At 40.6% G+C, this 72,089-nt stretch overlaps 1 protein-coding gene across 1 annotated transcript; it reads right to left on the minus strand.

Moving 5' to 3' along the window:
• Window positions 1-30,919: 30,919 nt before the first annotated feature.
• Window positions 30,920-58,976, minus strand: LOC145398492 (uncharacterized). The gene is made up of 4 exons (XM_080271371.1): window positions 58,713-58,976; window positions 58,127-58,316; window positions 57,341-57,668; window positions 30,920-31,097 (listed from the first exon to the last, which is right to left on the minus strand). Exons 1-4 carry the CDS (start codon window positions 58,974-58,976, stop codon window positions 30,920-30,922), a joined length of 960 nt encoding a protein of 319 aa, XP_080127497.1.
• Window positions 58,977-72,089: the final 13,113 nt, after the last annotated feature.

A 72,089-nucleotide genomic window follows, 5' to 3' on the forward strand; every position in this document is an offset into this window, starting at 1 on the left:
ATCTTGTGATGTGCCACAAAGAATAAAAAGACTGCATAAAGGAGTTAGGCCATAGTTACAAAAAGATTGGCTGCAGTGAAATAATCTTGTTTATCAAGGGGAGGGGAGTTAAATATTCATGAAGGTGAAGTACCTCAACGATATGAAGGAGTACGTGGGGATGTGCATGTGGTACTCGTACAAGAAATGAGGAAGGGGAAAGGATACTCGAGTTTGGGGAGGCAATGAACATGCTTGTGTGCAACACATATTTTGGAAAAAGAGAGAGTAGGTGTATTGCATATGATTCTTGGGGAAATAGCAGTCAAATAGATTATTTTCTGGTCAGGAGGGCTAAATGGGAGGTTAGTGAGGGATGTTAAAGTTATACGAAGTGAGGTGTGTGTGCAGCAGCACAAATTAATTGATATGTGACATGGCACGTAAGGAACGAGTGACGAAAAAGAGGACTTATGTAACTAGGAGGAAAATATGGATGTTGGAAAACCAGGTAGTAAGGGATATTTTCCATAGTGAGATGAGGAGAATGGTGGCTGAACAGGGAGCCGTTGACAGAGGCGTTATGAACAGTACAGAGTCCTCAAGAACAGCCTCTTGAGAGTTACTGATGCAGTATGCGATTAGACAAAAGGCCCACCAAGACATAAAGTAACTTGGTGGTGGGACTAGGATGTAGAAGCTGCAGTTAAGGAGAAAAGAAGGCCTTTCCGGGAATGGAAAAAGAGTGGAAACAAAGAGGAATTCTTGGCTGCTAAGCGTAAGGCTAGAAGAGAGGTATACAGGGCAATGTCTGAGCCACAGAGACTTTACTTTATAACCTAAACTTTGTGGAAAGGAAGGATATGATATTTAAGGTGGCAAATCAGGTGAAGAAGGATAATCGGGATATTATAGGTTAGCAATGTGTGACGAGTGATGAAGAAAGAGTAGTGGTGAACAGTATGGATATTCAAGATGCATGGAAGGAGCATTACAGCCGGTTGTTGAATGAGGAAATTAACTGGAACAAGGAAGGTTTGTAGCCAGCAGATCCAGTGTTTGTCCCTTGTCCCTTTATTGACATTGCTACTGTGAGTGAGACAATAGACAGAATGCAGGTGAGGAATGCAGCAGATGTGCCTGGGTTGACTATTGAAATGTTTAAGGCCCCAGTAAATATAGAGGTGAGGTTAGTCACTGCCCTGATAAGTGTGATTATATATTATGAGTGTTGTCCCAGATGATTGGCTGAAGAGAGTAATTGTAAATGTGTACAAGCGGAAGGATGATGCCTGGAAAGAGGAAATTAAGGAGGCATAAAGCATTTAGATCAGATAATGAAGGTAATGGAAAGAGTTCTTGAAAGTATGGTTAGAGAAAGAATGAATATTGATGAGATGCAGTTTGGGTTTATGCCAGGCAGGGGGACCACTGATGCCATATTCAATGTTCGACAGTTTCAGGAAAAAATATATAGGAAAGAAAAGGGAACTGTATTTTGTCTTTAATGATTGGAGAAGGCCTTTGACAGAGCCCCTAGAGACGTGGTGAAGTGGGCAATGAGAAAGCTTGGATGTAGAAGTGGCTGGTTAGGGTGGTTATGGCCATGTATGTGGATGCTCGCATTCAGGTAAGAGTGAATGGAGATTTGAGTGATGAGTTTTCCGTGGATGTTTGTGTGCATAAGGGGTCAGTTTGAGTCCACTGTTGTTTATCATGGTACTACCACTATGAGACAGCCCTAGCATGTATTCAATATGGACGGTCGGTGTTGGCGCCGAAGTGGTGACATGAAGAGGTGAATGGCATGAAGGAGGACTACTGGGCCTTGATAGCAGGCTGTGAAGCCTATGCCCAAAGTCGATAACATTTAAAAAAAAAAAAAAAAATCTTTGAAGCCCTCTTACTTGATTTCAGAAATGGACTCCCGTGGGGGATGTTGTATGCTGATGATTTGGTGTTGATTGCACAGGATGAAAGGGAGGCGGAGGAGAGATTTAGGAAGTTGAGAGATGGTATGGATCACAAGGGCTTAAGGGTAAATGTAGATAAAACAAAAGTGATGATATCTACAGTTTGTGGCGGTACTGTCAAAGAAGAGGGAGAGTGGTCATATGCAATTTGTCACAAGGGCGTGAGAAGTAATTCCATGTTGTGCAGTGTTTGTGATAAGTGGGTGCATAAAAAATGTAGTGGTATTAGAGGTAGACTGCGAGATAATGCTGATTTTATGTGTGTGGCGTGTCGGGGAGAGCAGGTGGAGATTGTCAGGCGTGAAAGGATTGAACTTGCTGATGAGACTCTTGAGTGTGTGGAAGAGTTTTATTATTAGGAAGACATGTTTTGTGCTGGAGGTGGGGCTGTGGCTATGGTGAGAAGTTGTTGGATGAGGTTCGGGGAACTGTTGCCTCTCTTGACAATGAGAGGGCTCTCCCTACGCGCCAAGGGACAGTTGTATGCAGCTTGTGTTAGGAATGTAGTACTGTATGGTAGTGAGACCTGGGCAGTAAAGGAAGAGGGTATTCGCAGGCTCCAACGTACAGAGACGACAGTGATTAGGTGGATGTGTATTGCATCCCTGAGTGCAAGGCCTGGGGAGGGGGGGCGCTTGGTTTATGATGAATGATTTGAGACGTAGGATGGGACTAGAGTGTATTGGTGCTGTGATGAGGAGAGGTAGATTGAGGTGGTTTGGGCATGTGAAGAGGTTTGGGGAGGATAATTGGATGAGGAGTACTCGTATGAGAAGTGTTAATACTGGGTGGGGTTGCGAGGGGTAGACAGAAAAAGACCTAGGACGAAGTCATTGTGACCTCAGGGTTAAGGGACTGAACAGGGAGACTGCCATAGATTGAGCTGCATGGAAAGTCGCCTGCAAGTGACCAAGGCCGACGTATGCAAGCATGTTGGAGCCTTCAAAAGCAAAACGAAATTAAACGACCAACCAACAAATCGAACTGGAGAATGTTGGGAGAAGTCTCCTTCCTGCTCTTCAGGGGTGAGGTACCTTTTGGATCAGTGTGCAGGCTTACCTGACAGCAGCTGTAAACTTCATTCATTCAAAACTCTACTCTCTGCTTACGGTTTTCAACATTCTGAGTTTCCAAATCTCCTGTGAAATATCGTTCTTCAGGTTACCCTTTAACAAGATTTTTTTTTTTTTTTGTTACTCTTTCTGCTCAGTAAGCCTGTCGAATATAAGCGATTTAATTGCGTCCCTGGTATGAGTGACAGCAACTTCTTTTAGTGAATTAGTTCTGCAATATAAAGAAAGCGAGTGTGTACGTGTACTCCTATTTGCCGGGGTTTTGTGTGTTTTGGGACTATTTTCCTACTGTATCACTGTGGGCTGAAGCAATATTTTATTCCACAGGCCCCTTCCGGTGTACAGTCTGCTTGTGCTGGGTTCAGAATTGGCCATAGACATCAACACACTGTGGAATTATTATCCCATGTTTGTATCACCAACTGACTATTCTGTCGATACAAAGTGCATTATATCAACATGTCTGTACATATTACACGGTATTGCATTAACTTGTTTTTATGGAGAGACTCGTTCTCATCCTTAATTCTTTATGGAGAGACTCGTTCTCATCCTTAATTCTTTATGGAGAGACTCGTTCTCATCCTTAATTCTTTATGGAGAGACTCGTTCTCATCCTTAATTCATTGTTGAATACAGCCAATAAGACAGCAAAAGGAAAATTTGATAGGAAATCTTTGTGTGAACTTGTGAACTTGCTGTACTCGTGGTTTCAATTATTTGCCTACTGTCACAGAGGTGGTTGCCAGAATGCCCTACTGTCATGACGAAACACAATTTCATCTTTATGTACATTTTCCCCATAATATACGTTTTTCCATTTCTTTCTTTGCCATACTTCATGTTCTTGACCAAGGATTATTCTCAAGTTTTGATTCCTTGTTAGACGAGGATGAGGAAATATGTTCCTGAATACTGGAGAATGATAAGCCATACTCAGTATCCACCAAAGGACAAAAAAAAATAATAATAATGATAATAATAATAAAAATAATAATAATAATAATAATAATAATAATAATAATAATAACAATGAATATAATAATAATAGTAATAATGATAATACTAATAAAAACTATTAGGACCAGGAAGCATCCTTTCCATCACCATCTGAATAGCACCACACTGACAACAGTCAGGATAAGAAGTGTGGCATGACCATCCTAGTGTCTCCAGCCTCGTCCCTACGTTCTTCTGTGGTGGCCGCCCTCCAGTCTTGCCACCACTGCCTGTGTATTAGCGACCACTTGACAACGGGTCTCACCTGCCACATGGGCCCTGCCATCTACATCCTGGTAATGATCGTGGCATTCCTGGTCAGCTTTAGCCAGGATACGGAGAAGTATACAGCCCTCTCCATAGTCTTCTTGTTCACAGCATGTTTTAGAGCCAACCTCTTGGCCCAGCACGCTTGAGGCTTTGAGAAGCAGGGTGAGATGCTGTTCAGAAGAATTTATATTATGAGGTCTGGGCAAAAAGAAACTGAACTTTTAAATAGTACACCAACTAACTGGCATAGCGCGATTGCAGCGGAAACATGGTAGCAGCTGTTTTGAACTTCAGTCTAATACTAACCACATCACACCACATCACTTAGTCATCAAGGTACACACACTTGAGTGAACGTGTGTTTAGGGCACTTGGCGATTTGTTGCAAAATGAACAATGAAGGATCTTAAAGAGGAACGTGTTGCGTGATTTTCTTTTTTTATTTGGGAAAAATTTTAAAAGGGGATGGAAAGCAGGTGTACGGCTGCGATGTCTATACAAAAAGGCAGTCGTCACAGCGGGTTGGAACACTGTCACCGTGACCCCCCTCCCCCCCCCCCAAAAAAAAAAAAAAAAAGCATATCAGAGTAGGTAAATTATACAAGTGATGTGGATCATCATTTTTTATTGGAAAGGTTTCGTTAATAAGCTTGTTCCACGTGGCCAGACAGTCAACAATGAGTTTTATGTGGAAGCCCTGAAGCATTTGATGGAGGCAGTGCTAAGGAAGTGGCCAGAGGTGTGGACAAACAACACCTGGATGCTGCACCATGGCAATGCACCTCCTCACACGTCGCTCCTTACCAATGACTTTTTAGCGATGCATGAGACCTGATCCTTGAGGACCTTATTGGGTTTCCCAGTGTTAAAAACCACCCTGAAAGGCCGCCGACTTCAGACGATGGAAGAGATAGGAGAAAATTAGCCAAGTGCACTGAACACTGATTCATTCAAGCACATGTACAGTTGCATTCAGGAGAAAGGATACACGTCTACTCGTTTTGTGTATATAGTATCCATTGGTGGTAAGATTTGGAACTAATTTCCTCATTTATTGGCGCACTGATGACTAGTGCACCAGGCAGTAAGTGAAACGGTTTCGTATCTCACCAATAGTAGACTCTACAGTAGATAATATGAGAAGATGTGTATCGTTTCTCTTGGACTCAACTGTACCTCTATGACAAAATGTCGTGGTGTGATACGGTTAGTGTTAAACTAATGCTCCGTTCACTCTAGGGGTCATGGCGCATGTTCTCTTGCGCCTCATGTTGCCCCACTTGAATTTTCGTGCCTCGAAAGGATCTGTGCCTCGTGACTCTGGCAAATCGGGCCGAGGTGCACTTCATGGTGACAGCTTGTGCCACGATGTGGCAGTACCCTCGCAGCAGTTGTATGGCTTCTATTGAGAAGGGTTGTATTGTTACCACGTTTTAAATCTCCATACGACGTAATGGTAGAAGAAAGCACAGGTACTGATTGATCAAGGGGCAACACCCTACATTTGTTTTTCACTTCCATGTATTTGGAGATGAAAAACAATACAAGGATAAGAACTTAAGAAGTGCAAGCTTAAAATTACATTGACACAGCCATAGCTTGCTCGACATATTGTTTTTCCTATTTTTTTCTTTTTGGCACAACATAGTGTCACAATGCTCCACATCACAGTCTCTTGAACCGGTACAGTGTTGGTATCCATCTCCCTCCTCTCGCAGCCCAATGGTAACTAGTGCACGCTCCCCATTTTACTAGTGTGGACATCATGGGCCTCAGCAACACAAGTTGGACAACATGGGGCACAATAGGGCGCACCCCATGACCCCTAATGTAGACGGGGCTTAATAAGGTAACCGCTACACAGTGCTCCCGTCGCGATTAGCTATGCTGGCTAGTTAGTAAGCTAGTTAAAAACTTCGGTTTCTTTTTTGGATAATATTAGTTTTTTAAGCTTCTTTCAGCCTGAGGAGGCATCTTATTAATTTTGTTCTAATTAATATCTGGCTCTTTCATTCATTGTATGAGACACTCTTCCATCATAGTGAAAGAGGTAACTGTGCGTTCACTTGGGGACAAAGTTAATTAGCTTTTTCCTTGCTATTCTTCTCTCCATTTCATCTTGGATAAAATAAATTAGAGACATGGCAATCTTCTTTTGTTATATTTTTTAAAACGATGAAGACCTATTATTCTTTAGAATTTAATGAACACGTGTGCTGGCATAAAATAATGCATGGGATTTTTTACATATAGGCAGCTGCAAAAACATGAGAGAGAGAGAGAGAGAGAGAGAGAGAGAGAGAGAGAGAGAGAGAGAGAGAGAGTTATGTGATTGAATTTACACTTTCCTTTTAAGAGTGATCCCAGTTCATTTAGTATTAACAGAGGGTATATCAGGACTTCATGTATTTCAGTTTTTTGCATTTGGAAATTACTTTCACCCCAGAACCCAGTAACCAACAAAGGGTCATCCTCTCATCCAGGATTACGTGACTTTCTGTAAATGGCATGTGTGTTTCCAGTACCTGGCAAATTTCTTTGGTGTTACATATGTCATGTGATCAGGACATCATCTGCAGAACAAATGAATTCATAGTGTCCTAGCTCATAACTACATTTTTGTAAGATGAATACAAGAAACGGGTATGTTTTTGGCCAAAAAAAAAAATATATATATTAGCTCTCTCAAAACACCCACCTTCGCTTCCGGAACAGGGAAACAACCATACAAAGAATAAGAAAATACAGTGTGTTACATAGTACTGATATTTCCATAGGCTTAAGGCCACATTCAACGTTTCCTGCTAAGTTTGCCAAAACTGCTGTCAGGCATTATGTATTGCAGTTATATATAGCCACTAAAACCTTATGTCATAGTAAACACTTAAGCACCAAAAACTACATAGTGAATATTTTGGGGTGGTACGGTAGTGCTTCAAATGAAACATGTAAAATTACTTTTGTGTGTTATATTTCAATTAATTTTAACACAAAGCTGTATTTATTTTTCATATTCTTACCTTAAAATCACACAGTATTGCCCCAAAAGTCAACACTGAGTCCTGCAAATAGCTTCAGTTCTCTCTCTCTCTCTGTCTCTCTGTCTCTCTGTCTCTCTCTCTCTCACACACACGCAGACACACAAACATTTATATAGATAGATAGATAGATAATAGACATTTAGATCGATATTTTATATATAAACAAAATCTATCTATCTATTTATAGAAGCCCTTTCACTGGCTAATGTTGGTGGCATGCGGGGATTGAGGAAGTGTAGCACATCCTTCTGTGATAGAGCTGAATTAAAACTAGGGAAGAGACGGCGAAGAAAGCTCTAGGTTTTTCTACCTAATCCTTCTAAATACCACACGGTATCCCCATCAGTGCCTAATTATCTAAACATTAGTAGGAAACGCAGGACGGTACTCCATATTAGTCTTGGGACGTGCTGGGAAACCTGAGGTTTAGAGGCTAGACAAGGGAATCTCCTGGAGGACGTATTGTCTGCTGAAGGTGAGAAAGATTGAAATATATAGAAAATACTATGTTTTCTATATTCGTCCTTATGGGTACAGTACAGCGCAACTATAATCGTTCACCGAATATAATGATGGATGTTTAATTAATCTCTCCTGTTAGAAAAATGCTACCAAATCTGAGCAAATCATCAGTTAAGTGCAAAAGTAAAAAAAATAAATAAATATCATATAGCTGACAGGAGTGATTATAAATAGCGAGGACAGCCAGATATACCGGTAGATATCTTTTCTTGTTTTGACTTCTGGGAATAGCTTTAGTCCATGTTAGCAGGCATCCTATAGTATCTAAACAGATTGTAATATAAAGGAAAAGTTATAATGAATTCTATATATATTTGTAGCGCAATGCAAATATAGAAAGACTTCCATTACTCCCGCAGAAGTCTGTGGTGGTTGAATTTGAATATGACCTCGCCCAAAGTCAAGGAGCAGTTTAGTCTTCTCACAGCATAGGCAAACATTTGGGAGGGAAATAGAGGCACGTACACTTGAACAATTTAGCGTCTCTGCGCATTTCACCGAAGATAATAAGATACCACTTACAATGGCATCTGCAACATGCTTGATGTCTCCACTCTAGTAAACCTGCATTCATGAAGATTTCATATCCTGTTAACTTGTTGACATCCCAACACAGTATTTTTCTCATAACTGCATACTCAGCTCATGATAACATACTTGCCACACTAAGATACAAACAAAACATCTTTCAAGTGTTCTCCAGACCCTCAGTGATTTTCCTCATCCGTTTGTCTGAACTTTACTTCTTCTTGCCATAAATGACTCAACAAAGCAAGCATTCTCGATAATCAGAGCTCCCTTGACTTTCTTTGACCCTTCAACTTTCTCACTGTAAAATCATCATACCTCTATTTTCCTTCCTCATCCCAGTTTTCTGAATTTCACTTCTACCTCCAGGTAACTACTTAGCAGTGCAACCATATTGGTCGAATATATTTTATTTTTCATCTTCCCATTACCACGTTTTTTATTATCCCCAAATCCATGATGTCCTTCTCTTCTTTGGTGCGCTGAATTCTATTTTCGACCGCAACTAACGACACAGCAGCGCAGCTGTCCCTTACCAAACTCTGGAAAGCACTGTGTTTCACTCTTTGATTCATTTAATTATGAGAAAGTTGGATGGAGATGAAGGAGTCAAGGGCTGGGTCGGAAGGACAGTGGGCACAGAGTGTTATGTCAAGGAGGTCTCTCTCTCTCTCTCACTCTCTCTCTCTCTCTCTCTCTCTCAACTTTTCTCAACTTGAGTATATATAAAATGCAAATCCTCAACTTTATTCCTTGCGTCAGCCAGGGATTTATGTCATGCCCTTCCAAATGACAGTCTTGTTTTTATCTTTGGCCACAGATAGACACAAAATTAAGTATATGAGTTGGAAGGAGAGAGAGAGAGAGAGAGAGAGAGAGAGAGAGAGAGAGAGAGATGCATAGACAAACACCAGTCCAAAATTTAGTGCAGCCTACACAGACATAATGAAAGGCTATGTAAAATTATTTAATTCAAAATAAAGTTCTCTAATATTACCCAAGATGAACACAACAAAAGAGGAACGTACTAGGATGACGCGGAAGGAGATGGATGGGAGATGAAAATAAGTTACTTTTCTTCAACTTCTTTTGTCCTGTTCTTCTCTCTCTTGCAGTTGCGGCGTGGTCAGTGTTAGAGTACTTGGTGGAGTCAGTTTTTTTATGGTGTGTGTGTGTGTGTGTGTGTGTGTTACAGAGAGAGAGAGAGAGAGAGAGAGAGAGAGAGAGAGGCTTGTACGAATGACATGGTGGAGGATATGGACAGGAAAGAATAAAGAGGATTATTGGAATATAGTTGGATGAAAGTTTCTTGACTGAGATGGAGTTGTTTAAGGGAGTGAATGAAATGTAGAAGACTTGTGGTTGATGGATATGGCTGGTGAATGAGTTGGACGAACATGGAGAATTGGGAGGAAGATATCAAAAGGAGACTAAAGGGAAGAGAGATGAGGAGAAAAAGTCTGAAGAGAGAAGCTATGGAAGTCACTGTAGAGAGAGGCTACATATCTGGGGAAAGAAGATATGGGAGGAGAGGGTGTGGGTGGTTGTACTCATGAACGAGATATATGAGATGTAAGGGAATAAGGACTGGAGCTGAATGGAGAGGGAGACGAGTGGGTAAAGCAAGCAAGAAGAATGGAAAGGGAAGATTTATGGGCAAGATGTCTGGGTTTTTCCTTATTTGGAATTTAAAAAAATTTTCACGACGGTCAAGTCAGTATAGTTTTTTTTACCTTAACCTGGTTTAGATTTTCGTTTTTTTTTTTTTTTTATTACCCATCACGCGGGTCACTGGCTTATAAAAAAGGCGACACTGCCGCTAGACATTCTTACAACATATTTTTCATTACTAGCATCATAATGTAGCGTTAATCCATTGCTAGAATTCACCATTCAAGGTGGATGGATGGCAATTTAGACCAAGTCAGAGAAGAAAGTATAGCAGTATAATGTTACGGTAATGGTTGAAATATATGAATGAATGCAAGAGTATCCACGAGCAATCTTACGGGCAAGCTACACTCAAAAAGCATGAGCTCAAAAAAAGGTTTTAAGTAGACAATAATGGGAAAAGAGGAGAAGCAACTGGGGATGGGTGTGAGGAAGTGTTTATAATTATCAAGGAGAGATAAGGCAGATACGCGTGTGGGGTGAACGAGCCGCCTCTCCGACCAGGCATTATTTTTCTATAACTTGACGCAGGTGTTGGAGAGAGAGAGAGAGAGAGAGAGAGAGAGAGAGAGAGAGAGAGAGAGACGCTAGCGACGGATGGATTTGCTTTACACACTTTTCATACCCCTCTAGTGACCGTATTTGCGCTCGAGTGCTTTGATACGGTAAGAGCTGGCTCTTGATACACCGTTTTAGTTGTGTGTGTGTGTGTGTGTGTGTGTGTGTGTGTGTGTGTGTGTGTGTGTGTGTGTGTGTGTGTGTGTGTGTGTGTGTGTGTGTGTGTTCTGATTTCTTCGCTGTTTATTTAATAACATTTTTACAAAATATGTTTTTACGACATTGTGTTTAGGTTGGATTATACAGTACATTTTTTTTTTTCTGTGATGAGTGATAATCACCTACGATTTACTGTTTTATTCAATGGTCGCTTTACGTTTGACGTTGTTCTGAGATTTGTTACTATAGGTGAAACCCGACATTTTTGCCGGCAGAGAATATACAACCACATTACGAGGTTATTTAATATTTACATCCGGATCATACTCTTTTTATTAATTTATCCAGTGGTTCTTTTGTGCTTTACACAACTTTGTGTCGGGACTAAATTTGATGTAATGGGTAACTTTCTGTTGAGACTTAACACTGTCGGAGAGTAAAAACTTCGAAAGCATATTTCCATGTTCCTTACTGCTTATATGGTCTAATGATCCAAGACTCCTCACGATTTTATTTGTTAATCCCTTTTATGCTTTACATGGATTATTTGTTATTATTATTATTATTATTATTATTATTATTATTATTATCATCTTTATCATTATTATTATGACAGGCGAGAATCTTTGAGAATAGAGCTTTTATTATAACAAAGAATTCAAACACACAATTAGGGTTACTACAGTAATCATCCAGTAATATATATTCAAGGTTGCTTTCTGTTAAACTAAGATTTTTGTATTACATTATTTTCTTTTGAGTATTTTTTGGACAACAAAGAATTTAAAAACATATTCTATCTTTCCACTTATTTAATAACTATTCTTAAGTTTGCCCTGATGCGCCCAGTTATCTATCCTCCTTTGGAATGGTTTTGTGTTCAAATTTTGTGGGACAGACGACTTTGCAATTAAATTAAATTTTTTGAGACAGTACAAATAACAAAATCTCAGTCAGATATTCCTCTGTGTTTAAGTGTTCGTTCAAAGGATTAATACACTTCTGATCTTAACATCTTTCAGCATTTAGCGTCTCTCCCAAGCTGAAATATATTCATCTGACGGAGGGATAAATTGGACACCTCATAGTATTGAAAATGTTTTTGATTATAAAGATTTTTTCTTAAACTGTTGATGATTATAAAGTTTTACATAACCATGTGTGTGTGTGTGTGTGTGTGTGTGTGTGTGTGTGTGTGTGTGTGTGTGTGTGTGTGTGTGTGTGTGTGTGTGTGTGTGTGTGTGTGTGTGTGTGTGTGTGTTAACAATTTAACGCAGATGACTTCATTATCTTTTCTTACCAACGTCATCGACTTCATCCAATGTACGAACGATATCTGGCAGTGCAGGGGTTAATGAAAGATAACTATTCTTTTTTTTCATAGTTCAGTATCATTCCTTACAGGCATTATTACTCCATTCACCCGCTTATATGACTACGTTCCAGGCACCTTCTAATAATTTAATTCGTGTTAGGAGGGATGCTTAGAACTGATGGGGCTAAATACACTCCATTCTTATCTAACCCCCTCACTACTAAGCTTAATCAGAATAAAATCGTCTGGTAGCTGAAAGACAACACAGAAGTAAACCATTTCAAATTAAAGGATGAAATTTTAGAACAAAGTAAAAAATGTCGAAAATATGTTTTAAAAATGAAAACACCGTCACTATCCCCACCGCTGAAGTTGAAATGGGATGCCGTGGGGTTCAGACACACACACACACACACACACACACACACACACACACACACACACTACTTTACCCGTCCATCGTTTCATATTTTTCTGTCTCTCTCGATTTATTTATCTATCTGCCTATCTCCATATCTATCGCTATTTATCTCTCCATGCGTCTATCTGCAGGGACGTACCTATAGAGTTTTGGGGGCCCGGGACGTGAGGTTCTTTGCGAGACCCCCCTCCAACATCTAGTGAGATTTGATGAAAAAGATTCGCAGTGAACAAACATGCTCCACCACTTGGTTGATAAAAAAGGCCAAAGCTGACCCACTAGATTAAGAATCAACATTCAGCTCTATGCACAAATGAGTTTATAAGCAGATCTGGTTACATTAACAGTGTTTTAATTAGGGAGGTGTGTACAATTATTATTCTGTGAGCCTATTCTCAGGATAGAGATTAGGCTAAAAAATACAGACACGTACCATAGGCATTTTATGCTTTTTCTCCTTTTCTCTTCATATTGAGAAAAAAAAAAAAAAAGACCTTCGGAAGTGTGTTATAAATACGAACACCCCTTTCGTTAGGCTTATTGTAGGTTAGTTAGCCTAAGTTAGGTTACGTTAGTTAATAGGTTAGTCAGCTTAGGTCAGGATAGCAGTAGCTAGGTTAAATCTTAGTTTCATTTAGTATTTAGCAGCTTGCTTAATCCCACATTTTCTATTATCTTAGCCTTCCCTACCAGTGAGGGGCGTTTTTAGATTGTCGGATAATGAATAAAACCAATTTATAACAGACCTTGGTCTACAGTCATAATTTTTACGAAACTGATAAACACGAATTGATATTCGTTAAAAGAGGATGTATTCTCATTAATATAGAGCCCTTCACATTATATAATTACCGGTATATTGTTGAAGAAAAAAACTATATAGGCTATAAAAGTAGCAATTATCGGTATTTCCGTAAGTGCTGAGAGTAAGAGGTAGTGTACGAGGGTTAGTGAAGGTGTAGCCTTGCTAAATAATGTGATGAAAATATTAGGTGAATTTTCCAATAATAAGTGAGTTTTCTTGTGAAATCTAGTGTTCCGATTCAAAGGCCACATCATGTCTCTGATGGCATCATTCAGTGCCTAACATTAATTGATTTTAATTGAGCTTGCATGTGATTTCTCGTAATCAAAGAGTTAAGAACAGGGGACCTGGGCCTGGGAAGCTCACTCTGCAGCAAAACCTTACAAACAAGGACCAACTATAATACATTCATTATATCTTTTTTTCTCACAATATTTTCTGGGTTTTGTTGTATATAATTTACCTGAGAATGAAAGTATTATAGCTCAAAGAAAATGAAAGGGTACTAGATTGTGATATACTAGACTGATAAATACTATTTTGAGTGGAGTGAAAATTAATAGAACTTTATGGGCTAATGTCTGAGCGTGAGACTCAAGATGGCGGACGCTTGCGTCACCTCGGCCTGTAGATCACAGCACAGAGCACCCCCTTTATGAAATATATTATCACTATGAGGCACCCATACTCCAACCGGAATTATACTTAATTTGAAATTTCAATAGATTATTAAATTTATTCGAAAATCAAAGTATAGGGGGCCCCCAGAAAGCTAGGGCCTGCCATAGGTACTGTGTAAGAAAATTGTGGGCAGGCTTTGTAGTGTAAGAGTTTAACATTTGTAATCCTTGCCATAACTGGTTTTTAATTACCAAAGTATATTTTTCTGGTGTGTGTTACAGTGTTGTTAATGAAACTGGTAATTATTTTGGATGCTGATGTTACGATGTAGCAACCCACCTAACCTCACTCTACCCAGCCTAATCTAATCTAAGGTAAACCTAACTCATCAACATCAAAAACAATTATCAGAATCTTTAAAACATTAATAATATTGTAAAACTCATCAGGAAAATGTATTTTGGTAATTAAAAACCATTTATGGCAACTTCTATGTACAGTATTGTCCCGTAATCCTCTCGACTCTATAAAATTACAAAAACGAAAAATAAATATATATTTATATACACTGTTAAAATAGAAAGTATTTCCAATAATTTATACTCTCAGTTAGTCGTAGATAATACTGTTGTTTGTTATAAAAGCCAATTTTCAAGAGCCGGTGGCGTTGCACCCGCCGGTTTCAATGTCAGGTGACGACTGAGACCGTGAGACGTGTCTTGAATGTATCGAAAGGTTTAGGCCTACTGCTTGGCTACAAGTTGCCAGATATCTCATTCTTAAAACTTATCTAATGTCTCAGCGGGGATTGTAGGGATGATAAATATATATATTTTTAAATAGCAATAAAAAGCTTATAAATTATTAAGGCTTTGGCCCCCCCCCTCAATTGGGGGCCCGGGGGGCAGTTTCTATCACCCTCCCCCCCCCGCCCCCTCAGGTACGCCACTGTCTTAAAATTAATAAATAGTAATAAAAATGAAAATCAGAAATTAATAATCAATAATATATCTTATCATATACTTAAGTCTGTCAGTTGATACCTATCTTTATGGATAACTGTCTACATGCCTGACAGTTTCTCCTTCTGTCTTCAAATCTGCATACATGTTTCGTCCAATCACCTGTCCATTCGTCACTTGCTTTAAATAACCGTATATCTATCTATCTATCTATCTATAGCCCGACGCCCTAATCCCGCAAAGGGTGGCCGCAGACAAAACGCCTCCAAGTCACTCTGTCACCCACCATTTGACTCCCCTCCCCCCAACTCACCCCCCCCTCCCTCATATACCTCTCAACTCCATCCCTCCACCTCATCCTCGGTCTACCCCTCCCTCTCCCTCCCTCCACCTCACCCACATACACCCTCTTAGTCAGTCTTTCACTCTCCATCCTCTCCACATGTCCAAACCACCTCAGTGTATTTCTCCTAATCTTTTCAACCACATCCACATCTACCCCACAACGTTCCTTCACTTCTTCATTCGTCAACCTGTCCCTCCATGTCACTCCACATGCTCCTCTCAAGTAACTCATTTCCACTGCTCTCACTCTTGACTTGTTCCCCTCTTGCAAGGTCCACGCCTCGCTTCCATACGTCAGGGTAGGGATCACAATACCATCATGCAGAGACTTCTTAACTTCCATACTCACTTCCCTATTTCTCATCACTGCTTTCAGCATGCCTACAACCTTCCTTCCCTGCTGTACCCTTTCACGCACTTCATCCCCCAAAGTTCCATCCTTACTCATCACACTACCCAAGTACTTGAATGCACTCACAATCTCCATATCCTCACCATCCAACCTCACTGCACACTCTGTGACTTCATTCCTCTCAAACACCATAACTTTACTTTTGTTTACATTAACTTTCAGCTTCCTCCTCCTACACACTGTCCCAAATTCATTCACCAAACCTTGCAACTCCCATTCATCTTCACTCAACAATACTGTATCATCAGCAAACAGCAACACCGGAAGCTTCCAAATCTCACCCTCATTCGTTAGGGCCACCCCCACATCCACTGCCCTACCTTGTACCTCCTTTACGACCCCATCCATATATATATTAAACAGCCATGGAGACATTACACACCCCTGTTTCAGTCCCACATTGAGATCAAAGAACTCACTCAGCTCACCATCCACTCGCACCGTAGCCCTAGCTCCCTCGTACATACTCTTCACAGCACTCAACAATTTCCCCTCCACTCCATATATTCTTAATACCTTCCACATACCTTTCCTATCTATTCTGTCATAAGCTTTCTCCAAGGCCATGAAGGCAGCGTACACTTTCCTTCCCTTCTCTAGATACTTCTCCACTAAACATCTTAGAACAAATATCTGATCTACACACCCTTTTCCCTTCCTAAATCCCCCTTGTTCTTCTCCAACTAGCTCCTCTGTCATATGCCTAACCCTATCAATGAGTATTCTACCATATATTTTACCAGTCACACTAAGAAGGCAAATACCCCTATGGTTACCACATACTTCTCTCCCCTTTTCCTTTGTACAGAGGAACAATTATACCTGATTTCCAGTCCTCTGGAACCCTTCCCTCTTCCCAAGCCAATCTACACAACTTCCATATCCACTCCACAACAATCTCACCCCCATACCTAAGCATTTCACCACATACTCCATCAATTCCTGGGGCCTTTCCCAGCTTAATCTTCTTCATCGCTTCCACTACTTCCGACCTACTGATCTCTTCCTCCCTCCTCTCATCTCTTCTTCTCCCAGCCATTCCCCAACCACTTATACTCACACTGCTCTCACTCTCTACATTCAACAAATCCTCAAAGTGCTCCTTCCATCTCCTCAATTTCTCTCAATAAACTACCAACAATCTATTATTCCTATCTTTCACTCCCCTACTATTTCCCCTTTCACACATCCTTACTTTCTTTACCTCCTTCCAAAACAATTTCTTACTCTCCCTCCATTTCACACTCAGATTCCTCCCAAACTCTTCATCCACTTTCTTCTTACTCTCCTTCACCAGTCTCTTAACCTCCCTTCTCCTGCTCACATATACCTCTCTCTTCTCTCTCTCTCATCTTCTCCCCTACCTCTACTCGCCAACCATTCACCATATGCCTTATTCTTTTGTTCCACAGCTCGTTTCACCTCATCATTCCACCATGCTGTCCCTTGCACACCCTTGCATCTCCTCCTCACTCCACAAACCACCTCACACGCTGCGCTTATCTCTTCCGTGAATATCTTACATACGTCTTCCACCCCTTCCATCTGCTCTAGCTCATACCTTCCCAATCTTTCTTCCACTATGCTCTTATACTCTGTCCTCTTCTCACTATCTTGCAATTTCTCCACTCTTCTCACAGGAGCTGTTTCCTCCTGTCTTCCCCTTCGCCTCCTCAACCACTTTCTTTGCAGCTCTACCTTGGCCATCACTAAGTGATGGTCCGAGACTCCATTCCCCCACCCTCTCCACACCCTTGCATCCAACACTTGTCTTCTCATTCGCTCATCCACACACACGTAGTCTATCATTGCCTTTCGTTCAACAAGTTCACCATCCATCCTCCTCATTACTCTCCATGTATACCGGTGGATCATCTTATGACGAAAGTAGGTGTTGGCTATTGCCAACCCCTTACCAGCACAGATGTCCACCAAAGCACTACCATTCCCATCTACTTCTGCTGGCACACCCCACTGACCAACCACTCCATCCATACGTTCGTATATTTGAATTTCTCTCTATCTACAGAGTCTGTCATTTAATCTGTATATCCGTCAGTATGTCCGTTTATCTGTGAAGCTATTAATTCATTCATCCATGCATACATTCAAACATACAATCATATATACATCTATATATTCATCGATCTGTCTGGATATTTATTTATTTAACTTCTTTCCGTTTAATTATCAGCCTAGCCATTAAGAAAATCAGTGAGTATATGCAACTGTGTATCTTTAGCCATATGTTTCTCTGTGAATCTGAATATAACCCACACTCATGTTTTGTGATAGTACGAGCTTCCGTAACTCCATGAATCTGACAACGTTGATATACTTGAACTAGGCAACCAACAGTCGATTTTATCCTACATAAGAGTGAATAGGATAAATTAATCTACTTGTATCCCATCCGGTTGCAAAAGTTCCTCTTAGCGGAACTAATTCGTTTCGAAAAGATAAGCATAACTTAACGTCCTCAGAGTGATGGGATCAGTCCACATTTTTCACGCTTTATGAAAGTGATTTTGTTTATTTTATTTAAACTGTTACTTCACTCTCCCTGTTCCCAAAGTCATACCTGCACTACACCATCTCTCTTTCTCTCCATTACACCAGCATTTCCCTGACCTTCACACCACCCATTACCTCTCTTTTCCCCCCACCCACTTCATCTATATCCCCTCTCCACCACTCTCTCTCTCTCTCTCTCTCTCTCTCTCTCTCTCTCTCTCTCTCTCTCTCTCCCTCTCCTCCTATCAGTATCAATTAGTCTATCTGTCTCTCTGTACGTGTATCCATCTTCTCTCCTCCTCCAAGCGGCCCCGCAACAATATTTTCCTCTCAAGTTCCCCATCAATAACAATATCCCTCGTATATGCCTTCCTATAACCTGAGTTAAGACCTGCACCTTATCAGTTACCCTTTCGTATATGAAATGGACCCAGTATGTGAACATTAGGTAGAATTCCGGAATATATATATCGTTGAAGTGCTAGGGTGGGGCGCCTTTACGTGGTGGCACTGAAATGGCCGGGCTGCAGTACTGTCCGGTTACACCAACGTCCCTGAACTCCCTCCTATACCCCTAATGGACAATGGTGGGGTGCAAGACAGGGAGAGTTTCAGCCTGCGTCCATTTGGATTACATCCAGATGAGCCTGGGGCCACAATAACAGCAGTTTTAGATTTGCTTTGGCATGAAGGACAGAGAGAGTATACAGTCAGTGCAAGTCTCTAGTTCATTCTTAAAGAGAGAGACGGATAAGTAATAACAAGATAAGTAAGCATAAGACGGATAAGTAATATTAAGATAGGTTGGTAGAGAGTTGATTTTTTTCCCCCAGCCACTTAGTCTCAATTTTTGCGTTCCTCTATCTCTTCCTCCTTTCTACCTTCCACTATTCCCTCCCTCTGTCCTTCCTCCCCATCCCCCTTGTCCTTCCTTCTCCCTTCCTTCCGGCATCGCGGCATCTGTTGAGAATCCAATATGGCCCGAGTCGTTAATATCGCATTGACAGGGCCAGGATAGTAAGTTACTAATGTCTTATGGGTTTTTATATCATGGGCGGGTAGTGAGGGAGGGTCACTCTCTCTCTCTCTCTCTCTCTCTCTCTCTTTCTCTCTCTCTCTCTCTTTCACCACACTTTTACCTCACTACTTATATTTACCCCGCCTCATATTTTTTCATTCTTCCATATTTTCTCTCCTTTCCTCCGAGTACGTTACTCGTCCTTCGTCTCTTGCTGAGTTACCTTTTTTCTTCATTTATTTTGTCTTTTTCCTTCGGTATATAGTTTTCACTGTTCTTTGTTTTTCTATTCATACTTCCTTGTCTTTTAATTTTCAGTTTCTCAAATACTGACACTATATTTTCTATCAGTGTTTCCATGCTCACATCTATTCTAGTTAGCTTGCTTCTTTCAGGCTTGTAATATTACTTTTAATTTTTCCATGTACGACCAAATATAGCACTTGTCGTTAACTGCGTCATGCCCTTCTTACCTCACTCATTCACTCACAGAGTTATTGTATTCTCTTGAAAAATGAAGTCCAGACCTTATAGGAGTGTTAAGAAAAGTCTTGCATAATGGTAGACCTCTCCCAGTGCCAGACTTCAGGTAGGATGGAAACGGCCCCGGGTGTTCCACCCAAAACCTTTAGGAACAGTCAGTTTTTTTTTTCTTTCTTTCTTTTTTTACCAAGGAACAAGGTTTTTACTCAGTGATACAGCTTCCCTCTCTCCAGCCCATGTGCTTGGTGGGACTCCTGACTGCTGCCCCTAAAGGCGAGACGCCATCGGGGTGGTCTCGAACGAAGTCGCTATGCTCAGTCAATGCTTTAAACCGAGTAACTTGAAATTTTGCTTATTGAAAGATGTTGACTTTGGCAAAGATCTGGGAAGGGAGCAACCACCGACAGTCACCCTCCACAGGGAAGGGGACAGTCCCGGAGAAACCATTATACAATACCTTAGTTTTTGACCTAGGGACACAAAATTTTGTACTCTGGTGGACACGAAATATTGTACTCTGGTGGACACGAAATATTGTACTCTGGTAGGCGTTTATCCCGAACTCGTTTTTGGAAGGGTGGGATCGCCGATGATCACCACCCACGGGCAGGAAGGAAGGGGGGGGGAAGGAAATGGCCCCCAGGGGGATGTCATTTTTTTTTTTTTTAACCTAATAACAAGAAGTTCTGCACAGAAGTAGGTTTTTGCTGGGCCACGATTTTGGCATGGTGGGACCCCCAAAGGCCACCTCCAGGGGTGGCGGCCTCCAGGGAACCTTGATAAGGCCTTTATGAATGGTTATGGTTTTAACTTGGGAACACGAAATTTTGCCTGTCGGTGGACATTCACCCTGGCCCCTGGGGAAACTGCCCCTGGGGGAACAACTTCATTGTGTTTTCGAAAGCAAGCTTAGTTTTTGCATAGAAGTAAACCTTTACCTGGACAAGAGTTAATGAGGAGTGGGGCCGCCGGGGATTGCCCTTCCTCCTTCCTAGTAAACAATCCTTTACAATAATGCCGGAATGAGTACGGCTATCAAAGGTGTCCTTTGCCTTGTTTATTCTTATTTCTCCCTTTAAGTTTATTGTTTTCGCTTCTACCTATTTCTCTTCTCCTTCTTTTTTCTTTCTAGCTACCTTAAACTAATTTTTTACTTCTATTGTCATCCAGCCATTATAATTCATTACAGTAAAGGCTAAGATAACCAGTCATTCATCCTTGAGCGGCAATATGTAAGCAGTTAAACCCACTCCTCCCTTGACTTTCCCACACATCCACGTCTCAGGCTGAGGCGATGTGATTAGTGATGAGAGTGGTGAGGCGTAGTCACTGCGAGAGCGATCGGAATTATTTATTCATGCTGTCTAAGTACACATGAGGAATGAATGTTTGCGGGAAGAGTAATACATGTGAAAGTCGGTGTGTTGTATTGGATATGTATCTCCGTGTTAGAGTCTGTATATGTTGTAAGCAGAACCAACATGTGGAAACAAAAACAAACATAAGAAAGTGTATACAACACAGCTTCAAAGATCCACCAAAGGGGGAGTTTGAGTTTAAACTTTGCAGTTGGTTTAGGGATCATGATGGATCATGGTTTTCATACGTTGCAACAATACCATGCTCAGGCATTGACCGTGCATACTGGTCACTGTGCCATCTACACGATTAGTGCCCAAGCATGACGTCGTTATCTTGCATCAGAAACATACCCTGGCACTGATTGTGTACACCAACTCTCAGATTCAAGGTACCCCCAACGCAACACGATTACGCCACCGGTGGAACCATCGTGGATTGGTGTGAACAGAAAAAGTAAAAAATAAACATTATCTTAGTTAAGGAAGTGTACCGTGTTGCATAAATAAGTAATAAGAAAATCCATGACGGCCACAAAGTTGATCACCTTTTATGCACGTCATACATTCTGGACAATAAAGTCACCATATCCCCACTCCCTCATTGACCAAGCTTTTCCCTCCCTCCCCACCTGCTCCCGATACACACACACGAGCGAGCGCGCGTTCCTTCCTGTTCTTTCATCCTTTCCATACATTCGTCCTCATCATACAGTACATCTCCTTTCCCCATCCTCCTCTCCAACCCACTGCTTCATACTCTCCCTCCCTCTCATCCACGCGTCACCCAATCCCTTTTACACACACACACACACACACACACACACACACACACACACACACACACACACACACACACACACACACACACACACACACACACACACACACACACACACACACACACACACACACACACACACACACACACACACACACACACACACTTCCCACTAGCTACAAGTTCAACGATTTTGCAGGCAGATCTTGAAGCATCCGTATCCAGTTGTTAGCAAGTTTTGCTCTGTTCTCATTACGAGCGAGGGCGATTCACTCCCGAGTATATCGTAAAGTAGTGACATTTTCTGACATACCAGTACACGCCTTTACCGGCGAGGTACGAGCGAGGCCATTCAAAACCGAAAGTATTGAAATGTTGCCTTACACCCCGAGGATGCCTAGAGTATATTGATTCCTATCTACCTACCAAGATTCATGCTTTTACGACAATCTGTCTGGCCTGTGGCCTTCTTTTGAAGATTTTAGACATGCTGCACATGGCGCGTGTCACGTGCACCGCCAAGGTGTGATGAAACTTGTCAAAAACAAATCTTAAATAATTGGGCTACCATATGGTGCAAACCACGCAGTGATCAGCCCGGTGGTTGCTGAAATATAAGCTTCTCAAAAGCGTTACGATCAGGCCGGGTCAGGGCGGGGCGAGACGGGTCGGGGCGGGCCGAGGCTGGACTCTCGTATGTGAGAAAATGCCACTACTTGACGAGAAACTCGCGAGGGCTTCGCCCTCGCTCATAATGAGCCATTGCATTTACTAACTTGATTTAGATGACTAATCAGAAACGCACAATTTTATTGTTAAGTTATTTATGCAAATAATGGAAACTACCATTGCTGTACATTTTGATATGTTTTTCAGCATATTCCGTAATTGGCTGTCATCTTGGACGCCATCTTAAATTACTTAAAATACTTGAGGGTAACAAGAGGGCACCCGGCAGTCTTAATCTACACATTCTTAGCTTTCAAACGACACCGAGAACAAAACTATAGACAACATTTGAATTTACCCCCAATAAGCTTGCTTTGGCTGCCGGACTAAAGAGATTAATTGATTGGCTGGCGACGGAGAAATGTGGCCCATTTATGGAGTCGTTATCGATAGTCACTTGGTATGTAAGAGTCACCTGAAGGCCATGGTTAATCTTTTGAGGGATGCTAGTTTCATCATGATCATCATCATCATCACTGAGATTTTTTAACTCAAAGATCGGATGAGATAGGGTCCAGAAAGGAAAGGAAGAGAATCTCTTTCTCTCTCTCTCTCTCTCTCTCTGTCTGTCTGTCTGTCTGTCTGTCTGTCTGTCTCTCTCTCTCTCTCTCTCTCTCTCTCTCTCTCTCTCTCTCTCTCCTCATGTGTGCATCCTGCCTTATACCTCTCTATCTCACCCATGTGACTGAAATAGGTAGCTAAATACAGGGAATAAAGAGGATTGCAGCAAGTGAAGGAAAGAAAACTAGAGATTGAGGATATTAGGAAACACGAAGGAGAGAACTGTAAGGCTGTTCATGGGATCAGTAATGCAGAGGAGTGGAAAGTACGGGATACCATGGATTGATCCGCTGATGGTGGGAACAGCATTAGTATTTCATTCCTGCCAAGATCAGACGATTATTTTTATTTCAGAGTGAATTACTATTGTCTTAAAGAACAAATGCTGTCTCTTCACACTCTTGGTTAAAACATCTGTATAATTCTATTCCGCCTAACCTCAGACGGTATTATCCTCCAAAAACCAAGTCACAAGAACCTTGAGGCGTTAAGGTATGAGTAGGAGAAAAATATAGCCTGGAAAGAGTGAACCATGGTTTAGAGGGATTTGAAATGGACAAGGCAACGGGAAATAGATTTGGTTATGAAACAAACACACACACACACACACACACACACACACACACGAGAGAGAGAAAGAGAGAGAGAGAGAGAGAGAGAGAGAGAGAGAGAGAGAGAGAGAGAGAGAGAGAATCAAACTCCGATATGAGTAATATTGTCTCTATTTAATTATAATATGGAAAGATTATTGATAACTGCAATAACATTAATATAAATATTCGTACGATGAACAATATTCATAATATCCTAATCACAAACATTATAGCCTGCAATACCAAGGAAGGTGTACGAAACTGCACATTAAACACCAGGCAGCAATTAACAACGAACAAAGGACCACAAATATCAGGTAAGCTACTGAAGTATTGACGTTAATTGCTCATAATGACTGTGGGGCGCTGGCAGCTAAAACAGGGCAGTTTGGGACTGGATAATAAATGCAATAATAGCTGCGGAAATGATATTAACGGCGTCTAATGAGGCGGTGATAATGGAAGATGAGAATGGAATTTGGATGTGCATGGAGTGCTGGTGATAATGATAAAAATGAGAGAAGTATGGGAATGCCTACGCGGGGAACACGGTAGGTTACGATTGATGAGATATAGGTGACTTGATATTAACACCTTGGATCTAGTGACGTCTTTTGACTTTATTCCCGTTGTATTTGTACGATCTGTTTCAGCTTAGGTGAGGTTTTTGCAACTGAATAGGTTCTACAGAGCATTTACTAGCCTCTTACTATTCGAATGTTCTCCTAAGCTGCACTAAATATATATATATATATATATATATATATATATATATATATATATATATATATATATATATATATATATATATATATATATATATATATATATATATATATATATATATATATGAATATATAAAGGAGTTATTGGGAGGGGGTCCGGGATATGTCCTGGGATGTTGGTGGTAACTGCATGGACTGGAGAGGAAGGAGGAAACGAACAGAAGAAAATAGGTGGATGTCCGGCAAGGTAAAGGTAACGGGATGTGTGGAGGGAATTGTACAGCTGAGATAAACATGGAAGTGTTGATGATGATGATGAAAATGATAGAAGAATGAGAATGTCCGGGATACGAAAACGATAGGTAAAGTTGGGAAACAATCACAGATGATGGTAAAGCGATGAAAATTAACTAGTTTAATCCACAGATATGTTTTTACCTCAGCCAACGAAGTTGGAGGTGGTTATGTATTCACCAATGTTTGTCTATCTGATTGTCTTTCGGTCTCTTTGTCCAGACGATATGTCCAAAGGTTCTCAAAGAATTTCCATAAAGTTTTATGAAAGAGTGGGCCATGGGCCAAGAAAGAAGTGATTAAATCTGGGGGAGGAACTGGATCCGGATTCGGAGTGTCCCGCACAATATCTCCAAAAGTTCTCAATGAATTTCAATGAAATTTGTTGGAAGTGTGGACCATGGACCAAGAAGGAGATGATTAAGTTTTGGGGTGGATCCGGATCCTGTCTGCATGGATCTGGATCCGGATCATTTTTAATGGCAATGGTACTGCCGGAGGTATGTGCTCTCTGAGTGCTTTCCACTTTTATTTAATTCTTCTACCACCATCAAATTTTGCCCAGCTTAGTGTGGTGAAGGGACTAATGGAAACAACACCCAAGCTTTCTAATTCGAAAAGCCTCCCCAAAATTGAAAATCCTTTGACAAACGCACAAAAAAAAAAAAAAAAAAAAAAAAGGAGGAGGTCAGCAGACTGAAGGTGTTAAAGGGGACAATGAAAGTATGGTGTAGTTAACCCGAGGCATCCCATTGACGTATGGGTACGTTGCAACGTTTTGTCATAGCCAGTCCTGTCAACATACTGATACTTTGCGCAATTGCAAGGTTCATAATTTGCACAATTTTCAATTTTCACACGTGATTTTTGGTACGTATACACGGGACACCTTCCTCTATTCCTTTACAAGATGCCAGGCAGGGACAATGCCTTACACCGCATAACTGCCCCCCTCCCCCCGGCACGCCATTGTCTCAGCAATTCACCTGTTACCAGTGACCTGGCCAATAAAGATATTCAGGGCCAGAGTGATTCCCCAATCGATGACAATGTGGAGGACAAAGTTTACATAGCATTAGAGGAAGAAACAGTCAGAAATGATGATCAGGTAATGTCACCAAAAAAGGTCAGGTATGTTGATGAGTTAGTGAGTGAAACAATGCTTATATTGCCTATATTACTGTTTGAAAACCAATATACTCTCATACCACATATAAATTTGTACCAAATAAATAAATAAATAAATAAATACCGTTTATGAGTGGTGTGAAATAGTTACCCTCCCATAGAACTCATTTTCTTTGGAGCCAGCCTGATAGAAAACCCAGTAAGGTAAGGAGGTACTGCTAACTGCATCAAGTATTTTAAACCTCAGGTGAGCGATTTCTCTATGAATTTTCTGTTTCTCACCAAAAGCGGAGGTTTTAGCCAAAATATTTTTTTTTCGAAAATAGCTCGGGATTGAGGGGTGTCGGAGGTGCGAAATAGCTCAGGACGTGACAGGTTAAACAGGGAAACTTATGGAGATGCGGATGATAATGGGAATAACAATAAAAAGTGTCTACGGTACCAAATACTAAAACAAACCGCAAGCAATACTCTTCGCAACAATAATAGCAACACAAGTATTCAAGCTAGGAATGGTCTAGTGCGCTGCAAGCCTTGCAATGCCGGGTCTTTTCGTTAATCCCTGTGTAACTCGGAGCAATACCAGCATTAACAATGGTAACAACAACAATGGCAACAACAGCATAAAATACAATACCAAGCACAGAAACAAAAGCAACAAGGAATGCAATATGGCACAGAACAAAACATAAAAAATATCTGCAAAACATGTTAACAACTTTACTACTTTCTTAACTCAGAAATTTCGTACCAGTTCATTATTATCAGGATCATTATGGCTTTGTCTTGTTTCTTACTTGAATATAAAATGCAGTTTGACTGCGAATTGCTGGGTAAATGTGTGATAATAAATGTATGAAGATAAAGGCATAAACAGGTACAATAGTCTTATGTGCAACAGCTCAGGAAAGCTCACGGCTTTATACAGGGTGTAACGCGACGTATGACAAAAACTTACACCAATGATCTATCATGTAATTCTGAGTATATTTTGTTCTATAAACATATGCTCTCTGCGACCCCAGTTCAGTACCCAGCATTCGGCTGTTTTGTGTAAAAGCTTGTCTCTTGCATACGCCATTGGGTGAGAGCTTCGCAGGGCGACGGGAGACGAGTATTATTAGCTTATACTGTACTTTACATAAAAATCCCATATCCTATCAGTACACACGAGTTTTAAGAAGAAACTTTACGTAGTCTATTGATTCTTTAACATCAAGTCATGCATTCATGCAATTCTTCTGCACATATCGACTGTAATTAAGGATTAAATTCAAATTTTATGGCTTGCAAGGGAGTAGGGAGGGAGGGAGTTAGGACAGGCTGGTGTGTTGTTGCCAGTTATGTAATATTTGGTTTGTAGGATGTTGCTACCAGCATTATCATAACACCCACAGCTCATTCAGTGAAAGAACATTACCGTACTGAGTGACTAGCATCACTTTAAGTCAGGAGTAATATTATTATTCTTAACAATTTTTCTGGCGCAAGTAAACGTGGCACCATTTTTTTCATATGCTGACGTGAGAACAGTGATACAGGATTGCCAATGTAACGACTATGTTGCTAGACCTATTTTCTTGCTTCTACTTGCGGCACTAACATCTGGCAACATGATATCTAGCTACATTCTGGATATTTTTGCCATTTTTAGGTGATATTCTAGAGATTTTATCGTATTTTCTAGCGATGTTTTGCAGTGTTTATTATCTAGCGACATTCTAGCAAGTTTACAGGACTAAACTAGCGAGACTGATGATAAGGACTTGGCAACCCTGCGTCCAGTGTCATTTGAACGGGAACATTTGCAGGGGAGGCACATACTTTAAATACTGTTCTCCGCGTTCTGTTGTTCACCGGGTTCAGCTTCACATGTTCATGAAACAGCATGCCACGTACGTACAACAGTGAAGAATATGCAGATATCGTGTATTTTTTTGCGGATTCTGCGATGATGTGGTGCAGAGAGGAACACAGGTGGAGATACCCAATGGCGCCACGTTTACTTGCAGCAGAAAAATTGTGATTAATAAAATTCTTCCTGACTTAAAGTGAGGCTAATCTCCCTTTAGAATAAGTTTTTTTCACTGAATGAGATGTGGGTGTTATGATAATGCTGGTAGCAACATCCTACAAACCAAATATTACATAACTGGCAACAACACACCAGCCTGTCCTCCCTCCCTCCCTTCTCCCTTGCAAGCCATAAAATTTGAATTTAATCCTTAATTACAGTCGATATGTGCAGAAGAATTGCATGAATGCATGACGATGTTAAAGAATCAATAGACTACGTAAAGTTTCTTCTTAAAACTCGTGTGTACTGATAGGATATGGGATTTTTATGTATAGTACAAGCTAATAATACTCGTCTCCCGTCGCCCTGCGAAGCTCTCACCCAATGGCGTATGCAAGAGACAAGCTTTTACACAAAACAGCCGAATGCTGGGTACTGAACTGGGGTCGCAGAGAGCATATGTTTATAGAACAAAATATACTCAGAATTACATGATAGATCATTGGTGTAAGTTTTTGTCATACGTCGCGTTACACCCTGTATATAACAGTAATATACAGGGTGTTCCATAAACTGACTCCCGCTCATCACTTTGCTGGTTAATGCTTGTGAGTTACGGGAACATGGAAGTCAGCATTAACAGTATGTGTTCTGTGTCATTTGCCCATAACCTTTTTCATGCTTTACAATCTCTGCTTTTCCAGCGTTCGCTGTTCGCATGACTGATTAGTAATTTTGAGGGGAAGGTAGGCACTGATAACGGACGAGAATTCATGGATTAATAGCAAGGTGGGGTGCAATTATAGATCACCGTCACCATTCCTCATCAGTTTCAAGGTATTCTCATCACTGCAGTTTTGACTCATCATACAAACTCATGCATGTATGTACGTAGATTATACAGTATAAAAAAATTCCAAGCATGTAACATGCCTCTGCCTTATTCCAGAATTGATAATTCACTACTTAAACATTTATATACTTCTACGTAAGCTGTGCTTTCAGGTTATCATTTCCAGGATCCATTGATCACTCTCAGCTAAATATTATCGTCTGACGTTGATTAGAATAGATTTCTAGATACATCTAGATAGTTAGAAAGTTAATGGTTGCCTACCTCCTATAACACATACAAGCTCCTATCACTCATTCCCAGTGAAGTCGTCTGGAATAGAATGCTAACGTTGTCCCGACTACGAGATAATTATAAAGTCACAGCCTTTTGCAGTTTTCCTTCAACGAATCATGTGATTCGTTCCAGAGACTCTGTTGATTTACATTGTCAGTAGACTCTGGAAGGGAGGACTTTAGTTTCAGGGTATAAGTGAACTGTGGGAGTGGTTTTAGTGTAGCCAGTGTTAATGCATAGGGTGTTGTTCTGTTTGGTTTGCAAAGTGTTGCAGACAGTATTAATCAGGATGGGAGCCCATGAAGGAGACGTATACGACATTAATGATGTAGTATGTTGCTTGTTGAATAAAGAAAGTGATTCTCATTGCTGCTGACGCTGCAGTTGCCTTGGGTGCACTGAATCTGACAGTGTTTCTTGATGTCTTGTACATGGTCGCTGAAAGTAAGTCTGGTGTCATGTGTCACCTCATGAATCTTAACAGAGGATGTTTGTGGCACACCTACTGTACATTGTTAAGCCTGGCGTGAGGGAAGCACCTGTGTTCATGATTACTGCTGGTGATGGACTGGGCTGGGGCGATGGTTACCCTGATGTCCTCAACTTAAGGATGAAGTGTGTTCAGGTAGTCCTGTTGCAGCATGCTGGTTGTGTCTGCAATGCTTTGTGTGGTTGTTATAGTGATGTCATGTGCATATGAGGCAATGTTTGTGGGTGGATACAATGTAGGAATATCAAACAAGTGTTGGTTGTACAATGAGGGTGAGAAAACGGAGCCCTGGGGAGCTCCATTAAGGAAATTTCATGTTCGTGATAAGTGGCCCAGTAATATATCATGTGATTGTCCGCCAGGCAAATAGTTGGTGTATAAGGTTGTTCTCTGTGTTTGTGTCGAATATCGTGGTGATAAATTTGCGTCTGGGAATGGCATCGAAGGCTTTGCTAATATCTATTGTTGTGAGAAGTGTACGTCAGACGTGTGTCGTGGAGTTGTGTTTGGCAGATGTTTGGTGAATGATATTAGTCAGTAAGGTTTGTACAGTGCAGTACTCTAAATCAGCGTTGAGAAGAAACAAAGGGCGCATGGGGTTTGACTTTGTTGAAATTGAGGCGTTCATTTATTTAGGATGGTGTGCATGAGGAAGGGTGTGTTGGGTACTTGTTTGGTTTAAGGATAGTTGTAAATGTTCCATGTTTCCTAATATTAGAAATGCTACAATGTACTGTACGTATGAGTAGTTGCTGATTTTTATGAGGATCTGGATACTTTGTGATGTTGAATGTTTCAGGTATAGGTTGATAATGGCACCGGGCCCTTTCTTTGTAGAGTTCTTTGTTTTCTTGATAATGTTCCGTGTTTGGTATGGAGTAAAGGTGTTGCACTGTGGCAGAGTGGAAATCACGATCTTGTGAGGACGGTTTTTTAGACTCAGTGTGTGTCGGTGGTAAGTAAATGAAGTCTGCATAATAGTTCACGAAAAAATTTGTTAGAGGGGATATGCTGTATTTTGGAGGTGATGGCAGTGTGTGTCTTATAGGTACATGCTTGTGATTTGATGATACTGTTCAGCATTTTGCAGACCTGAAAGGAATCTGTTAAGTGATCAAGTGTTGTAAACAAACGCCCTCCGATTTTTATACATATATATATATTTTTTTCTAATCTTGTTGTTGATCTCATTGTTAAGTTCTTATAGCCTTCTGGTGGGCCTTGTGTTTTTGTCTGCCACATCGTTTTCTGCAGCGAGCAATCTATGGTGTTGCCTTGTCTAATGTGGTGCTTGTGTACACTGAATCGATGTTGATGGACAACATAATATGTCTGTTATTGTTGCTGTTTATGTGCTGATTAGTGTGCGGAAGTGTTGTTCTCTTTCTTGCGTAGATTATTTTTTTTCAGTCTGCCTTCTTGTAGTTTGTGTACGTGAGGTGAGGTCACTGTGCTTTGGATTGTGTTTCTATTGTGATAATGACGATGATATGATCCATGGCAACATTGGGTTCCGCTCGCCAGGTGGTTTTGAGTGCAAATGTTCGAGAACAGAATTCAACATCTGAGGATGCGGGGGTGCGTTTTACCTGGTGTTTGATGAGAGCGAGTTGTGAGGTGTCACTAAGCATATACATATTGAGTTATGAAGCAATAGGCATCTGCAATTGTTTATTGCATACAATGTTTCAACATTAAAGTCCTCAGTAATGATAGACTTAGGTGTCTGTGTTACTTGGAGAAGATGAAGGTCGTACTACACTGTTGCAGCGTTGTGAAGTCGGGTGGAATGTAAATGATGAAAATACTGTATATTATTTTATGCGATCAGATCCGATATCCAGGGACTGCATTTTTAATGTCATTCTGGAAAAGTGATTGTGTTGTTTGCGTTGTGTCTTTGCAGAGGATTGATGGATGAGTGTATGCAATGAGGCCACTCCTATTGCCCTCACTTGTTTGAGCGGATGTGTAATAGTTGGTTTGGGGAGTTTATATGTTGTAGATCTGTCATTTTCTTGCCTGTAGGAGTCTTATGTGTACTTCGTGATCGTGATTTTTTTTTTTTTTTTTATAGCATATTGTCAATATTAAGAAGTAATGTGTTTATGCGTGTTTGAGGAGGTCTGCGTCCAGTTTGCGTCTTTGTTGTAGGTGTAGTGCATGTGTGCTGGGACTCAGTTGTAATGTCTGTGACTGTGTGAGTGGAAGGTTGTAGTGGAGTGGGGGAGTTTTGCTTCAAATGACAAGAGTGCTAGTTGATGTGCTGCATGAGTCAGACGCCTTGTCCTGTGACGCTGCCTGTCTTTTGCTAGTGTAGTACATGTAATGTGGGTCCATTCTCTGCAGTAAGTGCATTGAACAGGTCCCTTTGCATGTCTAATGACTGTGATGTGCAGGAAGCAAACAGGAAATATGTTCTATGTCTGGGGTTCAGGATTGTTCTCGGTGTCCGTGGTTAGTGTGAGAAGCATGAAATGGCCGCCAGGGAGTCATTTTCCTTAGTGTTAAATACAGGCTTTGAAAAATGAAAAGCCCATTTTTAATACGGGCATGCTGGGATGAGGGCTTTTTATGTCTAGACTGCATTACTCTTTACAATGCCCAGGTAGGGGTATCACAATCATCTAGAAAGGAAATTTTCTAGGCCACATCTAACTTCTGTGTAGTATACTAACAGAGGTTGACACCTTTGCTTGACATATGGCAGTAGTATATGGAAATATCTCTGGGGAAAAAACGGAAGAAAAAGCCTTGTCCAGGACCAGTCAGTTCATTCAATTACCGAGTAAAATAGCCGCATTTGCAGAGGGATGGCAAAACTTAAAATGGGGGTGCTGCATTTATTACACAAGAATGCTCATATTAACACTGGGCCTTTCTTTTTTCATAGTCTGTATTTTCATAAAGGCTTAGCTAGCAAGAGGATTTAGTCCCACTGGCGGTAAAGAATGGGAGTATAGGAAAAAAATCGTAAATGACAAAGGTGGACAGTGGAGAGGTGCCACGAGGAGCGAATCTTCCCCTCTCCTCCCCTCCCGTTTTCATCTCTCCCCTCTACTTAAGGATGAAGTGGGTATAGGGTGTTTCTATGGAGCGGGATCCCTTCCCCCTCCTCCCCCCCTCCCACCTTCATTGTTTTGGAGCTGGAGTCACTCTGTATGTCTGCCCCAAGTAAGGGTGACTAGTGGCTGGGGTGGAAGTGGGGGGTGGGGTGAAAATGAAAGACTCACTTTCTCCTGGGATGGGAAGATGAGCAAAACGTTTTTTTTTTTTTCCCAAGGAAGAAGAAACCAAACACCAGAAGCCCACAACATTGTTCCCTCCGAGGGAAAATGTAATCAACATGAGAGAGAGCCAAAGTCAAGATTCATTAATTTCGAGGTGCCAGGACAAACTGCGTTCAAAAGATCGGAGGTCAAAGGCAGCAGGAAATAAAAACAAAGGAAAACATTTCCAGAAATCAGATGTCGCATGCATGAAAGACTATAAGTAATGTTTAACTTCTGCATAGAAGAGTTGTACAGAAAAGGAATCAGAGTTTACTGCCAGGCGGGTGCTGTGCATCTATCATATTGGTGGGGTGATGCAATCAGACATTATTGAGGGGCAGTGACTATTGAGGTAGTGATAGAATGGAGATAAAGATACATCAGTGCTGCGAAGAGACAGAGGTTGAAGGAAGCCAGTATGAGGAGAAGAGTTATTGAGACTCAAAGCCTTTGACTCTACTGTGCCTTATTGGGAGGAGCTGTGTGTGGGAAACCTCCCCATACTTGAGAGTTATACTTTACACAGGGGCGAATAAAATCCTCGCATAAAGTCATCAGCTGTGAAGGGTTCAAGAAAGCACGTTGTCGGCTTAGAACACCTAAACGTTTGGAAGCATATTTTACAAGCTACATACTATGATCTTCACATGATAAATCCTGAGAGAATGAAACGCCAGGTATGTTGAAAGATTATGCAGGATTAAGTTGTATATTGCCGAAAATTAGAGGATAATCCTGCAGAAGATTTCGGTGGGTCAAAGGAGGTAGAAACTGAGTTTTGATTAATTAAAAACAAAATAAAAAAAAAATACTTTTACCCCAGCCAGATATATGAGCCAAGTCAGACATAAAGAGAGCGATATCCCCATCTCTTGTTCACTGAAGTAACTGCTGATATGGACGCTGCGAAGAGCAAATGAAAAAGTGAACGGATGCAGTCATCAGTGTATGAGTAAATGGGGCTAGATGTACAGTACAGCTTAGAAGGTCATTCATGAATAGAAGGAAGAGAAATGGTAATAGGACAGAGCTCTGAAAAACACCACTACTGAAAGCTTTAGGAGAAGGGTGGCCATCTACAACAGCAGTTATAGAACGATCAGAAACGAAGCTAGAAATAGTGGCAGATAGAAGGATGGAAACAATAAAAGGGCAGTTTGGAAATTAAAATTTTATGTTAGACTAGATTTAAAGCTTTTGAGATCTCAAGTGCAATGGCAATGCTTTCACCAGTGTTCGAAAAAGGGGATGACCAAGAGCCTTTAAAGGAAAGTGAGGAGATCATCAGCGAAGAGTACCTGGTTTTAGCTCTCGGAAAGAAGGTTCTAATAGGAAAGGTGCTATTAATATTTTTGTTTTGAACACATTCAAAATACAAGATGTTAAAGCAGTTGGGCTATAGGGGCTGGGAATGACCACCCTTCTTTGGGACAGGCTTAATGAGCGCAAACTTTCACCAGGAAGTAAAGGTACAAATAGACAGACAAAGGCAAAAGAGTTAACCTTGGCAGGGTTTAAGGACAGATCTGCAGTTCTTGAGAAAAACAGGAGGGACCCCATCAGGCTCATAAGATTTTTTTAGTACTGAGGCCAGTTAAGCAATGTGTACATCAACTGAAGAAATTTTAATGTCAGCCATGAGGAAGTTAGAGGGAGGAAGTAATGGAGAAACAGCATCGGAATCATCTGAAATGGAACTGATGGAGAGAGTTTGAGCAAAGAATCCTGGTTTTTCATAGAAAAAGAAGCTACAGAGCCACCAGAGCAGAAAAGAGGAGGGAAAGATGAAGTATGCTTGTTTGGGGTTCTTGCCAAGGTGCCAGAAAGAGCGGGAAGAATTTGAATCAGAAAGTTCAGAGCATTAGGTACGAATCTAATTATTATTAGTGGATCAGAGAACAGATGTAGCATGGTTTCGAGCAGACCCATAAAAGATATGAGATTAAGGGGTGGTTTGGCTCTGATACTTTTTGTAGGCCTTCCTCTTGTTTTGCAGAGCAATGGAGCAAGTGTCATTAAACCAAGATTTCCTTTTTTGTATTAGTCACAGGATAAGAGAAGAGAATGTATGCTACCATGCCCGTGAGAATAACCTCCAGAATGTGTGAGACACACTCAGGAGTCTCTCGGTCATGGAAGCAATGATCATTCTAAGAAAAATCAAAGAAGTATTACCTGAGGGCCTCCAAGTCAGCAGCTCTAAAGTACCACAGACGCTGCTTCTTGGGAGGGTCCACAAGTCTTCCTGGAGCGATAGGACAAGTTAAGGTGATAAGGTTGAGATTGGAGGAGCCCAAATGAAAGAAAAGATTATTAGTTTAAGCAGAATGATTAGTTGTAAGAAAGAGATCAAACATGTTGGAACTCACTCGAAGGTGGTAGGGGATATGGATAGGGTGCTGCACAAGCTACTCTAGGTCATTAAGGATGGAAATGATATAGGTTGGTTCGCCTGGTGGACCAGGGAAAGGAGAAAAGAGCGAAAGGTGGTGGAGAACACTGAAATCACCAAGAATGAAGATTTCGAAGATAGAGGAACTTGATGTGTCCAGTCTTAGAAGTAAAATACTGTAGATTTTTTTTTTTCATAGTCAGTAGAATTAGGGGATAAGCACACAGCACATGTATATAGTCAGAAAATGAAAGGATAGCCTAAGCCAGAGAGCAGAGCATTCACATAATTCATATCCAGGAACAAGAGAGCAAGATATGTCCTTGCATACTTAGTGTAGATAAAAGAACCACCTTTGGCTTTGACGTGAGTATAGAGAAAATACGAGGATACAGAGAAGGGGTTGATATCAGTTACCTCAGACTGCTGAGTCTCAGTGAGGAAGAGCGGGTGAGACTTAGAGGAAGAGAGGTTGTGTGCAAAGGAGAGAAAGTTATTCACGAGGAAACACTTCGAATGTTGCTGTTGTTTTAGATTTTCCTCCCTTTGGGAGGACCGGGCCAAATATGGGCCCGCCATCGAATGTTGCAGAAATGAATGGTAAGTGAATCAGACAATGTTTTCATTCATCTCATTTGGCCGCCACTGGGAGAGGGGCAGATGGTGGGGAATTTTGCCCCCCTCCCGCCCCTCCGCCGTTGACTCAAGTTGGGTGTTGAAATGCCATTTTTCCTTAATTTAGAATAGGAAATGTGATGTGTACCGTGTATATATGTGAATACATCTCGGCACACTCGGGAGCGAAAGAACATGGAGTCTGTACATAACTATGTCCTCGATCTGAGGCGGGGGGTGGGGTCATGGAGCACTTTTTATGATTATGTCCCGTGAACATAAGTATCCCGCTCTTTGAGGCTCATGAGTGAATCATGTGAGTTGGATAGCGATGAGGAAGGAAGAAAATCCCTGGAAATGCCTGCTCAAGTCCACCTGGTTCCCTGTATGGGCCGAGGGCATGGGGCGAAAGCAGGTGCTCATGGGAATCTGGGGGAAGGTTCTAGGTGCAGTGCAGCTCACCAGCTTGGTTGGATAGGGAGGGTAAGTGACCATGAAAGTGGGAACATGATGGGAGGGAGGGAAATGGTGGCCACGACCTTCTCCGCCAAGTACAACTGATGTGAGAATGACTCAGAAAGGGGATTATGAGTAAGTGAGTATTATGTTAGGAGGACATGCACGGTGGATGAAGGAAACATAAATGAAAAAGGACGACTGTTTTAATACTTAAACTTTAGGTACAGTAAATGGCCGAGCATAGCTGGGTAAGAGGTCACCCAGGGGGGCCCATTTTCCTGCCTCAACAGCTATTTCAACTGTTCAAGAACACACATCCTGTCACAAACTGAGAGTCATCAAACTCAAAAGCTCGGTAGCTCTAGTCGATCTACAAAAGTGATTAATCAAGGAATTTACTGCAGAAGTAACCACACTATTGTGCTCCATAATTAATGAATGTCTCCAGCAGTCAATGAACCCTGCAGAGTGAACGACGGTTTATGTGTCCGCAGTCTCCAAAACTACCAATCGAACCAACTTCAATGATCTGAGACCCATAGGTATTTGCTATCTTGCCCAGCTTCTTGTGCTAAAGCTTCATGGCAGAGTAGACCTGATATGTCCCTGCACCCATATTTGACTCACAGCAGTTTGCGAATATTATATCATCTTCCTCAACACACTCCATCTGTAACTTTTTTGGATTTTATTTACAAAACTCTAAAAAAAAATAAGATTATGTATGATCACCACATTCATAGACTTCATTAAAGCATTTGACCTCGCTGATCAACAAGCAATTTTTCTGGACTTCGAAAGAGCATCATTCCTGGATCATCAGGTTCCTGGTTGCCAATCCATTAGACTGCAGGGAGCAATCTCCAACTTCCTGCTTCTCACCTGTGGGGTGAGAAGCACAAAGATAGGATTCCACATCTTTCTCGCTCCGGTCAGTGACACCCTCACTGACATGCAGCAGAGGTGGTTTATTGAGATGCTGATGATAATGATGAGATACTGTAATGGTGGTGGTGGTAGTTGTGATGATGATGATTTTTTCTGTTATCTTTTTATGTTTTAATGTATCTGTGTTATACAGAGGAGGGGGAGAGGGTGAGGGTCGATATGTGCTTATGTACAGGGAGGTGGGGGGTATGTGCGTGGTCAAATGGAGGGTTGCAACAGCGTAGTATTGCTTATGTTTGTTATTAGTATTACAAGTCTATTTTATTCTGCCCTGAGGGACTTTTAGTAATGCCAGAGTTAAATCAAAAATAAAAATCATGAGAAAAAAAAGATAGGAAAACTGAATTAGAAAGGGAAAAAAGAAAAAGAAAATGTAATAATCGGAAGTGAAGAAAAAAAAACAGAAAGGAAACAAGTGAACTACAGAGGAAAAAGGAATGAAAAATGGGAAAATAAAATGAAGGAGACCAGAGGAAAGAGATGAAGGATGAGATAAAACAGGTATGGAGAGGATGAGAAAAAATAAGAAACAACTTTCTGTGTCTGATGACACATCTTAGCCATGCTGCTACCCTACGAAAGTTCTAAATTTACAGGAGATGTGTAGGAAAGTGGTAATGGAGGCTATATCTAACTCTTCCCGTTCGTAAGGCCTCACATAAACTGAATGAAATTTTCTAGATTAAAAAAAAAAAGACCACCGGATTCAAGGAATTAACAATGAGACTTCCAGAACTCATTCTTTGTTTAATAGAATCGTCTTACGTTAGCTGTAATTGAATGCTACAGTTTCCTGACCTTGAGAGGGGTTCATGATGACACTGCTAACACTCAGGCTCTTGTGACACTGCTCAGCAGAGGAATATTGTTTGGTGTTAGTCGATATGGATACCGCATTATTTTGTCCTTTTCATGAGAGATTAACTATGACATAATGAACGCAGAGGCACCTTTGACTCATTCAGTTGGGCAGAACTATATTGCCTGGTGTTTTATCAGGAGATGAATACCGGAGTTGTTCCTAAAATTAGAATAAAAAAAAATAAGATACCGAAAAAAAGGTTATATGACCAAAGGTGAGCATAAGCTGGGGCATAATACAGAGACGATGCATTGCATTCCTAATGAACGAATTATGAGAAGAAAACTAGGAACTTGATCCAATATTAAAGCCCAAGACTCAAGATTATTGTAATATCTGCCCACTCGTCTCCTCTCTCTTTCCAAATCTTCCCTATTACATCTTTACCACTTCCTCCCTCACTCCATCATCCCCTTCCTCTCTTCCTCCGTGCATTTTTACAATTGTTATAACATTCCTTCTCATTTCATCATCATCATTACCTCTCTCTCTCTCTCTCTCTCTCTCTCTCTCTCTCTCTCTCTCTCTCTAACAATCCAATTCGAGGGTATTGGTAGTAAGGTAAGTTAGGCGGGGTCATATCACCAGGCGTGTCAGATAGACAGGATATCACCTCAGGTACAGGAAAACAATTAGGAAATTTCATGGGAGGGATGAGACGTTACATTAGGCTCGAAGTTCCTAGAAGTGTTGCAATCGATACTGAGGATTTACATGATTAAAAGGGTCTAATTTTACGGTGTACCAGCCCTATTAAATCCTGGCGTTCTATGAATATCATGTATAATAATGCGAGAAATATTATTTCAAAGTGAGAAAAGTTAATTACTTTTGCATCTACATGGAGAAATTCATGCAGTAGCTCTTGATATTTCTAAAGCTTTCGACAGAGTATGGCACCGTCCCCTGCTGTCCAAACTCCCTTGCTATGGACAAACGTCTTTTGTTCCTTTGATTTCTTCATATCTTAGTGACAGGAAAATAAGAGTAAAAGTACACGATGTATATTCCAATTTCCACTCAATTAACGCCGGCGTGCCGCAGGTGTCAGTTCTGGCGCCAACCCTATTATTGGTTCATATTAATGATCTCTTATCTGTCACCCACAATCCCATCCATTCATATGCAGATGACTCAACACTACATAGTTCATTCACACTCAGACACCCATTTACAAAGTCTAATATCTCTACTCTCAACTCAGTACAGCCATCTCCATAAATCAAGACCTATCTACTATCAGTGAATGGGGACAAAACAACCTTGTCTCTTTTAATGCTAGTAAAACTATATATATACAATATTCTAATAGACAGATATTGCCAAATTTGTACATTTCCTGCAGTGCCACTAATATTCCCATCTCCAAAAGTATTGAAATTCTTGGCGTCTCACTTAACAATGCCTTCTGCTGGACCTCTCATGTTAGATCTCTTGCTAAAACCGCCTCTAAGAAACTTGGATTATTGTACAGAGTCCGTAACTTCGCTGATGAACAGTTGGCTATAATTTATAAGAGTCATGTACACTCTCAGTTTGAATATTGCTCACCCTTGTGGAATGGATGTGGAGAGGTTGCATTAAAACAACTAGATAAAATTCAGAACAAAGCTGTTAGAATTAAAAACCATCCTGCCATTACAAATAAACTACCTCCCCTGCAAGTAAGAAGAAATGTTGTCTCCCTTGCATTATTTTACAGATATTTTTTTGGCAAGTGCTCAGACGAAGTTGCGTCCATGGTGCCACCTCTCCATGCCTTCCCTCGTGCTACTCGGGCATCTGGTAGCGCTCATGACTGGAATGTCACTCAGCCATATTGCAGAACCTCTGCCTATCAAAATTCTTTCATTTCCCGAACTGCATCTCTCTGGAACTCGCTTCCCCAGGGTTGTTTTCCTCCAAATTTCAACCCATAGGTGTTCAAGTTTAACTGTTACAGATATTTTATGAACAGAGGACACCAGTAATCTGGCGTATGGATTATTTTTTTTTTTTATTCATTTGTTTTTCCTTCCTCCGTTCTGTTATTAAAAAAAAAAAAATGTGCCCAAAATGCAGACATAATTTTGATTATAGACTCATGGTTAAATTTCCGTGAGAAACACCTGATTGGAGAAGTAGCACTACAAAAATATTGCTAAAAAATGAAAATTCGCGGCTGCATAACAACTGCGGGGAAGTTCTAATAGTATACAGTATAGTAAAGACCACGTGTATCAAATACAGCTCAAGATACTTGATGTTGAAACAAGCGGTTCCTTATTTGTCGATATTTCCACAGAGGGTAAAAAAAGTCTTTTTAGTGTAGTATGGAGAATTATCAAGTCAGATGAGGAAAATAATAAGTTGCTGTACGACGAAAAAAAAACAGAAAACAAGGGTGGCATTAGTTTAGGGGACTTAACAGTCCGATTAATAACAACAGAAATCCTTGTCCAGACAAAGAAGGAAGAAGATTGTTACAACTGGTAGATAATGCATTTTCTGGTCGTGCAATGAATACACTGACGTGTGGCTATAAACTACTGGACCCTGCCTTAAGAAAAGACAGAAAGCTAATACATTTGTGTGATGTTGGTGAATATTATAGTAAAAGCGATCATAATATCATCAGTCCTGAGGTTAAGAAAAACTATAAGACTAATACTAATAGGCCCTTAGTTCCTAATATATATATATATATATATATATATATATATATATATATATATATATATATATATATATATATATACTATATATATATATATGTATATATATATATATATATATATCATATATATGATATAGTATATCATATATATATATATATATATATATATATATATATATATATATATATATATATATATATATATATATATATATATATATATATAAAGAACATCGACAACATTCGTACGAGAAAAGAAGCTTCCAACACCAACTAAATTAGGAGAATGTCGAAGAAATGTAGGATATAATCATTAACTGATTGAGTATATCAGACAAAATATATATATATATATATATATATATATATATATATATATATATATATATATATATATATATATATATATATATATATATATGTATGGAGAATTAACTGAGTAAGTACTCGTATTAAGAAATCAGCCTGAATGTCCAAGAATATTGATGAAATCATTGGTTCTCAGAGGAAAAGCATATATAAACAAATATATAAATGTTGAGGAAATTTTGATGACAGTATCGATTTCATTAAATAACAGCGTTACTGTACGAAAATTACGCGGAAAACTAAGCTAGACTATTGGGCAAAAGTTTCTCGCAAATTAAAACCCTAAGAGATTATTTCATTTGCTCAGGAGTATGAAATCTATGAAAGAAAACACTGATCCTCGACTTGGAAGGCAATCACACGTTCATGATAAGGAAACAGTAGCAACATGACTGAATTACTCCTTTCACGGATTTTTCACGAAAGAAAATAGACATTTCCATCCCACAATCGGTTTCTCAGGACGAGATGATAAATTATCATGATGATGGTAATAATAAAGAAAATGAAAAAAAATAAAGCCCTTGATTCCGTGACGTATTCTGTTGATTTATTATTGTTACCTCAGGAGATCATATTTATCTTAAGCGAGACCTTCTGTACTCAGGGAATCAGGAAACGCTACATTAACCTTTTTTTTTTTTTTTTCTTAATGCGAAGAAGGAACCAAAGGCCATGAGCCCGCAGTAACAGTTTCCTCCAAGAGAAAAACAAAATACAATAGAGAGCCAAATTCAAGATCCGATCATTTTGAGATGCCTGGACACACTGCGTTTGAAAGACTGGAGATCATAGGCAGCAGGAAATACAGACAGAGGGAGACAGTTCCAGAGTTCACCTGTTGCATAAATGAAAAACTGGGAGTAACGGTTAACTCTTGCATTAGAGAGCTGCACAGAAAAGGGATGAGAGTTTGCTGCCAGACGGGTGCTACGCGCCCGTCGTAGAGGTGGAGGAATGCAAGCAGACAGTTCAGAGGAGCAGTGACCATTAAAGTAGCGATAGAAAAGAGATAAAGATGCAACAGTGCGGCGAAGAGACAGAGGTTGAAGGGAGTCAGTAAGAGGAGGAGAGTTAATGAGACGAAAAGCCTTTGACTCCACCCTATTGAGAAGAGCTGTATGTGGGGAGCCTCCCCACACATGAGAGTTGTACTCCACACAGGGGCGGATAAAACCCCTGTATAGAGTCAACAATTGTGCAGGGGTAAAGAAAGAGCAGAGTCGGCTTAGCACACCCAATCTCTTGGAAGCAGATTTTACAAGAGATGTAGTATGATCTTTCTAAGATAAGTCCCAAGTAAATGAAACCCCAAGCATGTTCAAGGATGGTGCAGGATTAAGCTGAATATTATTAAACATTAGTGGGTATACCTGTGGAAGATTTTCTCGGGTTGATAGGTGTAAGAACTGAGTCTTAGATGCATTAAAAACAACCATATTATTTTTACCCCAGTCAGAGATACGAGCTAAGTCAGACATTAGGTGTGCCATAGCCTCATCCCTTGTTTGTTAAAGTAACTGTTGAGATGGGCGTTGCGAGAACCGAATGGAAACGTGAAGGGTGGAGTCATCAGCGTATGAGTGAATAGGGTTAGATGTACAGCTTAGAAGATCATTGATGAATAAAAGGAAGAGAGTTGGTGATAGGACAGAGCCCTGAGGAACACCACTGTTGATAGATCTAGGAGAAGAACGATGGCCGGCTACAACAGCGGCTATAGAACGACCAGAAAGGAAGCTAGCGATGAAGGCACAGATAGAAGGATAGAAACCGTAGGAAGGCAGATTGGAAATTAAAGATTTATGCCAGACTCGATCGAAAGCCTTTCATATGTCAAGTGCAATGGCAAAGCTTTCGCCAAAGTCCCGAAAGGAGGATGACCAGGAGTCTAAAAGGCAGGTGAGAAGATCGCCAGTGGAGCGTCCCTGACGGAACCAGTACTGACGATCGGAAAGAAGGTTGTGATAGGAAAGATGCCTTAAAATTTTTCTATTGAGAATTGACTCGAAAACTTTTGAAATACAGGGCGTTAAAGCAATTGGACGATAGTTGGAGGGTTGAGAGTGGTCACCCTTCTTTGCGACTGGCTGAATGAGAGCAAACTTCCAGCAAGAAGGAAAGGTACAAGTTGACAGACAAAGGCGAAAGAGTTTGCCTAGGCAGGGAGTAAGCACAGAAGCACAGTTCTTGAGAACAACAGGAGGGACCCCATCAGGCCTATATGCCTTGTTAGTACTGAGGCCAGTGATGGCAGAAAATACATCAGCTGAAGAAATTTTAATGTCAGCCATGAGGAAGTCAGAGGGGGGAAGTGATGGAGGAACAGCACCGGAATCGTCTAAGGTGGAATTGGAGGAGAAAGTCTATGTGAAGAGATCTGCTTTATCAGTAGAAAAAATAGCTACAGAACCATCAGAGTAGAAAAGAGGAGGGAAGGATGATGAGGTAAAGTTGTTAGAAAGAGTTTTGGCAAGGTGCCAGAAGGAGCGGGAAGAATTCGAGTTGGAGAGTTGAGAGCATTTAGTATGGATGAAATTATCTTTAGTAGAGCGAAGAACAGACTTAGCACGATTCCGGGCACAAACGTAAAGATGATGTGATTCAGGGGTGGGTTGGCTCCGGTACCTTTTATAGGCCCTTTCCTTGTTGCGGACAGCATTAGAACAAGGTGATTAAACCAAGCCTTTCTTGCGTTAGTCAAAGGATATGAGAAAGGAATGTATGCTTCCATGCCCGAGAGAATAACCTCCGTAATACGCAAGGCACACTCAGATGGCTCACGGCCATGGAAGCAATAATCATTCCAGGGAAAATCAAAGAAGTACTGCGGCTCCAAAATGCCACAGACGACGTTTCTTTGAAGGGTCCACAGGCCGTACCAGAGTGATAGGACAGGTTAAGGTAATAAGGTTGTGATCGAAGAAGCCCAACGGAGAGAAAAGATTAACAGAGTAAGCAGAAGGATTAGTTGTGAGGAAGAGGTCAAGTATGTTGGAGCTCTCTCCAAGGCGGTCAGGAATACGGGTAGGGTGCTGTACAAGCTGCTCTAGGTCATTAAGGATAGAAAAGATGTAGGCTTGTTCACCAGGTGGATCAGTGAAAGGAGAGGAGAGCCAAAGGAAGTGGTGAACATTGAAATCTCCTAGAATGGAGATTTCAGAGAAAGGAGAAATGGATAGAATGTGTTCCATCGTAGAAGTAAAATAGTCGAAGAATTCTTGATAGTCAGTAGAATTAGGGGATAAGTAAACAGCACAGATATGTTTAGTCAGAGAATGACAGGAAAGCTGAAGCCAGAGTGTGGAGAATTCAGAAGAATCGAGTTCAGGAACACGAGAGCAAGATAAGTCGTTGCGTATATATACACAACAGCCACCTTTGGCTTTGAAATGAGTATAGAGAAAGTAGGAGGATACAGAAAAGGGTTTGCTGTCAGTTGCCTCAGACAGCTGAGTCTCAGTTAGAAAAAGAAAGTAAGGTTTAGAGGAGGAGAGGTGGTGCTCAACAGAGCGAAAGTTAGCGAAAAGGCCGCGAATGTTGCAGAAATGAAGAAGAAGAGAGTCAGACAATGGTTCCAGGCACCTCGAGTCGTCACCGGGAGAGGGGCGGATGGTGGGGGCATTTATGGTCCCCCCCCCTGGGGACTCCGAGGCTTGGTGATGAGACGCCATTTTAGTGAATTTTAAATCAGAAGTGTAGTGTGTACTGTGCATGTTGTTTGGTGTAGATAGTTAGAGAAATTTGTACTGGAGAGTATGCTGGCCTACTCTCTGTGTAACTGAGACATTGAAAAAGTTCAGCAAAGGGGGATGGTCAGGAACTAGTCCTGAGGACTGATGAAACGGGAGCCCCAGCTCTCCCTGTCATCAGCTTTCCATCAACCTTGGGAGTACTGCCCTGCTCGACTGGTGCTACAGTCTACTCCTAGTTAAGTCTCTCGTAAGCTAAATAAAACCGTCTGCTAATACCGAAAGTAGAATATGAAATAAGTAATCGGACTGAATGGGTTGTTCAGGCCAACAGCAGGTGATTTATTAAGGTGAGTTAAATCCCAGCAGTCAGACGGCTAGAGTAGACAACACTATCAACTATTTATCCTTCCCACAGGAGACAGACGATACTTGATTCCCTTGAGATGAAATAATATCTTCCCTGAATGAGGTGTGAACTTGTTTTTTTCTTTATTCAGGAGTTTTTCGGTTTGTCAATGTGTGTGTGTGTGTGTGTGTGTGTGTGTGTGTGTGTGTGTGTGTGTGTGTGTGTGTGTGTGTGTGTGTGTGTGTGTGTGTGTGTGTGTGTGTGTGTGTTTGTGTGTGTGTGTGTGTGTGTATGTGTCAATTAATCTGTGGAGCCGAGGGCCAGGAGAGAAGGAAGGAAAGAGACATAGGTGGGAGGAAGGAGAGAATGTTGGTGGTGAAGAGAGGGATTGTGAGTGTGAGTTGTGATGAGGATGGAGGGAGGAAGAGAGTGCAGGAGGGAGAGAAGTCTCGGTGGGAGTGTGTGTGTGTGTGTGTGTGTGTGTGTGTGTGTGTGTGTGTGTGTAGTGAAGTGGATGAGGGCTGGCTTTCACGAACTGACAAGTGTAAATAACAGAGGACGAACCAGTATCTTCAGGATTCCAGTGCCGTCTGGTTGTCTCGGTCCCTGCCCGTCTGCCTGTCTGTCTGTGTGTTTTTCTGTCTGCCTTTTCGTCTGCATGTTAGCATGCCTGTCTGTTTGTCTGCCTACATGCCTGTTGGTGTGACTGTATTACTGTCTGTCAGTTTGTCAGTGTCTTCCAGCCTGAATGCCTGTCAGTTTGTCAGTGTCTTCCAGCCTGAATGCCTGTCAGTTTGTCAGTGTCTTCCAGCCTGAATGCCTGTCAGTTTGTCAGTGTCTTCCAGCCTGAATGCCTGTCTGTTTGTCAGTGTTTTCCAGCCTGAATGCTTGCCTGTCTGTCTGTCAGTCTGCTTCTTTCTGCCTGCCTCTGTCTTACTTCCTGCCTGCCTGTCTGATTGTTTGTCGATTTGTCTGTTTGTGTCTTCCTGTCTTCCTGTGTTTGTGTCTGTCTGTCTGCCTACCTGCCTGTCTGCTTGCCGACCCGCCCGCGTGTCTGTTTCCAAGTCTTTTTGTATACTCTCTGTCCCTGCCTGAGAGCTTACCCAACTCCGTGTGTGTGTGTATGTGTGTGTGTGTGTGTGTGTGTGTGTAAGCATGCCTGCCTATCTATCTGCCTGCCAGCTGAGAAAAATGGGTAACGTCTTTGAACCTCATTTACTGCCTTTTCATATCTTTTTGGTCCATTAACAACGATTTGGTTTCTCTCTCTCTCTCTCTCTCTCTCTCTCTCTCTCTCTCTCTCTCTCTCTTGTTTACTTTTTTATGGAAATAATACCTAACTCCTTCGTCACAAAAGGTCTCCCATTTTTATTTTTCAAACACATTTTTCAGTCCAGTAGATCAAAAGCAGAAAGTGTCAAAAATAACACAAACTGGATTATTTATGCAATCTAAAGGATGACTGTGGGGCGTGACAACTGGCCGTTGCATGGTTGATGGGTCTCTGATATTACTAGGACCTTATTTCTTCAAGCTCTACAATTTATCTTGATCAGGTTGTATTTTTCTGAGATATCCTGTTTCTTTTCTTCCCTCCAGATATTTTTTAACCCTTTCATTTTTTTTTTTTTTTTAGCTTCCCCTTCAGCTCTTAAATTTCTCTTCCTCGCAAAGCTATCTCACAATCTAAAGGCACGACCTCACCTAATCAGATTAATTATAATGTGACCGTCACCCTTCCCTGTTCTAGCATCAGCACAGAATACGACTCACAACAGTGCACTGCATCATCATAATGCTGCTTCTCAAACCACAACACACCCACCTGAGTAATCTATCACAACCCAAACAATCCATTAACATAACATCACCAAAAGATAGCTAGGAAAGTCAGGCTGAAGTGGCTCTCTTCAGGTCCAGATGACCCCGGGGACACAAGAACAACAACATCCCTTCTTCAGTTTTACTTTGCTACAAAGGCACTTCTAATCGTTACCCCCTTTTCAGTCCTTCCTTTTCTACCAGTAAGTATTTTTGTCCTTCCTTATTTTCATCATCCCTCTCACTCCATAGACAGACATACTGTATTTATATACATACATACATTTTATATATACAGTATATATATATATATACACACACAGAGTATGGGTAGAAAGGAGCTGCGGCGGGGGAGGGGAGGGGAGCTGTAAAGTGGAGGCAGGACTGAAGAGAAGGATGGACGCAGGACAGAGGAGGGAAAAGTATTTATTTAATCTCCAGAGTCAGAAAAATCAGGACAAGATTTTCAGTATTGTCTCCCGGCCCAAATATTTCATGATTATTTAAAAGAAGCTCCATTACAGTTTTGAGGCAGCCGCTGTGGTGATTGAGGGACATTGAGTTTGAATTATGAGAATTTTGTGTAACTCCTCAGCGACTGTACTTTTGCACCTGGAGTTTTGTGGAGGAGGAGAGGAAGGAAGAGGAGGAGGAGAAGGAGGAGGATGCGGTGTAGAGGAGGGAGGAGAGAGCAGGAAGAGGGGAAAAGTGATAATGATGATGATGATTATGGTGATGATGACGATAATGATGAAGATGAGAAGTGGCTGCATCTTTATTACATGTTATTTCCTTAACGCCAATGAGTTCTACTTAACTGAGAGTGGGCCATTCGGGCCAGTGAGAGTCAGACTAATTATTAACCCTCTGATGGTCGGATCCAGCTAACGGGACACGATTTTATTAGACTGAAAGTGAGTCATACAAACTGGGTTTTAATGGCTCATGTACTATCCATCATGATCATAATGAGAGACTCTGGAAATAGAATGCAGCGTAGGTTCTTCACATTCAAATTTAAATTGTAAATAATTATACTGAATTAAATAAATTAAATCTGATTACGCATTCTTATTCTCTGTTCTTGCTACCACCAGATTTTTTTTTGTTTTGTTTTTTGTTTTTAGTTTATTAGCACAGATCATTAGTAGCAATAAGTGTAATGAAGGTTATATTTACTTACTCAGATTCGATGGGCCTCTCCAAAGTTTAATTACAGCGTGTGATAGACGCAATGATAGAATACAAAATACGCCATCGGACTGAAGTGATTAAGGGCCTCAGTTATCGTCTCTTCATTCAATAAATCCCACGTTTCTTCCATTTATCTCTATCAGCCTGTTACTTTTTTTTAATTATTATTATTTCTCTAGATATCCTCTGTCTCACGCTCCTATCAGAAATTCATTTCCTTTGTGTCCAGTTATCTAATGCTGTTCTCCCTCAAACTGTTACAATCCTCATTCAGACAAAATTTGCACATTTCTTCACTTCATCAGCTTTACGCGAAATCTTCACATCCAAATTTTCTATTTTTTTAGGTCAACTATTGCGTTTCTTTCTCGCACAAAACTATCACTATGTGTCCATGTTTATCTCCAGTCTATCACTCGAAAGTCTCTTTTACTCTTATCCTACTTATTATTGAAGCTGCCTCCAAACATTACATCAGTTTAAGTACTGCAGGAGAGACCCATCATAATGAAGGAGTCAGACAGTGTCTAGTATCCCTTTAGCTACGGCAGATCCTCAGTAAGGTTATTAAAGTCTAATATTAACGTTTATCCAAATCTCACAGGAATAAAGCCTCAGTTCATAGCAGACATGCTTTAAAGGAGAATGAATCCCTCAGTTCAATCCACGGAACATCAACAGATGATTAAGTCCCTAGTTCATTATAGAGAGCCTCGAGAAGAGAAGGAAACCCTTAGTTCAGTCTAGGAAGCCTCTGCAAGGAAAAAAAGCCCACAGTTCATTTCAAGGACCCTGTGAAGCCCAGCAGAGCATGGCCCAAGTTATATAATCAGAGGCAATTCCAGCTGCATCACACGCGTTAATCAGGTAACAACCATCACTGAGTTCGGAAATCAGGATGTTCATTTAGCGTGACAGTGTAATCTGAAGGAAACATAAAGAACACGCCTACGGCTCTCAGTGTGCATGAGGCTTGCAGTGTGTAGCGTGCGTGTGTTGTCTAAATCCATGTCGTGTAGTCTAACCACTTGTATAGCCGTGTGTGTGTGTGTGTGTGTGTGTGTGTGTGTGTGTGTCACTTAGTTTGTGTGGAAGGGGGTTAAGAGAGACGACAGGAAGGAGACATGTTTTCCCAGGCTTCTAAGTGGAGTCGTTGTGGAGCACGGAGGTGAATAATATCGTAACTTTTGCCTGCGCAGGAAGGTTGCGTTTGGAACTTTGGATGTATACAGTGTCTGCATCCTCGACTGACTGCATTTAGCTGCTATTGCGCTGCAGCGTTGCTTCCCGACACATTTCCCCAGCCGAGAAGCATGTCTCATGCTCTCTGTACGTATGGTGCCCACTAGTACGCCAGTTTTTAAGCCATTCCTGAGTAACTCGGTAATAATCTTATGAATATATAATCCCTGTGTTAAAATAATACATATACTAAAGTCATTTCTTTATCACTATATCTCACTATTATAACATGCAGGGCTCATCGCTTACTGTGCTAAAACCTTATTGTTTTATAAATCTCATTTTAATTCTTACTCTATCAAAGAAAAAAAAAAAACATGAACATACACTTATATTCTGTCCACGCTCATTGCTGGAGACATCACTTGTCCACTTAAATGTGTAGCTTCCTTTTGTACAAAATTAACTGCATATACCGCATACACACGTCACTGTCGTAAAACATATACAAGTCACTTGTAAACTACATAGACGTCTTTGTCGTAAATCATATGCACGTCACTTGAGTAATGTAAGATATATTGTCTGTCTGTCTGTCTCTGTGTATATATATATATATATATATATATATATATATATATATATATATATATATATATATATAACACACACAATATATAGACTGCTAAAGGAAGAAGAGGCAGAGGTAGGCCGAGGGAAACCTAGTTGAGGACAATGAAAGGAGAAATAGGAGAGGGGTGTTGATGGGACCTGAAGAAGATGGCAAGAGACAAATATTGGTGGAGAGAGAGTTCATCGAGGCCCTACGCATCCCCTGGGGTGCCACTGGAATTGACTGATATATATATATATATATATATATATATATATATATATATATATATATATATATATATATATATATATATATATATATGTATATATATATATATATATATATATATATATATATATATATATATATATATATATATATATATATATATATATGGTGTATGTGCGTGTGTGTGTGTGTGTGTGTGTGTTCACCTTGAACCATTATTATATCTTAGCGAGCTTATTGCTTGCCGTGCTAAACGCTTATTGTTAAAATAATTATCGTTTTCCTATTTCTTACTCTATGGAAATAGCAAATGAAGAGGAGTTATTTTCTCTCCACATGCATTACTGAAGAAAAAATTTATTCAGTTATGGGTAAGGCCCATTTTTCCAGTAAATATTATATACACTGGTCACTGTCGTAAATATATGAGGCCCCTAATAACATAGTGTACCGAATGCCACATGTTGAAAACGGAGAAAAACGCAGTTAAAGTTGCGTAACTTTCAAAATGCCGTAACTTTGGAAATAGTGAATATTTTTTAGTCCTTTTTTTATAATTAAGCTTGAAATTCGTACGTTCGTGTCATGCTAATCTTGGTAGAAGAGAAATTAGTGACATTCTGAAAGGGTTAACTCGTTTCGCTTGCAATGGCGCTCGGTACACTGTGTTATTAGGGGCATCATATGCAACTCACTGCCGCAAACATAACCACGTTGCTTTCGTGAATTACTAGTCAAAGTCGCTCACTTTCCTTGTACGCACCTGCAATTTGCACGGTAATGCGCACAAGATTTCTGAAGGCATCACTGTCGTATACTATATACATTGTGGGAGCCAAAACCAAAAAGTAAATAAATAAATAAATAAATAAATAAATAAAAAAACATGTGCATCACTTTAGGCCAAGAAAAGCATCATACGAGTGGACGGTAGGGAGGGTGGCAAGATATCGTGAGAGAGGAAGGCAGGGAGAGTGGCAAGGAATCGTAAAAGAGGAAGGTAGGAGGGGGGACAAGGCATCGTACGAGAGGAAGGTAGGGAGGGGAGCAAGGCGTCATACGGGATGAAGGTAATAAGGGTGGCATGGCACCCTACGAGAGGCCCAAAGAATGAAGGTTAGATAAAACCATGAAATCTCTTGCTTCATCACAGGCTATTCATAGGCTTTCAGTCCCGGGTACATTTGTCTTACCTGATACTGCCCAAGTAAGAAATTAATATTTCTTTGAGTGTCGTAAATTAAGAAACGTGATCATAATACTGAAAAACCAACTCTCTCTCTCTCTCTCCCTCTCTCTCTCTCTCTCTCTCTCTCTCTCTCTACTGTATCTGTCTATCTATCTATCTGTCTCTTTCTCTCTCTCTCTCTCTCACACACACACACACACACACACACACACACAATCAACACTTCTACCCTACACGAGGTGCTTGTGTTTGCTTACATTACTTGACTGTTTGCCTGCCTGACCTGATTTTTCTTGGCGTTTGTCACAATGAAATTGTGTCTCGCACTTGTTCTTATACGACTTAAACCAGCTTTGCAAATGTCTCTCATTTATGTGGTTTCTCAGCTCTCTCTCTCTCTCTCTCTCTCTCTCTCTCTCTCTCTCTCTCTCTCTCTCTCTCTCAACCTGGACGTGGCGCTGAGAAAAGTACTGGCGTGGGTACAAAGTGGAAGCGGTACATGGAGATGGGGAGAAGATGCTGGTGAGCAGAGATGGGCAGTAATGAATCCCAAATGTTTTTTTATACGTACTTAATTACATCAGTATCTGTATGACTGAATATATAAATACTAGTTTCCCTGTTTGTTAAATACTTATCCAAATGCTCGGAGACTTTACTGGGAAATACGAAGATTAATTTTTAAACAATTTTTCTAATATATTTTGGAGAGAGAGAGAGAGAGAGAGAGAGAGAGAGAGAGAGAGAGAGGCTTTTCATATCCAAGATGCTGCAGTAGTCAAAACAGACAGACTTGCATTAAAAGCAAAACCCTGTTTCCTCCTTCACTTCAGTAAAGATCAGCTTCCCACTGACTTCCGCACCTCTGTCAGCGAAGTGAAACTGCGGCCTTATTCTTCACCAACATACGCGCCCTTACCACATTTTTTCCTTCAATCCAAATCCCCTCTGGCCCTTTTCCTCACAGAACCACAAATCTCACCCTCTACAGATATATCCCCATTTTGTTTTCCCGGTTACCATCTCCTCACAAACTTCCATAACAAGGGCGGCACCTGTTGTTATATCAAATCCCAATATGCAGTTGACACTATTTTAAACTTCACTTCATCCAGTTTTGATCACTCATTGTATGAACTAAATTGTCAAAATATTACTAAATATATCTGTGTAGTCTATCGCTCCCCCAGTGCTTCTTCGGAACCCAGTGTATTTGATTCCGTATCTACACAGTTGAGTAATCTTAACCTTGCCCTTAGCACCGAAATTACCATTTTGGGTGATTTTTAACATACATAATGTTGAATGGCTATTGCATTCTGCCAGGACTGACGACGCTAGTCTAGAGTGCGAGCTGTTTGCAGAATCACCCAGCTGGTAAAGCAACCAACTAGAATACCAGGTAATCCTGACTATAATGCTCATCTCTTGGATTTATTCTTGACAAATAATCCAGATCAATACAGGATAGAGGTACTGTCACCACTTGGATCCTCTGACCACAATCTCATCAAAGCCTCATTAGTTAACCCCCCCCCACACCTCCCCGTTCTGAACCTGTCAGGGTGACCCGATGGCACTTTGATAGGGCAAATTGGGATGGATTTAGAAATTATCTTGCTGACATTCCATGGCAGTCTTTCTCCCTCTAGTGATCCCTAATCTACCCTGTCCCACATTTGCGACTTAATATTAGCTGGTATGGATTTATTCATACCAAGTCAACAGTTCACTAAAAGATCGAACTCTCCAAAATGGTTTGATGGCAACTGTGCCAGAGCAACAGCCCAAAAGTCACTAGTATATAACTCTTACTTAAAATAAAATAAAAAATCTGAATCACTCTCTCAATTTAAAATTGCTAGAAATCATGCAAAAGCTGTAATAAATCTACCTAAATCTAACTTTCTTCAAAAGCAAGCATCAAAACTACTTAATAACCCTAATGACAATAGAATATTCTGGTCAACTCTTAATTCTTTCAATAATAACATTAACAAGTCATCAACCATTCCCCCATTGAAATCTTCACATGGCAACATTACAAATGACCCACGTGCGAAAGCAGATATTTTTGCCAGTACATTTGCCAGAAATGCTACCATGGACGATACCAGACGGAACGTCCCAGTACTAGAACTTGACTCTCCTGAAACTGTTCCACTTAAAATACAGACAAGATACGTAAAATCCATTCTAGACAATTTACCCACCAACAAAGCTCCAGGCCCAGATGAAATTCCGCCAATTGTTTTGAAAAAGTGTTCTCCTGAACTTGCCCCTGTTCTAGCTAAATTATTCAGACTATGCATACTTACTTCTTCATCCCCAAATTCATGGAAAGAAGTCAATATCCACCCAATTCCGAAGAAAGGAAGTTCCTCTGCCCCTCTGATTACAGACCAATAGCAGTCACATTGTGGTATTTGAAACATTAATTAATAAGCACATTGTTATACATTTTGAATCCAGCAACTTACTTAGTGATAGACAATATGGTTTTCTCCATGAAAGAGCCACCATTGGCATACTCAATCTTCTAACTCATACCATCCATATACCATCCATCAATTGACCTTCATGGAGAAACTCATGCAGTAGCCCTTGATATTTCTAAAACTTTCGATAGAGTATGGCACCGTTCCCTGCTGTCCAAACTTCCTTGCTATGGACTAACGTCTTTTGTTCTTTTGATCTCCTCATCTCTCAATGACAGGAAATAAGAGTAAATGTAGACGATGTATATCCCAGTTTCCACTCAATTAACGCCGGCATGCCATATGGATCAGTTCTGGCCCCAACCCTATTCCTGGCTCATATTAATGATCTCTTATCTGTCACCCACAATCCCATCCACTCATATGCAGATGACTCAACATTACATAGTTCATTCACTCTCGGACAGCCATTTACAAAGTCTAATATCTCTACCTTTCAATTCAGTACAGCCATCTCCACAAATCAAGACCTTTCTATGATCAGCGAATGGGGACAAAACAACCTTGTTTCATTTAATGCTAGTAAAATCAAATATATACAATTTACTAATGACAGATATTGCCAGATGCGTATATTACCTTCAGTACTACTAATATTCCCATCTCCAAAAGTATTGAAATTCTCGGCGTCTCACTTAACAATGCCCTCAGCTGGATCTCTCATGTCAGATCACTTGCTAAAACCGCCTCAAAGAAACTTGGATTAATGTACAGAGTCCGTAACTTCTTCACTGACGAGCAGTTAGCTATAATTTATAAGAGTCATGTGCGCTCTCAGTTTGAATATTGCTCTCCCTTGTGGAATGGATGTGGAGAGGTTGCATTAAAACAACTAGACAAAATTCAGAACAAGACTGTTAGAATTATTAACAACCCCGCCATTACAATTAAACTACCTCCCCTACAAGTAAGAAGGAACGTTGCCTCCCTTGCATTATTTCACAGATATTTTTATGGCAAATGCTCAGACGAAGCTGCGTCCATGCTCATGACTGGACTGTCACTCAGCATATTGCAGAACTTCTGCCTATCAGAATTCTTTCATTCCCCGTACTGCATCTCTTTGGAACTCGCTTCCCCAGGGTTGTTTCCCTCCAAACTTCAACCTACAGCTGTTCAAGTCTAACTGTTACAGATATTTCATGAACAGAGGACACCAGTAATGTGGTTTATGGATTATTTTTTCTTATTTGTTTTTCCTTCCTCTGTTCTGTTATTAATATATATATATATATATATATATAAATATATATATATATATATATATATATATATATATATATATATATATCATGGTTGCAGCTATCACCTTTTCTAAATAATGTAATTTTTGGGGCAGTGACTTTGGGATCATGGTGCACCCTTGGGTAAATAGATTTATTTTATCGGTATGATTCATTTCATAATACAACATTCGTTGACATGTATAGTTATGACTGAATTAGACCTCTTACCCCTCTGTCTGTCTGTCTGTCTGTCTCTCTCTCTCTCTCTCTCTCTCTCTCTCTCTCTCTCTCTCTCTAGCCAAACGCCTTCATACCGTAAGGCGTGGCCACAAACGAATTACCTCCATTTCATCCTATCGTTCACAACCAGGCTGCCTTCTCTCAAAATCACACTTTCCTTCGCACACATACTTCTCCACTCCATCCTTGCACTTCATTCTCAGTCCCTCTCTTCCCCTCTTTCTTGCACTTCACTCACATACCGTACACTTTCCAAGTCATTATCTAATTTTTTTTTCACTTTTTCTTCATGGCCAAACAGTCTCAAGGTATACGCTGCCCGGGACATTAACATCAAAGTCACAACGATTCATATCTTCATCTTTTGTTTGTATGTCTCCATGTAACGCCACACAGTTATCTAAAAACATAAATCTTTTCCACCTCTCATTCTTAACTTGTGCTTTTCCAACAGAGTCCAAGTATCATTTCCATATGATTGAGTGGAGATCAAAGTACTGTCATGCAGTGCTCACTTCCATGTTCCTTATCTTTGTTTTCAGTGAATCTGCAACATTCTGTCTTACTACATTCTGCATGCCATTCATCCTCTAAACGTTCTTTGTTTGGCATCACACTACATACATATATGAAAGCACTTATCATCCCCTTGTAATATACAAACTCAATATGCACTCATTGACTTCATTCTTGTCATCAAACCATTGCTTTATTGTTTGTTACATTCACCTTCAGATTTTTGTCCCTTTAAATCACTTCTAAGATCATTCACCAGACCTTACATATCTGACTCACCTTCACTCAGCAAAATAGTATCATCAACAAAGAACAGCACAACCAATTTCCAAACCCTTCCCATTCCTACAAAGGACACTCGAACATCCACTACCCTAACCAGCGTTTCCTCAATAACGCCATCGATAGATTTATGTACTGTATACTGAGCAACCATGGGAGCATGACACCTCGCCTATTTGGACCAACATTCAAATAAAAGATTTCAGATAATTTTCCACTTTCATTACTGCCCGTGCTCCCTCATGCATCCGTTCGACAGCATTAACTAATTTCCTATCTACTTCTTCAGCGCCTTCCACACTCCTTGCCTAGTTCTTCTGTGATATGCATTCTCCAGATTCATGAAGGCAGCATATATTTTCCTGTGCTTCTCTAAAAATTTTACTAAAAATCCTAGAAGGAATATCTGGCTTGCACGCCCCCCCTCCCTCTTGTTCCAATCTCCGTCATCCATCAGTTTTCTCCGTAACTCGTGAAAAAGAGTCCTACCATGCAGGGCCGGCCCAAGCAGGTGAGGGGCCCAATGCAAAGAGTAGGGGCGGGGCCCCTCTGATTTTGAATGTCAAACCCAGAGCCCCCCAAAATAACACAGTTTTATAGTTATGCTTAGTGCATGGACTCAGATATTAATGCAAATGATTTGTTATGAATTAGAAATGTAAAACAAAGATTCCTAAACCACCAGATCACAGATATATACAATACCTATAAGATACAAGATACAATATAATATACAAGATACAAGATACAATATAATATGCAAGATGGATACAATAGATATATACAGCCAATACAATGATAAACAGACGGTGAGCATGTTCTGGATCGTATTCATCTTTTTTGCCTTCATCCTTGACGTTATGAGATTCATTGTGCGGTTTGACATCATTCACTGCTCCAGTGCAGTTTTAACTGTTGTTATGTAACTGAACTTCAGAGAATTATCTTGCGGGACTTAATGCCTGCAAAGTCTCTGATTATTTCCTTGTTGTCTAACTGAGATGATACTTCATTTTCAATTGAAAGTAAGGCTAGGCCATTTAGACGATCTTGTGTCATTGCTGACCTCAAATATGTCTTAATAAGCTTCAACCTGATGCCACAGTAACAGGAATAGTCAGCAATATCCTCAGGGCAATCCAACAATTTGGGAAATCTACATAGCTGTTCCTTTTAGAAAGGAAGCTTAAGATTTCGGTGGGCTGGGAAGCGATCTCCTCTGGAATAACAGACTTTCAAGCATCCATTTCTTTTGCTAACATGTAACCGTCAATATCTGAGGTGCCCTTTATGGTGAGACTTTTCTCCAAGTTGGCTGCATGCACTCTCATTTCTGCTTTGGTGTGGTTGAGGAAAGAAAATATGAAACGAAACAAAGCATCATGTGACTTCCACTGCTGGAATCTTTGTTCCATGGATGAAATTGCTCTATCAAGGATGAAATTGAAACATCCAATTCTGAAACTTTCTTGTGGACTTTGAACTGGCTCATCTTGAGCTTCATACTGAAATGTTCGTTTCTTTCTACGAATTCTGTTCTCTTTAAAGACAAGTTCAATGTCCATATCATTGGCTATCTCCTTTGGATCTGCAAGAGCATTGTCAAATTCATCAGTTATGTATTTTTGCAGCCATGCAATAGTTCTCTCCATGCTTTTGACTGCAACAGAAAGTTCAACTGCCTCACCTTGTGCGAGGTGGAAAGGTAAATAAAAGAAAGTAAGATGAGAGTGGATGGGAAATGTGAAAGGAATTTGTGTTTAAGCTGGAGGAAATATAAGAAAATGTTCTGGAACAAAAAGACAGTAAGACAGGGTGATAAACTAGTTTTTTTTTTAATGCAAAAAACAAGGACCTAAAGGCCAGGGGCCCATAAACCGTTCCATCCAAGAAAAAACAAATACAATACAAAAGAGAGCCAAATTCAAGATATGTTCATTTCGAGATGCCTGGAAACACTGCGTTTGAAAGACTGGAGATTGACCTGAAAGAAGATGGCATACCAAAATACTATGGAAACAAAGAACTTCACATTTTGAAACACACCGCATAGTGACATAGCCTCACTGCGAGCTTTGTGGTCATTTGTTTCCTCAGCAATATCCACTAAGGCATCGTAAAACTGAACAATTTGGTACCTTACAGCTTTGACACTGTCAATACGACATTCCCATCGGGTTTCACTGAGAGGTTTCACAGTCAAGTCCTTAACATGTCTTGTGAAAATTGCCCATCTCTGAGTTGAAGCAGAAAACAAGACATACAGCCTTTGAAGGATACCAAAGATGGTCATTCCCTCTGGACATGTCTTGGCAATATCCCCCAGTAACAAATTGTAACTGGCATCCAGTGGGTGAAAAGAAAGCTCTTGTGTTCATTACCAAAAGACGAGCCTGAACACCAGACTTATTGCCTCTCATGTTAACACCATTATCATAGCTTTGGCCCCTGATATCGTGTAAATTTAAACCCAGTGTCACTAACTTGTCAAGAAGAGCATCCAGGAAACCCTTTCCTGTATTTTCCTTCACCTCAATGTCAATAAAATGCTCATATATTCCAACAGGAACAGTAGAGCCATCAGCTACATACAGTATCTAATTGTTAGAGACAACTGCTCTCTATGACTAACATCTGGAGCACAATCAAGTATAACAGCAAAGCATTTTGAGGCCTTTATACGGTCAATAATGGTCTTCTGGACTTTGTTACCCATCGGCAGAATCAATTCATTCTGGATACGCTTGCCAAGGTAATGGTCATGGATCTCTTCATCCTTGATTCGTTGCACGTGCTCTTGCATGACAGGATCAAACTTGGCAATAGGCTCGACTAGGCCAAGAAAATTACCATTTTTAGGTTCAAAGAATTCATCAACAGATCCTCGGAAAGCCATGTTATGTTCTGAGAGAAACTGAACAATGGCAAGGAGGCGCTGAAAAACATTTTGCCACCGTAGCTTTTCATTGATTCACTGCTGGTGAACTGAATCCAAAGAGCAACCCTTCTTTAGTCTTTGCTTAGTCTCAAACCATTGAACACTTGCCTGCAAGTGACCACTGGACTTTTCATGCTCAACTAAATGCACACTAGCATTGGACCAGTCATGAAACCCATCAGAGGACAGAGCGGCATTAACACTGGACAAAAGACTATAACAAAAACAAAATATCTGATTTTTTCTAACTGAATACACCAGGCATTTTCTTTGCATCACCTCCCCATTTGATAATTTGCACTGTAGGTAGGAATTTGAAAGTATCCTGCCTGCTGCATCTTTGGGGAATTCATGTTCAAATCTAACTTATGTGGACCCTTTGTGACCAGAACATCTCGCTGAGCTGTGGAAAGAATTTTTGGCCAAGAGGCAGGATCCTCATAATTTTCAATAAAGCTAACATCAAGGCTGCTGTCTTTCCTCTTGAGTTCTGATGTACGCTGCTGAGGCAAGCTAGATGATGATGTAGATTGTTCAGCAGTTTGCACAGAAGGAGCTGCAGGAAGATTGGGCAGATCTTGGACCTCCAAAGAGCTGACTGACTCACAGTCTGACTCTTCGGTCTCGGTGTCATTCTTTTTAAAGATAAATTTCTCCATTGCTCCGCTGAGATGTTTTATTTCATTTTCTTTTGTTGCCTTTATCTTCCTCTTTTCACTGCCGCTCAGGTAGATTCTGCCAATGTCACGCTTTCTTTTCGGCATCTTTTTGCAAGGGGGAGGGCTAAGGTTCTTTAAACAATATTTAAATTTTTCAAAAAGATTTTCTTGACAAGTGTTAAATTCAGTGCTGTTCAACTCCTGCTGTTAGCAGAAGATGAAGGGATTTTCGGACGGGGAATTTCTTAACCAAAACCACTAACAATTGGTGCGCTACAGTCAGAGAAAAGAACTACTAAACATTGCTGTTATCAAATGGATCCAAAGACACAGATATCAGCAAAAATACATAAAGGCCTGGGTCCTAAACTCCTAATCTTGGATGTCACAATACCCACAGTCAGCTCATGTAACGGCAAACTGAATACAGGCCTGATGCTTATAATCCCAGTAGAATTTCATTTAATCATTTAAGGCAAATATTTCCAATAGAAATTTATAGACTATATTTGACAGAATCTTTTCATAAACCCGATCAGGATCTCACAAGAAAACTATGAAACATTGGCCAACAGCCGAAATCACTTGGCTCAAGGACTCAAGCAGTTAGCACTCTTTAATTCAGGAAAATTCATGCAGCACAAATTTCACAGATTAAGCCTCTGATAAACAACACTACCAAGACAATAAGTCAAGCCAAGAAAAACCACACACTTCTTGAAAACGTGTTGAAGAGATAAACGTGAGGAAGAATGTGATAAATCTGCAGGGGTCATACTTCTAACCTCGGGCAGAGCAGGGCCCTAAATGAGCACTTTGAGAGAGGCGCGTGGCTGGTGCATGCTACATAATGCTTAATCAAGGGCCCGCTCAGCTACAAACATGTCAAGCGCGTTGCGCCACATTATGCTCTATCAGGGGCCCGCTCGTGAGGCGTGGGGGTCCCTAAAGACCTCAAGTTTTTTTGGGGGGAGTGGGGGGTGGGGGGGGGGGAGGAGCGCGAGGCCCCTAGAGGCGCGGGGCCCAATGCAGTTGCATCGCTCTCATCGCCCTAGGGCCGGCCCTGCCACCATGTATCTCTCACGTTACTCTGAGAAAACAAATACACCGTAAACTGACACAAATTTTTCATTCACCGTCCCCTTTGTATAGCGGAACTATTATACATGACTTCCATTGGAGCTCCGTCTTCCATTCATAACAATCTACGCATCTTCCATATCCCAAAATCACCGTTTCTCCTCCATATGTAAGCATTCATCACACTTTCCCTCAATTCCTGGTGCTTTCCTAATTTTGATTATCTTCAGTGTTTCACACATTTCCATCCTACTGATTTTCTCCCCTTTGCTTCTCACAGACATTCCTCAGCCACTAATACTTCCACTACTTTCGTACTATATATCTAACAGTTCTTTAATATCTTATTCTAATCACTCATTCTCTCTTCATCAGTATTCGACTATTTTATCTCTCACCCCCAATTACTTCCCCTATTACCTTGTCTTTTTTTTCTTCTTCTTCACTCAAAACAGTTTCTTACATTCTCTATTCTGCACTCAGGTGTCCTCCAAACTTCTCATCCTCTCTCTTCCAACACCCTCTCTATTCTATACACCTCTCTCCTGCTTTAAACACACTGTCAGGCTGTCTTTTCCTTTTCATTACATCCACCCTTTACATCCCAACCAGTCACTGTATGCTTTTCTTTCATCCACAGGTCGCTTCTCCTCATTTTCACCACACTGTTCCTTTCACTCCCATACTTATTACCCCACTTAATGATTCACCTGTTGCACAGTTTTTTTTTTCTTTAAACATTTTGCGTATATCTTCCACCTCCTCCATCTGTCTCACATCATATCTGCCCAGACTCTCTTCTTCTCCCGTGTGTCATAAACCTTCTTGTATTCCTACTGAAGCCTTTCTACTCTCAGTGTAGTAACCGCCCTCTCCTGTCGTCCGCAAATCTCTATTCGCCCATCGCTTTTGCATCGCCATCTTTGACACTTCTATGTAGCTATCAGACAACCCACATTCCTAACCTCTATGCACTCTCGTGTCAAGCACAGTTCATCCATTCGATCATTAGAAAACACACTGTCGGTCATTGCCTTACATTCGTCCAATTCACCTCCAGCCACTTGGTCACTTGCTATGTATACCTGTGGATAGCTTATGTCTAAAAAGGGTACTAGCTCTTGACCAGCCCTACCTCGCCCAGCTGTCCACCAAGGCACTGTCATTCCCATGCACAGCAAATGGTGCACCCAGCTGTCAACCCACCCATCTGTTCTAGCATTTCTCTCTTTATCCACTAGAATCTCCAGTCAGAAACACCCTCCTACTACCCTCAAATTTCTCCAGACCAAACATGCTGCGATCCCATTCAGGAATCGTAGTTACTGGAAATGATTCAGTGTTATTTGAGGAATTGTAATCACTATAACAGACTCAGTACTTTTAGAGGACGTGTAATAACTGAAATCGAACCAATATTTTCTCGGAGACAAAATTATTGGAAGCGATTCAGTATTTTTAAGGAATCATAATACCTGGATTGTGGAGCCCCTCATCCACTCACTCAGTGTAGAGCTAACCCAGGGTGGCTTTACAATGAATGGCAAGACAGTTGAATTTTTGTAAGCCAGGAAATCATATGATACCCTGTGTTGTAACCACAAAATCAAAGCATATGTGTTTTTTGCGAGTCAGCAAGTGGGTTGGTGGAGTGTTAGTGCCCTTCCCCGGAAAGCAACAAACTAAAAAGACAAACAAAATGCCTCGGACCAGGATGGACCTACAGGTGACGACCAAGCACAGAATAAAGGACATGATGAGGATGGCAACATGGACTGTGGAGGGTGCGAACGATGAGGAGAGAGAGAGAGAGAGAGAGAGATTATCCATGTGCTTGAGGATGCAAAAGTGGATATTTGTGGATTGACTGAGACAAAATGGTAAGGTGAGAGTGTGAGGGTGGTAGTATGGATTGGGTATATGCGCGTGAGTAGGTGAGGAAGAGAGGGCAAAGTGGAGTATATGCATTGTTGCGTTCACGAAATGGTAGGAAAATATAAGAGAATATGGATCAGTTGATTCAGGGATTGTGTGGGTAAGATCGGAAGTAGAAGCACAAGCGTGTGTGACTGTGTGTGTATGTTCCCCAACCCATCAGAAAATCGTGCAAGCAGAGTGAAGGACTAGTTGTGGACAAAATGTGGAAGCACGCATGGAAAAGTTTTAGAGACGTAAGAGTGTTTTTGATTGGAGATATGAATATAAAAGTAGGGAATATGATTGTGGAGGGAGTAATTGGTGAGTGGGGTTTGCCTGCAGAAGCAGATGAGAATGGCAGTGCTCTAGTGGACATTTGTGCAGGGAGGGGGCTAGTTATAGCCAGTACCTTGTTTCAGCACAAAAATTTCCACAGCTATACATAGCAAGTGATGAGATGGGTGGGTGGCGAGCTGAATGAATGGAAGGCAATGATTGATTATGTTTGTATGGATGAGACAATGAGATGATATGTGTTGGATGCGAAAACAAACAGAAGTTGGAGATGTGGACTCTCTGACCACCACTTTGTGGTGATGAGAATCAAGGCATTAATGCACTGGACGAACATATGGAGAGAAAAGCAGGGAAGCAGTCAATACATAAAGGGTGGAAAGGTTGGAGAATGATGAAAAAATGGCAGAATATAAAATGGAAGTGGAGGAGTGATTTGCCAGATATGATTCAGAGCTGATGGAAGTAGAAGGTGCATGCAAGGTATTCCCAGAAGGAATCTGTGCACCATGTGAGGTGGTGTATTTGGTGAAAAGAGGTATAAAGGAGGTGCAAGGAACAGCATGGTGGAATAAAGAAGTGGGACAAGCTGTGTCGCAAAAGACGAACACATATACTGAGTGGATGTTAAGCAGAGGCATGGAGGAAGCTGATAGAAAGAATAGAGAGTTACATGTCGAGAAGACGAGCGAGGTGGAAAGGTAAATAAAAGAAAGTAAGATGAGAGTGGATGAGAAATGTGAAAGGAATTTGTTTTTAAGCTGGAGGGAATATAAGAAAATGTTCTGGAACAAAAAGAGAGTGAGACAGGGTGATAAACTAGTCTTTTTTTTTTTTTTTGCAAAAAACAAGGACCTAAAGGCCAGGGGCCCTTAAACCGTTCCATCCAAAAAAAAACAAATACAATACAAAAGAGAGCCAAATTCAAGATATGTTCATTTCGAGATGCCTGGAAACACTGCGTTTGAAAGACTGGAGATCATAGGAAGTAGGGAAAACAGACAGAGGGAGACAATTCCAGAGTTGACCTGTTGCATAAATGAAGGACTGGGAATAATGGTTAACTCTTGCATTAGAGAGTTGGACAGAAAAGGGATGCGAGTTTGTTGCTAGACGGGTGCTACGGGCCCGTCGTAGATGTGGAGGGATGCAAGCAGACATTTCAGAGGAGCAGCGACCACTGAAATAGCGATAGAAAAGAGATAAAGAGGCGACAGTGTGGCGAAGAGACAGAGGTTGAAGGGAGCCAGTAAGAGAAGGAGAGTTGATGAGACGAAAAGCTCTTGACTTCACCATATTGAGAAGAGCTGTATGTTGGGAGCCTTCCCACACATGAGAGTTATACTCTACATTGGAGCGAATAAAACCCGTGTATAAAGTCAACAGCTGTGCAGGGGTAAAGAAGGTACGGAGTCGGCTTAGCACACCTAATCTCTTGGAAGCAGATTTTACAAGAGATGCAATATGATCTCTCCAAGATAAGTCCCGAGTGAATGAAACCCCAAGCATGTTCAAGGATGATGCAGGGTTGAGCTGGATATTATTAATCATCAGTGGGTACTCCTGTGGAAGATTATGTTGGATTCATAGGTGTAAAAACTGAGTTTTTGATGCATTAAAAACATCAAGATTATTTTTACCCCAGTCAGAGATACGACCCAAGTCAGACATTATGTTTGCCATAGCCTCATCCCTTGTTTGTTGAAGTAACTGCTGAGATGGACGTTGCGGGAACTGAATGGAAATGTGAAGGGTGGAATCATCAACATAAGAGTGGATAGGGTTAGATGTACAGCTTAGAAGGTCATTGATGAATAAAAGGAAGAGAGTCGGTAATATGACAGAGCCCTGAGGAACACCACTGTTAATTGATCTTGGAGAAGAACGATGGCCGTCTACAACAGCGGCTGTAGAACGACCAGAATGGAAGCTAGAGATGAAGGCAGAGATAGAAGGATAGAAACCGTAAGAGGGCAGTTTGGAAATTAAAGATTTATGCCAGACTAGATCGAAAGCCTTTGAGATGTCAAGTGCAATGGCAAAGCATTCGCCAAAGTCCCGAAAGGAGGATGACCAGGAGTCTGAAAGGTAGGTGAGAAGATTGCCTGTGGAGCGTCCCTGACGGAACCCATACTGACGATCAGAAAGAAGGTTGTGATAGAAAGATGTTTTAAAATTTTTGTTAAGAATTGACTCGAAAACTTTTGAGACACAGGATATTTAAGCAATTGGAGGATAGTTAGAGGCTTGGGAATGGTCACTCTTCTTAGGGACTGGCTGAATGAAAGCAAACTTCCAGCAAGAAGGAAAGGTACAAGCTGATAGACAATAGCGAAAGAGTTTACCTAAGCAGAGTGTAGGCACAGAAACACAGTTCTTGAGAACAACAGGAGGGACTCCATTAGGTCCATATGCTTTGTTAGTATTAAGGCCAGTGATAGTAGAAAACACATTAGCTGAAGAAATTTTAATGAGGAAGTCAGAGGGGGGATGTGATGGAGGAACAGCACCGGAATCGTCTCAGGTTGAATTGGAGGAGAAAGTCTGAGCGAAGATATCTGCTTTATCAGAGTGAAAGATAAATATGGCAGATTGCTGGTGGAGAAGGAAGAAAATGTGAGCTAATGGAAAGAACAATTTAAGGAATATTAAACGTAGAGAACAAAGTAATGTGAGCGGAAGTGGCTGGGAAATGGCTTGGAGAAGGAAAGAGATGAGATGGGACGAAGAGATCAGTAGGGAATATGTTGACTGCCGCCAAGAGTAAGTATGAGGGCGCTACTAGAGCTACAGTGAGTGTGGATAGGGAACAGAGTAAATAATTTTTTGAATCTGAATGGTTGATTGAAATTGGAATGTGTATCTCCATAGTTGTTCAATCTGTATTTGTATAAAGTTATGACACAGATACAAGATAGGGCAATGAATGATGGGGCAGACCTAATGAGAGAGGTCAGTGCTTGGAAACTTTGTTCTGTTATTTCCAGATGATTCTGTATTTTAAGTGAAGGCGAAAGGGAACTGCAAAGCTTGGTGAATGAGTAGGAAAGTATGTAAGAAACGGAATCTAAAAGTCAATGTGTCACTAAATGCACATCGAGGCTGGATAGTGAGACTTGGAAAGTGCGATGCATTCAAGCACTTGGATAATGTGATGAATATGTATGAAAATTTAGAGAATAAAGTGTTTTAAAGGTTACAACAAGGAAAAAAGTTTGCTGGCTCATTGAAAGCAGTGATAAGCAATGGGAAAGTGAGCATGGAAGTATTGTGATACCCACTCTAACGTATGTAACTTAAGCTTGGATCTTGATGGAAAGTCACAAGTCAAGATTGAGGGCACTGGATATGAATTATATGAGGTGAGCATGTGCAGTTATGTGGAGAGACGGACTGACAAATGAGGAAGTGAAAGAGCGGACCGAAGATTAGATGGGGGAATAGAATGGAGAGGTATATGACAGAGGGGTGTGTGAGTTGGAGGGAGGGTATCAAAATGGCAGACGGCAGGGTGACATGGAGGCAATTTGTTTATGGCAGCCCTTAACAGGATTAAGCTGTCTGGCTCTAGATAAATAGATTGTAATAGTTGGAATCCAGTCAATATTTTTTTAGGTATCCTAATCATTCAAACCGATTCAATATTTCCTGAGGAACCGTAATCACTGCAATCAGTTCAAAATTATCGAGGAATTCCAATCAATGGAATCAAAACTGTATTTTTGAGGAATCGTCATCATTGTATCCGATTCACTATTTTCTGGTGAATCGTTGTCACTGTTATCAGTTCAATATATTTTGAGGAACCATGCTCACTTTAATCTTTATTTTTTTCTTGGAATCGTAATCATTGTAACAGATTCAATATTTTTGAAGAATCGTATTTACTGAAACAGATTCAGTACTTGCTTAGGAATGGTAATCACTGGAATCGATTCAATACTTTAATTTAGGAAGCGTAATAACTGGAATCGATTACGTATTTTTGAGGAATTGAAATCATTAGAATCAAAACAGAATTTTGGGGGAATCGTAAGTGTGGAATGGAGTTTCTTCAGGGCTCAGTAAGCAGGTCAAATGTCATCTGCATGAAAATGGCCTTCCACCTCCTCAATGACTTCCAATACATACCATTCCTAGTCCCTTCTCAGCAAAACTCGTGCCTGTTTAAACAGAAGACTGTGCTGCACTACATCCTCAGCCAGTCCAACATGACGAATCCTCAGTTGTGGCCAGTGTCCCCGGTGGCAAAACCCCACCTTGATGTAGGTCCCTTCCCACCACACTCATCAGCTACTGCCAGGATAGCACGTTTAAAGGTATTCCATTGTTCAGCTGTGCCTTCGACTGAACTGAGTACATCAAACTGATTTGAGACTTTTACTTCAGACTCATTATTCATAATCCTTAAGCTTCTCAAGATGGATCCTTTTTTTCTTTTTTTTCTTTTTTTTGGTAGTATCTTCAGCTTCTCAGTTTTAACTTGTAGCTTAAGAGTGGCAACAATATGTCTGTGATCGGTAGAAAAGAACTCCGCACTCCTGAATATCCTGCAGTTCTGAAGGACCCTGCAACAAATGCTAACAAGGAAGCAGTCAGTCTTCTTTGCAACCACTCCTATATTGGTATACCAAGTCCAGCAGTGAATATATCGCCGATGGAAGAAAGATTCAGCAATTCTCAACTTCCGGAACTTTGCGAAATTCATAAAGTAAGAACTGTTAGAATTCCCGGTTCGAGGAAATAAATTGTATAACAGACATCATTTATTTCTTATTTCATGAAAAGATTAATTAAAGTTTCTTTACTGTTCGATTTTTCTAATCATCAATATGCAGATCGTAAAGGGCATATGTGCTGGTAAGCCCTTGGTAAAGTTAAAAAAAAAATCAATCAATAATTTAGCCATTATTTCAATCAGCAAACTCAACTCTGTTGTGCTGTTTACTTACTTTACATTCCCTTCTTGACTCTGTTTCCTTCATCTCACAATTCATCTTTCTCCTCTGTATGGTGATTCACCACCAGGCACACACACACACACACACACACACACACACACACACACACACACACACACACACACACACACACACACACACACACACACACACACACACACACACACACATACACAATCTAACATACAAAAACTTAAAAATTAACCATAAACTTCCTTAAAAGGCAGTAAAACAACAAATAAAAGTAGGAGTAGGTGGTGTTTGGGTGTGCAAAAATCCCACAGACAAGTTCTTATTACTTTGCTGGGATTAAAAATTCGGGCAGGCTTTTATTTAAAATTGCCGGTTACTATTTATATGCTAATCAGTACTGAAGAAGGGGAGGAACGGAAGATGACATATTACAGAAAATATTTTATTGTAAAGCTGTTTACTGGTTTAGGAGACACTATCCGCCCAATAAATCTTGCTGAATTTGTTGCCAAAATGTTGTAAATATGAATTATAACATTTCATTCATAAAATTCCCAGATTTTGAATGATAATCAGTAGTAAATGTTGCTATTATCAGGACATCCATAGTACTTTAATGGTGATGATACATTATGAAGCAAAAGGTCCAAGATGGACCTAGGGCAATGGTTCTCAACTGGTGGTCCATAGTGACTTTTTGGGTGGTCTACGGGACGTTCACTATATTTGGTAATAAACTGGAGATTGGTGCATATATTTTTAAATTTATTGAATATCAGTGCGAAAAATTTTATCAAAATAAATAGTTGGCCATTCATTTTACTGTATTATTCCTACTGATTATTCCAGTATGATTGGTACTTACCCAAATCTGTCAACACATGCTGTCAGATGTCTTCTGCCATTTGCATCAACTTCCATGTGTGACAGCAGATTTTTATGTTTGTTGCACATTAAGGCCAAACAGAGGAATCGGCTTGCAGTGGAAAGCGATATTCATTGTGCATTACCAAGTACCAATCCTAACATTGAAAAGCTTGTCAGTGAGAAGAGAATCCAAAAGTCTGGTTGCGAAGAAAAATGTTAGTTGTATACCCCTACATAATTTCAAAATTCTGTTTGTTAGAAATAAATTTCATTGCAAAATGTTAAAGAAGTATTCATGTATTTCCTGGAAATTATGTTTGGAAGAAATATATTTCAGACCAAAATGTCAGCTGTCAACTATTTTATATCATTTCTCGAAATTCTGTTTGTAAGAAATAATTTTCTAACCAAAATGTTTGTTGTCTATGCTTTATTTATCATTACTCAAAATTGAAATGGTCCAGGATATTTTTGTTTTAACTGGGCTGGTGGTCCATGGCCTGAAATGAGTTGAGAACCACTGACCTAGGGTGACAGTCACAAAGTGGTGTACAATTCATCAGCCTGTCACAAACCATAAGAATTGGTGGTTCTCTTACTATCCAATAAATCTCTGGTCACATTCAGCTGAGCTGCTGGACCCAACGGCTTGATAACTTGATATTTAGATTTGAAAATGTCTCTTTTGCATCTATCTTCTAAATGTAGATGTAGTCTTACGATTTAGGCTGTTTTTGAAGATATTAAAGGGCTTTCTGCTTTTTTTTTTCCTGAAACCATAGTGATTAAAGTAAATCTAACATCAAGCTGAAATACTTTGGAATCGAAAGAGTAGTTGCCTGGATCTTGTATGAAGTGATCTCCCAGAGTTCAGGCGGATAACAAATTAGCCATACCCTTCCACGTCTTATGCTACAACGATAGATTGGAAACTTCAACTGACTTTTACTTATCATTATATTTAGTATTCAGTCACGTTTCAGCCCATGGAAAAACTGCTTGATAAAATGTCTTTTTTTCTCCCATAATGTAATTCCTTTAAAAGACTATTCTGCTTTTATTTGACTTAGCTAATATTTTCGTCATTTTGCGGCATACTTCACGTGGTTCAGTGGCAAAAAAGTACTGCTGTAGCCCTACATCCTTTCCACAGCATTTCTTAGAGAGTAGCATCATATCGTAGTCTTAATCTATTGTTACAACTCACCAGTCTGGGTGGAGAGGTGGCTCTTTTAAGTCTTTAAGTAAAGAATTTATAAGTTCTATAGGTCAAGGGAAATGGAGACCGGCGACTGGGAAGTGCAGGGTAATTCTTACATTAAAGAGTGGGTTAGAAAAGGATAAGAGAGTTCTTTATTAGACGGGTGATGCGTGCCCTCCATAATGGGGAGGTCAGAGACAGAACGATAGAAACTGAAAGAGGGAAGTCTCGAAAATAAAGTTTTGTAAAAGATTCGGCAGAAAGTCTTTGAAATGTAAAGCTCAATGGCAAAGGCTCCACCAGAGTCGCGAAAAAGGATGACCGTGAATGTGAAAGGAAGGATAGAGATGGCCGCCAGAGTAAGAAGCCATGTTCAAGTCGGCCAGTATATTACATACTTTCATAAATATTTACATACATACATTACGCACATAGGTTACATAGAAATACTTAAATATGTTTTGGTATTATCGGAACACTTCCTCATGGCATCTAAGTTCATACATACATGCACACGTACATTCATACTTACATTTACTGAATGCTGTCTTCATACATTCATACCTACATACATATACTTAATGCTGTCTTCATACACGAACACATACATACACACTGAATGCTGTTATCACATACACACATACATACATATATACACACTGAATGCTGTCATCACATACATACATAGATACAAGTATACGTATACAGACACATATACATATACATTCGAACTCCGTTTTCCCCCCATTTCAATGCTCCTCACATTCAGTCAGGTGTAAACAGATGTTCACAGCTCGACAAATCCTACTACTACTATTACAACAACAGCTACTACCACTGCTGCTTCAACTGTTAATACTGCTACTACTTTTACTACTTGCACTATCACAACCACCGCCACCACCACTACTTCTGCTACTACTACTACTACTATTACAATGCCTACCACTTTCGTCCCTGTCCTTCCTTCGTCCATCTACTTTCACCCACTTCCTCAAAGTTATCTTGTGCACAGTGTATATCAGTAAGGTACTCACACACTGTAATGCACTGAAACACTGTTGTACGATACTGACGTCAAAATACACTTTGAAAATAACCTCAGGCTCCTATGACTCACTTTCAGCTGAATAGTATTGCCTGACGTTAGCTGGAAGAGGATGTTGGAATTGTGCTATGAGAAAAATAATGAATGTTGTACTGTACAGTTATATGAGAGATATAAAACCACTATTAAATGATTTTTTTTTATAAATATAGCAAGTCTTAGTCTATCCTGACGAAGACCCTTTGGCATTAATTCTCGTCTGGAAAGGTAGTTCCCTAACATCCCTTCCTTGAATTTGGGATATGGTTATTTAATATCGTTCTGTAATTTATCAGTGCTGAATATGGCTATATTGGAAGGAGTAATGTAACAGAACAGAGGAGACTATGGTGTAATATACGAAATAAATAGCTTAGGAAATGGTGTTAGGAAGGTTCCTCAGCCAACAAGAATACGGGCCCTAACGTCCTTTGGTTTGGTTGGTGAACTTGCTTTTTTTTTTTTGTTTTTTTTATGTGAGGAAGTAGGAACCAAAGGCAACGAGCCCGCAAAACCGTTTCTTCCAAGAGAAAAAAAAAATACAAGAGAGAGCCAACTTCAAGATCCGATCATTTCCGAGATGCCTGGACACACTGCGTTTGAAAGACTGGAGATCATTGGAAGCAGGAAATACAGACGGAGGGAGACAGTTCCAGAGTTGACCTGTTGCATAAATGAAGGAGTAGGAGTAACGGTTAACGCTTGCATTAGAGAGTTGGACAGAAAAGGGATGAGAGTTTGCTGCCAGACGGGTGCTACGCTCCCGTCGTAGAGGTGGAGGAATGCATGCAGACAGTTCAGAGGAGCAGTGACCATTGAAGTAGCGATAGAAAAGAGATATAGATGCAACAGTGCGGCGAAGAGACAGAGGTTGAAGGGAGTCAGTAAGAGGAGGAGAGTTAATGAGGCGAAAAGCCTTTGACTCCACCCAGCTGTATGTGGGTAGCTCCCCCACACATGAGGGTTGTAATCCACACAGGGGCGGATAAAACCCCTGTATAGAGTCAACAATAGTGCAGGGGTAAAGAAGGA

The sequence above is a fragment of the Coenobita brevimanus genome, chromosome 5 (genome assembly GCF_032717465.1).
Source record: "Coenobita brevimanus isolate Jiangsu-jjx chromosome 5, ASM3271746v2, whole genome shotgun sequence".
Taxonomy (NCBI): Eukaryota; Metazoa; Arthropoda; class Malacostraca; order Decapoda; family Coenobitidae; genus Coenobita; species Coenobita brevimanus.

Coding starts and splice junctions, on each gene's coding strand:
- LOC145398492 (XM_080271371.1), bottom strand. CDS start 58,976: ATGGCTTTCCGAGGATCTGTTGATGAATTCTTTGAACCTAAAAATGGT. Junction 58,317..58,712: donor TACTTGATTGTGCTCCAGAT/GTTAGTCATAGA, acceptor GCTTCAACTCAG/AGATGGGCAATTTTCACAAG. Junction 57,669..58,126: donor TGAGGCTATGTCACTATGCG/GTGTGTTTCAAA, acceptor ATGCTCTTGCAG/ATCCAAAGGAGATAGCCAAT.